A 72089-nucleotide genomic window follows, 5' to 3' on the forward strand; every position below is an offset into this window, starting at 1 on the left:
GCTAGAAAGTATCAGAATATTGCTTTTATGTTGCGTTGATATGATGTGTTTTACAAATGATCCGACCCCTTTATATAGTAGGGGTGTCCTACTTTTGGTACAATTTTATATAAGGTAAAAATCCTATGATTTGCTAACTATTTGGCCCCTCCTTGATACGCGCTGAGATTTTCGCCATGATTTACAACCGATCGCGGATACTTCGTCTTTCTGTTATCCAGCTTGGCAAATTTTCCTCGATCTCGCATGGTCTGGATTGCCTGGTCCCGGGGTCGGACCTCACCTTGGTTCGATATAATTCGCGGTCGAACCCTAACCGATCATATTCCAGTCTCGATTGGTCACATAAGGGGCGAGCCCGTTTTTGACCGTATACCAGATTAGAGATTGTTGCATCTTTTCAGTCCATCACATAGGTTTTAACTGTTGAGTGATTGATGCTTGGATAATATTCAATTTCAAAATTAGTAGTTTGGTTTAGTGACAAAGCATCTAGTTAGCCATCAAAATATTGTCTCTACAATGACTAAATATCACGGTTTAATGCATAATCTGTGTGAGATTTTCCCTATGATACTTAAGGCCAAAATGTAAAAGATGTACAAATAATCTCTTGCTAGCAAATCATTTTAGCAATTTGAGCTTAATAAGGGGATGGAAATCTTCTAATATGATTTTTTGATGAATAAATGATGTTGACAATAGTAAGAAGAAAATTCTTATAATATATGAACATAAAGACCCGTATGCAATTTTCGGTTATTTCAAGTATTGTATAGGAAAATTTTATGAGGCCAAAGGTTTAGAAAAGGAAAACATGAATTAACCTAAACAGTCCCACTTAAACTAAAATAACCGACGAATGTCTAATATATGTATAATCCATATATAACATGTGTAAAATCTTATGCAATTAATATATAATTTATGTATACCAATTAGAAAAGTAACAGTAAATTTAGCTGGCTATTTGTGTAAGGATCCTGAAAAAGAATTGGAGGTAGGGGATTCTTACACAAATAGCCAGCCAAATTTACAGTTTAATTTTTTTAGTTGATATATATAGATCACACATAGATTATATATGATTATATACATATTATAATCGTACATAATCGGTTAGAAAAAGTAAACTGTAAAATTGATCGGGTATTTGTGTAAGAATTTCATGAAGTTATGTTTGTGAATTTGGATCAGTTTGTTTGGGCGGATATTTACGCTCATTGATGCATGGATTAGCTTTAGACATTAGGTTGGATCGGGATACTTTGACCAATAGTCACTTTTAGGACTACTATTTAAACAATAGTCATCATTTACAAAGCATTTAAACTTTAGTCAAACATGATTGTTTCCTCTTACATTTGGATTTGAGTGGATGCACAGAAGGATTGTTTAGTTTGGATAATTTCAACAAAATAAAATTAAGTTTTCCAACGAAATCTTGTTAATTAATCATAACTAACGTTATTGTTATAAAAGAAAATTAATTTTATGACAAAATGATTATTTGATCATACAAAATTATGAACTATTGGTTTATTTAAATTGAAAAAACGGTTTGGACAGAAAAACAATATATAGTTGAATTATTTTCCTTTTTTTTTTGGGGTTGTAAATCTTCTTTAATTTGAATTACTACTTCGTCTTCTTTTTCCTATCCATTTGAAGCTCAACAATAACAATTCAAAATTAATCTAAATCACGAATTTGAAGTTCAACAATAACAGTTCAAATTTTAGAGCTTGAGTTTGAAGTTCGAACTGCCACAGGAAAACTTCGAGACCAGATAAAGAAAAGTAAGCCAACCTCATCTTGAAATATATTGCAAATGCTGGTTATGCTTTTAAACGACAACCCTAAAACGTGGCTACCAGTGCACTTACCCCCTTGACATTAACGTTGAGAATTAAGATAATCAGTACTAAAACTGGGCCTATTTAACATGGTTGACGTTTTTGGGCTTATGGAACAAGCTAAAGTTCGAATAAGAAACAATAAGAAAGAGATCGAATACAAATTAAATTAAAGAGAATCTCCAATATATATACTAAAAAAATACTCCGAGAAAATAATCTCAAAGTTTACTAAAAAGGACGTTTGCACAAGTTTTTTCCAACACTTCGTAAGTTGAAAAAAAGTAGTTGAAAATTGAAATTTATTTGTGGACATGCATTTTACATAAACAATATTGCAATTCTATGAGAGGAAAGAATTATTTACTCGAAAAAAGGTTCAAACTACTTTTTCAAATTTGAAACTCATCTTCAAAAATTCAATGAAATATATAACGAAACTATATTTTGAAGATGAGTTTCGAATAAATAACTATATATATATATATATATATATATATATATATATATATATATATATATATATATATATATAATGGACATTGAATTCTTTTAGCTATTTATTCTTTGTTCTAAAAAATCATTCTGATCTCTTTGCTCCAAGAGAATAAAGTCTTGTAATTTATTGAGTTTCTAAATTCCTCCGATCCAAACATTAACAAGGCAAATTGCATTATCTAGCACGTGCATGTTACTTAAATTTGTAATTATAACTTAAAATCTAATGAAAAATGTAGCAAAGTAAATTGAGGGGTAATTGCTTTAAATTTTACCTGCAAATAATCAAAGTTTTTTTCTCTTCTCTTTCAATTATGGTCTGCCTGGTCTTGGGCTGGTTTTATACTTCAATCAATCTTTCGTACATCATAAAAACAAAAAGTTACTATAGTACCTTCACCTTTGGAATAGCTTAATAAAGGATTCACATATACCTTTGGAATATCAGAAAAGACTATACAGCTACGTATTGTGGACGAGTCAATAACTAGAACTATATATAAGCAATTCTTTTTTATGTTTTATCTGCAAGACACTATCAATATCATGCCTTGCTAATTTTTCTTAGCTTCCAATATTGCTAGCGTAGTTACCCTAGATGCATAAAATAATACTACTACTATAAAACAAAAACCTCCTTTTGTTACAAGTTTTATATATATACTCTGAATTAGATTGAGAAGAAATTGGTGCATGTTCGTTCAGCTTCCATTTCATATACAATTGGTGGTTCTATAATTTGATTGAAAGTTACTCCATTCAATTTCTCTTTATGTGTTCATTAGTCTATGGAGATTCAGTTTGATTGTGTCTTGCTCCTTTTTGCATTGGCAAATGTGTAAAGACAGGTTCATTTCTTTATTTTGATCAGGACTTAACTTATATACGTATAATGTAATGTAATAGGTTATCTGCTTTATATTGCATGTTACTAGTTCCATTTTTTCCTTTTGCTTTTGTTTTTGCTACCAAAGCATGTATTTTTGTGGATTAAAAGAAGGGATCTTAACACATATAGCTGGCCGGATTCACTATTTACGTTTTTAACCTATATACATAGATTATACATGATTGTACACGTATTATATATGAATTATACATTTGTCGGCTATTTTTAATTTAAGCGATTGAGTAAACGACTATCTAGGTTAATTCTTATTAAAAGAAAAAGCTAAACAAAGGGAGACCAAGGGGCCGGTTAGTATAATGGAATTTGTGATTTTAGGATCTTATAGAAAACTTGTAATTAATCACATGAAATTCAAGTGTGATCTTTTAAGAGTTTTATAACTTTAATCATACTTAATTACGTCTGGACAACATAATGTAATATTGTTCTTAACCCCGGAAAAAGAGTTTCTTGATCTTTAGAATTTACTTTAATTGTTAATTTCCAAACAACACCACACTTTAACTCTTTAAGTATCACACCGTATTGGTATTTTGTAAATAATATTATTTTGAAAATTGAAATATCATTATCTCGTAAACAAAAGATATCATATCACGTCTGTTATTAAAAATAGTTTATTTTTGTTTTTAGTAAGTAGTGAGCAGACATTTATTTTTCTGTTCTTATTAAATTGTGAGATGTGGGTGTTTTCTTGGAATAATATATTCTGAAAGTGCTGAAACACAATTGACTTTAAATCTTTATTCTTCTTAATATTTAGTTGAAACATGATGAATAATTCCTTAGAAAACTAGATTTCTCATTGAGAGATAACCAATATTGCTCCTTAAGACTGGCTAAAACTATAAGTGGACTTGACTTTTTTTGCAATAATAATTGATAGTGCAATTATATACTATGTCTTTTCTTTTGGTGATTTGTCTACTCAGATAACATCAATACAAGAGGAAATTCTTGTCCAATTCCTTTGCCCATTAGTCTTGTCATTCCAATTTCCAACGTTAGATTCAGTTTGCTGCAATTTTAGTCCTTATTATGGATCTCTCAAGATACTCTTTTGACTTTAGTTCTGCACCCTCATTTTCACATAGTATTTAACCGCGTTAAGCACTTTCCTTTGTTTAATTTATTTATCTTATCATGAAAATTATAATTAACTTGATTATCATTATAATGCTAGCAGCCCATTCCACCCACAGCACCAACATAAGAAAATATAGAGAAATTGGGAACTGCAAAATGGAGAACTAGAAATAGTAGAAATTTTGGGGCATATATAGCTTTTAAAATATATATTGTCAGAATGAGGAAGCGGAGAAGAATGGAAATCCCAACAAGATTCAAAATAACTAATGTTTATGGTATTACTGGGAAATCCCACCGGTGTTTTAAAAGGCGCGTGCGTAAGGCGAGGCGTTTTACATATACTTCAGCGGGCCGTAAGCCCCGAAACACGGGGCGTAAGCCCAATATGTATTTAATTTTTAATATTTTATAAAATAATATAATGATAGTAAATATTTATAAACAGGTAAAATTGCATAAAAATTAAAGAAAACTATATATGTGTGTGCTCCATCCCCACAAAAAACTAATCAAAATAATCTATTATACGTTACTTACAAGCACAAGTAATTTGAGTCTAAAAGAATAAAGTTTTATATACGGAGGAACAAAAAGGATGATTAACCTACAATTTGAACTTTGAATTTGCTGCTATGAAGAAGAATGTAGTTCTCTTTGTATTTGTAAAATAAATTAAATATTCGTTGCTTTTGGGAGATATTAGCACACTATCAGACAAGATAAAAAATTAAAAAAACCATGAATTAGGGCTTAAATCAATAAAATGGTCTTTACTTTTAAATTTAATACTTTTGAGTTCCTTTTTAAACCTTTTGAGTAATTACCAAACTGATTTTTGAGAATTTGGGTATTATATTAATGACTAATTCAACAAATTTTGTTTTAATTTGAAAAAGTCTCTAGGGCTTACTCCTTACTAAGAAAACGCGCCTCGAACGCCCCGTCCGGGAACGCCCGGACATACGCCCCGAATGCCCGGGAATACACCCCAAATTGCGGGGCGTACGCCTCTTGAGACTTTCGCCTCACACCATCGCCCCGGGGCGTTTTTGGTACGCCTCGCCCCGGGGCTCGCCACAGAAACGCCTTTTAAAACAGAGTTTACCACTATGAACTACATCAAATAAGTTAGTATTTCTTTTGAGTCATTTCATGTGTTGGTGTCTGATTGGGTATTGAATTTAAGAAAAAAACAAAATACATCTGAAACTTATGGTCTTAAATACGCATGATTTTTCTGTGATTATAAAAATATATATCATTAAAAGTAAAATAAAATAGTTTAAAGTTAAATTATTTTCAATATAAAAAGTATCATTATTTTTGGAACAAACTAAAATAAAATACATATAAAATGAAAAAAAGTGAATACTTTTGATAGAACCTTAAGCTCCACCAAACTTTATAGAGAACCTAATTCTCTATCAGTTCCTACAGAATACACACAATAAGAGATAAGTAAATGACACAGCAGAGTTTTACGTGAAAAACTCCCAGCTCACGGGATTAAAAACCATGACCTATACTCGTAGGATTTTAACTTCACTAACCGAGCAACTTTTAGATTACAACCTATTGTAACCTAGGAATTAAACTCGTAATCTCTCACTCACTTGTAATAACTCTATTACAAACCTCTTTGTAATAACTTTATTACAAAGTTCACAACTCTGACTAACTCTAGCCAAGACTCAAATACAAGGTTTACGGTTTTACAAATGGTTTTCTACACAATGCTTCTAGCTAAGCTAAGTAGGAATTACAAGTAAATTACTCTAACAAAGGTGCTAACACAACTAAGGACATATAATAAGACAATGCTGGAAACTGGTCCTTCGTTATGTTGTTCTTTGTTCTTGAAACATGGAAGTCACTTGCAAGATGACAACACACTTGAAAGGAAACTTGATTAATTCTCGGATGTGCAAGTATGTATTTTCTTCATTGCTTCATGTTAATAATATCCAAAAGTGATGTCACTTGGATGAGCAAACAAATATCCGGTACAAGGCATTCCCCATAAAGTGGCATTTGTAGTGTTCACATTGTTGTGTGTGTGCAGAGAAACAATTGCAGCGACTTTACAGCTGTGAGCAATTGACTAGTACAGTTAGCAAGGGAATTGATGTCTATCTGTTCACTTTGACTCTGATTGTTGGAACTTGTGCCCGATTTGAGACTTGTTGTTCTTGAACATTTTGAGGATGTGTAACAAGTTCTCCGTCTGGTTCTTTATTAAGTTTGTTAGATCATCAAATCATAACATGTCACTAACTTTCTTTCTGATTTTTATACTATAAGGGGATAGACAGTTAATTAAGATACATAGCAAATATATAACTCTGTCAGATTTCAATAATCCCTTCATTCTTAATGAATTTCCACATATCTTCATTCCTCATCCAGGAATACTTTAAAAGTTAAACTCCTACTTGTTAAATTTTATTCTCCTGATTTCCCTTTAAATATGTGTCCCAAATAAATAAAATATTGTACACAGTTGTTTTCTGACAGGAAGAAAAGAGCTTTACTAAAGGAATTCCATTTATATACAATTGATGATACAATTTGCAAGGCTAACGAATCCCTTAGAAAACTACAAAGGGCATTGGCCCTTTTGCTATCTAGCTAATTTTCCTTAAAATGAATTGAAAAAAAAGAAGAAGAAGAAACAAGTAGGCTGCTATTTTTCTACCTAAATTTGATTGTTAGATGTAACACCTTCACGTTGGAGAGGTTCAATCCTTATAATAATTTCTTGGACTGGTACTGCTGATGAGGTATTGCTAACTATCTGAGGGTTAGCAATTGACCTTGTAGTAGAAGAAGAACTACCACCATTAACAATTTTTTGACAAGTTTCAATAAGGCAATGCCTACAAGTAGGGCAAGAAGAGTGTGAATTTAGCCATTTATCGATACATCGGACGTGGAAACCATGGCTGCACTTAGGCAAAACCCTAACTTTCTCTCCAGCAACAAATTCAGATAAGCAAATGACACACTCGGAGTCAAGCCCTGGATGTTTCAACTCAGTAGTGTAAGTTATAACGGGGAACATTTTCAGGGCTTTTTTTCTGATCCCGTTATTTGGTAGCTTTGTTGCTGAATTGTTTGTATAGTTTGAGGATGAGTCTGACGCTGATACTACGCTAGTGCATCTTAATGCACACCTTATAATTGAATTCAAGCCAAGTGAACAAATTAAAGCACATAAAAGTACTGATAGTACCATAACAACATGTGCATCAAATGTATTGCTTTCCCCTTGTGGTAGATGAGTTGGTGCCATGGTGTTAATATCTTGGTGGTATTGTTGGGTGACTGGTAGAAGTAGTACTCTTCTTGAGTAATGGAAGTTTTCCATGAATTCTTGAATGAATAAAGTGGAAGTAGTTGCCATGGAAATTTGTTGTTGAGAGTGTTTTCTGTGTGTGTTTTTCTTTGAATTGTTCCTTTGTTTGGTTGTTGGCAGTTGCTTAGGACAAATTTATAGGGCAGAAGATGTAAAGCGTTGGTCGACTTTTTGGGTATTAATAATGAAAAAATTATTGAGCCATATATGTTTTGAATTAACTAGCTTTACTCCTAAGCACTACAAACACAGGCCAATGGTTTTTATAAAAGTTTGGTGGAGCCCGTCAACTTTTTAGGAGTGTTATTTTTCCATTTTTTGCAATTAGAGTTGACAAAGTTATATAATAAGAAAGATAAAAGCAAATTTGGGTTTTTCAATCTCGATTTTTCTCGGATTTTTTCGGGTTTTTTTCCCCGGTAAAGTCTTCATAACATAAATTATGTAACTTGTACTCCAAATATTTCTTAAGTCCTAGTAAAATACAACTATATAATGTATTTTCCAAGAAACTAACACAATAATATGAGCTAAGTCATACCATTATACTAAAATATTCAATAACAAAGATAAAATAATAAAATTACATAAAACATATATTGATAATTAATAAGCCAAAATAAAAATTAACATAATCTAAAAATACTATATAGGTCATGCTAAAATAAGTATAGCTAATAAGTACTAATATTAATTACATAATAACTAAGCACTAAAGAAAAAGATAAACTAAGTATGCATTTTTATTATAAACCAATGTAAAACTAAAATAATTATCCAATACTATCGGCATTCCTAGTATTGAATTGAATTTCTTTTGTTAGCATTAGTATTGATTTGAACTTTGTTTGAGTTACTACATTTATGAGCTTTAAAATTTATTTACCATTCAAGAATGTTAAGTCTAAACTTGAAATAATACGTTAAAAGAAAAAACTGTAAAAAAGTTTAAGAAATATTTATAAATTATATTACAATAAATATTTATATGTATAAAATATTTTAAAAAATTATATAAATGTACTATCGGGTTGGTTTGGTTTCGATTTGACTTTTTTTTAGTTAAAACTAAATCAAACCAAACCACATAAGATTTTTTTTTCCGATTTGACTCGAATTATCGATTTTTTTTTACACCCCTAGTTTTTATAAAAGGAGCGGTGGAGCCCGTTAACTTTTTAGGAGTGTTACGTTTTTTTTTTTTGTAAGGTGACAAAGTTATAACAAGGATAAAAGCAAATTTGAACGTCTAAGTTGGAACTAGATCGTACTTTTTCTTGTTCCATTATGTGATAAAATTTCTATTTCAAGAGCTAAATTGATAGTAGTATTATTTGTATTGCTGTTATTATTACTTACAACTTCCCGCTAATTTTGAAACCTTTTGCAATTTTTTTTTCTATCATTTTACAATATAGTGCTTATGTAGTCTGTAAACATCGAAATCTTTCTTCAAAAATATATCAAACCTATGGGTAATTCTCTCTGACTTTTGTTCATAAATTATCTTGATGCTCTAGTGAATATTTACTGTTGCATAACTTTTTTTTTTGTTAACAAGGAACCCGCCGCCGCTATTCTTTGGATATGCACCGGGTAAACTCCGCTCTTATATAATAGTTCGCAAACTACGTCGAAGATTAAATCGCGCTAGACAAGTCATATACGATGACGATCGAGAAAATATGAAAATAAATTTCGAACCCTAAAACTTCCATTTACAAAGTCTCTTGCTCAACTAACTCGACTGCCCGGAAGGCTAAAGTTTTTGATTAATATTGTATGCTAATAATTTTTGCCTTCCCAATTTGGATACTCCACTAAGAATGTGTAAGCCTAATGGGCTATCTACTCAAGATGGGGCCAGGCCACCTTCAACGTAGAGTACGCCGCCACCTGGATATTATAGTGAACCGTATCTCCAAAACAAAAACAAATGCTCGTTTGGACCCATACATATACAGCCTAAGAAGGGAGCAGGAAGCTTCTTGAATTTCCCCATGACATTTAAAATGCAAAATATTTCATCTCACTTTAGTATTTTATTGATGGTTCGACACGAAGAGTTAGAATTTTAATTTTATGGGTCTTAATTTTAAAAGGACGTTTTCATATATTAATAATTGAGTTTTAAATTTAATATGTATACATATTTAATAAATTTTTTAAACACAATATATTGTTTGAGCAAAAACTATTAGATTAGACTATAAATATTGCGGACAGAGGCGGAACCAAGATTTCAAACTTATGTGCTCGTGATTCTAATCGTTTTAAGTTACTGGATTTTAAATTAATAATTTATACATATTTAAAAGATTTTTTAAGACAAATACAGAGTTCGAACCAAAACTACTGGGTTCAGACGAATCCGCTCCCGAGGGCCGACACTCTAACTTAGCTCCTGGGCATGAAAGGGGGTAGGGGAGGGGAACTTCTACCTCCGTCTTTGTGGGGGTGTGGAGGATTTAATACTAATCCACCGAAATTTATTTAATTAAGGAAATATAAAAAAGAGGTAGCGATTTGTGTATAACTTTGTATGACAATTTTTTTTTTGGTATTTGGGGAAGGGGGTTTCTGAAGGTCCGACTAATGTGTGTGCTGAAGTGTCCTTTCTAATTCCACTTAATTTCACCTTTTTTTTAATTTGAAAGCCGACTTTATAGCGGGGATTACTTACTGTTATCTATTACTATTAACAACCAACCATTATCAGTAAGTACTCTAAAATATTTGAGAGGATATGAAGTCTTACTTTTGGTCTTTGGAGGATAAAGAGCCTTCCAAACAAACAAACAAACAAAGAAGGGAATTCCATCAATTTTTTATGCTTGTTTTTGTTTATATTTATGAGATAGCTATTAGCTCTAATTTCTTTTTAATTAGGAACATTTCTGTTGTACTATATTTTCTTATAACTATAATTTTTTTGCAGCAGACTGTACGAATATACTGAGAGATCGCAATTAATAGCTAGTCAAAATGTCTAGACCAATCAATAAATGTAAGCTATTCTAATTTTTAGACTAAAGAGATATACTGTACTTGTTAACTATTAGGAGATTGTACTTTGCCCCTACTTAGAAAAGAAATCAACAAATGGAGAGGACATTAATTCTGACAAATTAAAGTTTGGTGATTCTCTCCATCAAAAACTAGTAACCAATGAAACAGGAAAAGCAAGGAGATAGAGCTTGTCATCATTTATTTCATGCCGATTGAACTAATTATTAATAGGAAAAGTGGTACCTAATTGTTGTGAAAAAGTATCATTTCGAGTAAAATCGTAAACTTGTAAACAATTTAATATGGCTACCTTTTGCTAGGTGTCCTTAGCATTTTCACTTTTCAGAACTTTAATTTAGCTGATTTCCAAATCAATTCTAGATTCCTAGTACATGACCATATCTCAGTTAGTCAATTAACTAGTGCCTGTTGTTTGAGAATCTGTCAAAGATTAGCAAAAATTATGATCAATTATTCGTTTGTTTCATAATTAAATTAAATTGATGGATGAATTAACCCCACATCAGTAACTTTTCGGATTATAAAGTTGTCCAATCTGATGGGAATAAGTCCATTAATTTTTAATCTAATTCAGATTATAATTAGCTGCTTTTTTCGCGCAAAACAGATATTTAAAAGTTCGATTTAACTGAACCCCAAAAGTTAATTCAAGATATGAGAATTATTCAATATCAATACCATATAAAGAGCCGATGTGGGAATTCAACCCTCCCCCGCATGCTCAAACATTTGGAGCTTGGATAATATAAGATGGAGTTCAAACATCAGTTAAATGATGAACTTGGATGCACCTGACTCTGATACAATATAAGAAAAATTGAGTTTGGGTCTAACTCAACCTCAACAGCTAGCTCAACAATACCTAAAGAGCCTATATGGGAACTCAACAAACAGGTCTCTAGAGTCATAGCAAATCCAAAAAGATTATAAATCCCCTTATTGTTTTTTCGCCAAGACGAGTCTAAGAATGTGTTTAGAGAACCCATTCAACGAAAGATTTAATCGGCCTTTGGCATCCAAACAGAGACAATATATGAAACAAAGGATAAAATAAGAGAGGCTAGTTTTAGTACTGATAGCTATTTAATATGCCTAATTTACGCTGATCTTCAGAAACAAAGCTAAAACCTAAAGGAGCTAATAATTTCCTCGTACTTAATTAGAGTAAAGTAGAACTTCGAAAGTCAGGAAGCTAAGCAAAGAAGTAGTGGCAATCAACCATTTACACTTATTCAACTAGTTGATATTTGTTAATAAGAAAAGTAACAACCATATATTTGTAGAGATCAAGCTCAACCATAACTTCCATACCTCTCTAACTTACCTTTTCCTAGTGTACTTCCAGTTTCTGCTTGTCTTCTAGTTCTACAACTTGTTTTTTTTCTAAGTAATCCCTTCGATTCCTCGTACAACCAAATCTTAGAGTTTTAGCTACTTTCCATTGGTTGAGACTCTAGCTAGTTACGTAGACTATTCTAACATAGGATCACGTATTTGCTTCTTTATTGTTTGTATTGATTTTACTCAAGTGGCTAGCTAGTAATAAATTTGCATGTTTGGCTTTAGAGAATAGAGCATGAATTCAGTGCGTGCCTGATAATGTGGGCTTTATTTAGAGGGATAGAGCACATGAAAAGCATAGTAGGCGGATAAGATTACCGAGAAAATATTGTATCTTGCTGCGACGCAGAGTTTGAGAAAATGTCGCACCTATAGGTGTAATATTGGCCGCCCTCTTCTTGAAGGAACTTTTTCTTACATCACTTTCCCCAATAGTGATTAGCTTGAAAAAAAGACTAATTAATCGGAAGAAAGAAGAAAAAAATTAACCTTAAAATGATGGCTAATGTTTACTCGAAAAACGAATAAAGTTGAATTTGTACGTAGTTCTAAGGGTATGTGGTATAACTTGACACAAATCATAAGAATGAATAGAAATATCGAATGTTAACTGTAGAGAATGAAAAATAAGCAAAGTTGGGAAGAAGATGATTTACAGATTAGGCAAGATAAATCAATTTATCAAGCTAAAAAAAAGGATAACTCTTCAATATATAGGTGCATGATATCTCAGTTACAATGTGTGCAAAACTTCATGCTTACAGAAATAATAATCATCCCCTTTATAGCTGAGAGATCCTACTTTAGATATAATTAAAAATACATAGTGAGAGACCCATGATAAATCAGTTTTTCCATAATTCCTGCCAGGATTCTCTCTTCTAGTGGGATTGCAACGGCTCCTGTCTATGAGCTCGATATTGACTCGAGTTTGGTATCAACTCGAGCTCTCGATCTTGACTCGAGCTCTCGATCTTAACTCGAGCTCGATTCTGACCCGGATCCTTGTATTGATTCGGGGTCAGTGTTGGTCGATCTCTGCCTCATAAGCTCGATAACTTCACTTTGCATCATAGTTCGATTTGGATTCGAGTTATCGAGCTCGACAGTAATCGAAGCTTGGTGACCTGACTTCGGCCCTCAACCTGATTATGAAGATGCTTCTCCGATCCAATGCATTACTATTTTGACAAGTTCGTACGAAGGACTAACCGGTTTATACCGTATACAGCTAATTTATCAAGGTTCGAGCCTATTGGAGATGAGTCGAGACTTTTACTTGTTGGGACATGAGTAAGGAAAGGAACTGTAGTTGCCAACATTAATTAGATGATTGGAATAAATATTAAAAGGGTAGTACCAACTGTCGTCACCAAGTTAAACTACTTGCAAATTGCAATTCTAATAACATATCACCAACTTTGATCACTTTTTTTTTTCTCTTTAAAAGTCGATTGTCGAGTACGGAATGGAATTCAAGATTGGCTGTTAATCCAATATGAAAAGTTCAGATAGGATATGCTTGGAAATCTCAGATAAAATATGTACATATAAAATACCAGAAAGCAAAGACGTAAATCATATAGTCTAAGAGGACAAGTTTATTTAGTGTCACAAAATCAAATATTCCTTCTTTTTTGGCTTGAAGTAGTAATTCTAGTTTTCTACTTCTAAGAATCCTACTACATAAACCAAAAATCTGCTGATGCTTCCTAATGCCTTTTATTTGGTTTCTCACACTGTATTTACTGTCCACGTTAGGATCCCGACTAATCCTGATTGAGACCGCGTCAGGGTATTAAAGGGGGAAGTACTTTTTTGTTCATAAGGTTCGAACATGAGACTTCTGATTAATGGTAGAGGGATCCTATTCATCCCACCACAAACTCTTGGCGGTTCTTCTTAAGTTCCAAATCTTCTCCCATTTTGAGTAAAAGCGTTATCAGCGGGCCTTGCTAGTGGTAATTAGTCTGATTACAACACAGCAAATAATTATGGGAATCAATTATAAGCTTTAATTATTCTCCTTGTGGCTTGTAATTAAAGCTAGATAATCTTGTTAAATACTCAAGCAAATCCTTATCAAGCAGGAGTATTATTTAAAAAGATAGATTGGTGATTAACAAAAGGCTCGAAAGGTGTAAAGCTGACAAGGATTTTTTACAATGATCCATCCGTATAGATTAACTGCTATATTTATATCAGAAGGGCTGTCTTTCCTTTTTGTTTAACTACTTTAGTTTTATGTTTGTGCTCATTATTAATTATGATAGTGTAGGAAATTTTGGGTCCACCTATAAGAGTGTTTTAAGGACCAATATGGTTATTAGTTAATTATAGTATTGCCTATATAAGTACACTTACAGTATACAGTAAAATATACTCTATGCAGTAATTTTTCACACACGCTCTCTCTCTCTCTCTTTCTCAATTCAACTTTGGGTTTTAGGCTCCGTCACAACGTGACAACCACTATCGACCAGTAGTTTCAGTCGCGATTCATCCGTTCCTTCCGCTTCCGCTACGCGAACAAGTAAGTTCTCGTTTTACAATTTACGCACTATCTAATGTGTTTAGTTTATCTCGTTCCAACAGGTAGAAACTAAGGTCGGGATATTAAACTGCTTACTTGTTGATTTTCTTCTATGTTGCTCATAAAAGACTATCTAATTGTGGGCTAGCTTGTTACGACTTCTATGGATTATAATGAAAAAGGAAAGAAAATTAAGCTCGCCTAATGTGAGCACCTAATTTTTTACCGTGCTTGAATATTTTTCGCTCCCATCTTCCCATGCGTGTTCCCACTCTTTGTCTCCCACGCGTGTCCCCACTCTACTTTTTCTTGTCCCCCACGCTTGCCCCCCCATGCTTGTCCCCCACACTTTGTCCCCCACTCACAACCCCTAACTCTCTTCTTCCTCATTAAAAACGGACCAAAGGAGCCCCAAAAAATAGGAGCTCAATCCTTTTCTTTCTCTAAGAACAAGCATGAAAAATGCCAGCAATTAAACCAACAAAAGATCCCAAATACACCTCCGAACCAGCTGCGAAAATCACGTCCAAATATGCAGCAAAAACAATCATCAAAAGGACCCTATTCATCGGAAAAACTAGCTCTGGAACCAGCCTTTAACAGTGACGAAAATCAGCTGAAAACAGCCCCCTCCCCCAAACTCTTGAAAAAAATAGCTCCAAAATAGCCATGAAACCGGCGAACCAGTAGCTCCATGCTATGCCAGTTTCGACTTCGAACTTCCATTAAAACATCTTCAAAATAGCCATCGAAACCCAACTTCTAACCTCCAAAGCACCACCAGAAAATAGCTAGAGTTTCTGAGTCGAGTTTAGGTCCGAGCCGAGTCCGCCGAGTTCGATTTGTTTGTTCATGGTTTAGTTCACTTTCGGATTCCGGAGCTCTAAAACCGTTAAAGTTTCAGATTCAAAGTTTGCGGTTCATTTCTTGCTTTAATCTAATTAATGTTGAATTAGTGGTTTTGTGCAATTTTAGTGCTTTTGTGCAATTTTCAGCGATGCGCTACTGCTTAGATCAATATTGGTATTGTTCAGATTTGTGAACTAGTATTTTTTTACTGTTGAATTCATTAATTAAATAGGATAGAACAAATTTTTTCTTTGGAATTAAAAGCAGATTGGTTTTGAATTAATAAAGGGTGGGTGTACTTTATTTGGTGACCAATTTAATAATATTAATTTCTTAAGTTGCAAAATGTTGGTTTTCTTTGTTGAATCAGATGCATTAGCGATTTAGTCTTTTGTATAGAATCTATTTTGTTTGGATCTTTTCTCTTTTTATCTAGTCATATGTCTTTGGAGTTATTAGTTTAATTATTGGGTTCGCCTCGTTTGCTCATTATGTGCGACTAATTCATGAGTTAAGTCGATATCTATTTTAAATAATTTGGTCGTAAGTGTTGAGTTGAAACAAATCTTTGGTTTAATAAACTGTATACTTCATCCACAAAGTTATTTCCATAATTCATGTTCTCGCAATAATCTCAAACTAGTTTAGGAAAATAACTCATAAATTTCGTTAGTATGCTTTAGGCGCGCAGTAATAAATCAATTATCGTGATTATGTACACGTTCGCGTGACATGATTATAATTTTTTCCAAATCAAAACCGAAGTACGTGTTCGCGCAATGTTGGTTAAAACAATCTTAATATAATAAAATGCTATTAATTGTGTACACGTACACATGACATGATTTTGGCACAATAAAAACGGATTCACACACGTGATTTATTTTTTCAAAGATAATTCCATATTTTAATATAAAAGCGGACAGATAAAACATGAAAATTAATAAATCATAGTTTATCTAAAATTAATTCAAGCCAAGTTATAGTCAATAAAGCGACCGTGCTAGAACCACGGGACTCGGGGAATGCCTTACACCTTCTCCCCGGTCAACAGAATTTCTTACCCGGAATTTATTTTTGTAGACCAATAATAATAGAGTCAAACCTTCCATTGAATAGGGATTCAAATAAAAGGTGACTTGGAACACCCAAAAAAATCAATTTCAAGTGGCGACTCTGTAAATAAAATAATCTCTACTCAAATTTGTCACTTTAATTGGAAAAACTCTTTAACCCACAACAATCCATAAAACACATATATTTTTTTTGGGGTAGAAAAGGGGTGTGACAGCTCTGGCGACTCTGCTGGGGAACTTCAAGAATTCGAGCTTGTACATTGACTTTATGTGGCTTTATTAATTTTTGTATATATTGTAATATATTTGGGACTAATGTGCTACTTGTCCACTTTTTACTGTCTTGATATTGTTGAACTGTACATATAAATTGTATCTTCTCTCGCATCTCATTGAGTCTTCTGATAATTAGTTATGTTGTGTTTGCCTACCAACATCACAAAATTTCTGTCTTGAGATAAAGCCAGTTAGCCTACCAGCTTCTGGTGAAGGATTTAGTCACACATGTTTAGGCGGGAGAACCATTAACTAGTCAGTGCTGTTCTACTACTGGTAATGCTTGACGCTCCTCGGCTCGGGTTGTACGCCCGGGTAAGCCAGGTCTAGATACTATCTCCTTTAGGATTTACAAACTTAGAAGAACAAGCCACAAGCAATGAATATCCCTAGTAGGCTACACTTTATTTGCATCATGTGCATTTGACTTAGCAGCGCTCGACTCATGTGCCGAGTTTTGTTTTAGGACAGGTACCTTGTTGAGACCATTATGTCATGTTATGTGCTACTTGTTGCATTATTTGGGAGGCTTGCATGTCGACCGACTTTAGCATATATCGGTTGAACGAAGAGAGAAAAAATTATGTGGTTTAGTGCATATGATTTTTAAAGATTAATTTTCATATTAAAAAAAAAAAAAAAAACATAGTCAATTTTCACCGAACTACGCGGGTCTGATTCTCACCGGATGTGAGATACGTAGGCAAACCTCATCGTTTTCGGCCCCCAATTTTTAAAAATTCAAAAAGATATTTTTCTTTAATTACTTCTTTAGAAGCTTCTTTTTTTTTTTGAGACCAAAAATCCAAAAATATTTTCTTCCTTTTTTTTAAAAGTCTTTCTCCCAAAATCCAAAAAAAAAATATTTTCTTTCTTTTGAAATTTAAAAAAAAAAGAAAAAGAATCAAAATTCAAAAATATATATATTTTTCTACTTTTGAAGTTTTTCTTTCACCAATTCCCAAAAAAAATCGAAAACAAAAATTTAAAAAATATTTTCTTTGCTAGGAAATTATGTCGGATTAATTGTACATGAAAAAGAGTTAGTATATCTATTTTATTTCTGATCCACCGAACTACGCGGGTCTGATTCTCATCAGATGTGAGATACGTAGGCAAACCTAATCAGTTCCGACCCCAATTTTAAAAAAATTTAAAAAGAAAAATCCAAATATATTTTGCCTTTCCTTAATTCCCTCTTTAGAATGATTTCCTTAGAAAATTCAAAAAAAAAAAAACTAAATCCAAAAATATTTATTTTTCTTCTTTTCCGAAGCCTTTCATTTGATTAAAAAAAAGAAAAAAAAAACATATTCAATCAAAATCCAAAAAAATATTTCCTTTCTCTTTTAAGAAATCTTCTTTTCAAAAATTTCCAAAGTAAAAAAAACAAAAGAGCTTGCTTATGTACTTTATTCCCGATTTGACCGAACTACGCGGGTCTGATTCTCTCCGGATGTGAGATATGTAGGCAAACTTCATCGGTTCCGGCCCCCAATTTTTAAAAATCCAAAAAAAATATTTTTCTTTAATTCCTTTTTTAGAAGTCTTTTTTTGGGACGTCAAATCTAAATTACCAATTTTTTTTTTAAAAAAAAGGCCTTTCTCCAAAAATTCAAAAAAATCAAAATCAAAATCCAAAAAAAATATTTTTTGTCTTTTTAAAAAAAGTATTTCTTTCGAAGATTCCAAAAAAAAAAAAAGCAAAAAACAAAATCTGTCTTTAGAAGTTTTCTTTCAACAAAACAAAAAAAAAAATTCAAAAAAAAAAATCCGAAATATTTTTCCTTGTTAGCAGCTTTTATGGGATTATTTGTATATAAGTAAAAAAAAGTTAGTTTATTTTACTTTATTCCCGATTTTTCCTGAACTACGTAATGATCTGATTCATGCGGCGTCATGATACGTAGGCAATCCCCCATCGGATTTGATCATAGCCATAAACAAATTGGGTAGAAAAAAAATAAAAAAAAAATTGAGTAAAAAAGAAAGAAAGAGTGACAAAAAATAACAAAGAAAAACAAAGAGCGAAAAACAACAAAAAGAGAAAAACAAAATCAAGATATGAAAAGGAAAAAAAAAGAAAAAAAAAAAGAAAAAAAAAAGAGAGAGAGAGCCTCCCGAGATGGATTACCCCTGTTAGTGAATCATACTCGATCTTGTTCCAAAAGCTAGTCAAGCTAGGTCTACTGTGGCCAGTAGCCCCGAACCGGCCAAACCCTGAGTCCCATTCGCACCAGGCTAATGCTAGATTTGAATACCACTCTGGAGCAGTCAGACATGATACAGAAGACTGTTAGACTCTTAAGAGAGCAGTGGAAGACCTCATCAATGTCAAGGGAATAGTGCTTAGGGATGAAGAGTCCCCTAATATGATGAATAATTCTCTGCCTACTCACACCAATGGGCTAGTAATCGGAATGATCTGTGAAGATGAGGAATTTGATCTGGCACTGAAGGCCATTACAGCCATTGCCGAGACAGAAGAGAAACCTAAAAACGGGCGCCGAACCTGAAAAGTTCTCTGTCATATGGGAGTCTCGGTAGTCGGTCTTGCTATCTTTTCTGCGTCCTAATTATTTCAGGATCTAATCCGAATATTTTTACTTCACTGCTTTGCTTTCTGATGTAAACCCTTCTATCTTAAAAACTTTTAAAAAAAAAATAATCAAATGAAATTAATATTTCATTGTCGGGGAATGTTTCTTTTCTTAATCTTGTCACTTTTCTTATTCTCTTTTTAGTTTTGTTAATGCAGATTTTAATGATATGACATGCTTGCGGACTTCATGCCCAGATCCTAAAACGTTGTCAGACCCCGAAATAATAGATCAAGAAATAAAATATTTTGAAGACAAGACTTGTAAGAAAATAAATAGAAAATTGGAACGAAGTTGAGATTCCCTCTTTTCGGATCATTGTTGAAGCCGGTATTGAGGATAAAGATTGGGTCAAGAACCGATTGAAATAATTGACACTGATGGATGAAAAATAATTGGCCGCAATTTGCCACGGGCAGTTGTGCCAATAAAGAATAGTCCGTGTCTACAACAAGAAAGTGCGGCCCAATAAATTTAAAATAGAAAAACTCATTCTGAGACGTATCCTCCCAACTCATGAAGAAGCTAAAGGAAAATTGGCTCCAAATTGGAAAGGTACATACATTGTAATGAGAGTACTGCAAAAGAGAGCGTTGTACCTGGGAAGCAACGAAAAAAGTGTCCCTGAAACAACCGTCAACACGGATGCAGTCAAAAGGTACTATGTTTGACTCTCTATATAGCATTAATATTCTCTGATTGGGATGATGAAGGCTTTCATTCTCGCTATCCAAACACCATCAACCCTTTGCTAACCCTTTTGAGCCGGTTACCTTTCTTTGATTACCCTCTTTGGAACCTGAAGATGTTATTTTAAAAAAAAAAAAAAAGAAGAAGAAAAAGAAAAAAAAAGAAGAAGAAAAAGAAAAGAAAAAAAATGAAATAAAAAAAAAAGTTCATGTTAATCGAACTATGTTCGACTTGATTCCGAAAGGATACGTAGGCAGCCTCTCTCTGGGGTTCAGTCACACCAAAATAAAAATCTACATTCCCCCAAAAGTTGAAACTGGGGCAGGTGTTATAATGGTTCGGCGATGGTTTCGCGTGAGAGGTTCCAAACTCATAATTCAGTCCAAATCCTTTTACCCAAATCCTTTTCAAGTCCTTCCGATCAATCAACGAGAATGTTCAAGAATTGGAGGATACAATCATTTGGATCTGATGCCACCAAAATGAGAGAGTCTTATTGGTGAAAACCCTCACGGGCATCATAGGGCGATGACGAGCAAAGAAAATGAAAATGAGAGAGTCTTGTTAGTGAAAACCCGCAAAGGGCACTATAAGGCGATGGTGAGAAGAGAATTGAGAGAGTTTAGCTGGTGAAAACCCGCAAAGGGCACTACTGATCGAAAAGAGGATCTTCACAGCCATTGGTATTGATAATCCTGGGCAAGGTTTCTAGGTTTCGAGGCAAAAGTTGTGATGAATTTCTAAGAGTCGGACGGTTTACACAGATCAGACATCAAGTCCAAAAGGCATGTCATGTTCATTGAAGTCCGCATATACTCCAGATAAGTCATTCTTTCCTTCCCCGAAAGGGATACCTCTTGTCTAAATTCATTGTCCATTCTATTGTTTGTTTTTCTTCGAATCCATTTTGGTCTAACTCTGTTCCAAAACTAAGGCAAAGAAGGGATAGCAAGACTGATTTACAGGGCTTTCATTTGATACAAGCTAATATGCAAAAAAAGGCACCCAGACTCGGCAACGACATCAAGTCGACCCCGACTGGCCATGGCGGCTGATGCTTAGAAATCAAAAACTCTTGTAAAGAGGAAATCAAATTGAAAGTGCCTACAAGGAAAAATGAAGTTGAATAGGTTAAGTCCCAAGTGGCTAACCATTTTGGCAAAGTTTGAAAAGCTAAAGGTTCCCCAATTCTCAGAAATTGAAAGTTTTCGGAGGAAAGAAGTCGAAAGTGAAATTCCACAAAGGCAAAACAAAGTTGAAAAGGTTAAGTCCCACGCGACCAACCGTCATGTAAAAGTTTGAAAAATCAAAGGCTCACTGGGGCCAGACATGCTAGTGGTATTCAGGAAACATCTAGTGGCACGTTGAAAGCATCATCAAAAGAAGATGGGCACAAAGCCAAGCTTCCAAAGACATCAGGGCCACAAACCGACCACTATTTTCAAAACTCACAATTTTTCTTTGTTTGCAGCATGAACAAAACAGTGAAGAATAGTGATTTCTAAAGGACGAATGTCACCAAAGGTAAGTTTTCTCAAAATCTCCACTTTCCTTTATTTTTAGCATGCATAACTATTGTTCATACCTCTCATTTTCGTAGCTTAACCCAGGTAGAACCTTTTCGCCTAGGGGGATTCAGCTCATAGTTCCGGGTAGAAGCACTCTTCGCCCAGGCTATTTTTTGTAGCTTAACCCAGGTAGAACATTTTTGCCTAGGGGGATCCAGCTCATATTTCCGGGTAGAAGTACTATTCGCCCAGGATTGGTTTTTGTAGCTTAACCTAGGTAGAACCTTTTCGCCTATGGGGATTCAGCTCATAGTTTCCGGGTAGAAATACTATTCGCCCAGGATTGTTTTTTGTAGCTTAACCCAGGTAGAACCTTTTCACCTAGGGGGATCCAGCTCATAGTTCCGTGTAGAAGTACTCTTCGCTCAGGTTGTTTTACATAGCTTAACCCAGGTAGAACCTTTTCGCCTAGGGGGATCCAGCTCATAGTTCCTGGTAGAAGTACTCTTTGCCCAGACTTGCTTTTCGTTGCTTAACCCAGGTAGAACTTTTTCGCCTAGGGGAATCCAGCACATAGTTCCGGGTAGAAGTATTCTTCGCTCAGTTTGTTTTTTGTAGCTTAACCCAGGTAGAACCTTTTCACCTAGGGGGATCCAGCTCATAGTTTCGGGTAGAAGTACTCTTCGCTTAGGTTGTTTTACATAGCTTAACCCAGGTAGAATCTTTTTGCCTAGGGGGATCCAGCTCATAGTTCCGGGTAGAAGTACTTTTCTCCCAGGTTATTTTTCGTTGCTTAACCCAGGTAGAACTTTTTCGCCTAGGGGGATCCAGCACATAGTTCCGGGTAAAAGTACTATTCGCTCAGAATATTTTACGTAGCTTAACTCAGGTAGAATCGTTTCGCCTAGGGGGATCCAACTCATATTTCCGGGTAGAAGTACTCTTTGTCCAATTTTGTTTTTCATAGTTTAACCCAGGTAGAACTTTTTCACCAAGGGGATTCAACATTCTTTTTTCCAGTAAAACAAGGCACCAACCCCTGGTTACATTTCCTTTTCAGTAATACATGGCACCAACCCCTGGTTACATTTCCTTTTCAGTATAGGGTACACCAATCCCCGATATCCTTACCAGTATAGGCTACACCAATCCCTACCTGTGTTATCCAACATAGGATACTTCATTCCTTAGTTGATTTGAGCTTAAATGCATGGTACACCACTCCCTGATAAAATTGCCAATATAGGGTATCCCATTACCTTGCCACATTTTTCCAACATAAGGTACACCAATACTTAGTTGAGACATTCTTTTGGGATCATGACCTTTTCAGGATACACCATTTCCGTTTTTTTTATTTATTTGCTTTCAATAAAGAAGTAGTTTAGAAGTTTTTTACAATAACTCACGAAATTTTTCTAGTGAAAACTGGGGCAGAAAAATTTCGTTCGTTTGTTTGTTGTGATGTCTGAGCAGGTTTTACCTCGAGGTACAAGGTTCGAGATGAACAAAAGAAAAAGTCTCAATCCAAAATAAAGAAAAGAAAAGGAAAAGAAAGGGAATCCACATGCAGAAGCAGATGGAAAGGATACGGACTATTCAAGACATGACTGAAGTTACGAGCTTCATATTTTCCGTTTTGCTCAGAAGAAGCCGTAGAAGAATGAACTAGCACTTACAGCTAGCAAGCATCAAGGTTCAGATCAGAGCTTGCATGAACAACCAGTCAAGATTCAAGATCAAGTTTCAAAAGACTTATAGATAGGAATCTTGTAACTCATAGTTGATAGGCTTGTTTAGTTTCTTTCAATTTTGATGTAATAGCAAGACCACAGATCGGAGCCTCGACGGAACCTCACTCGACACTCCAACTCATCATTCTATCACTATCCTTGAACTAGACGCGACCTGATTCCCTTATAACCCGGGATATGTGGGCAGTCCAAAACCAGGACTCGGTTGCACCTTTTTCTTTTATTCTTCCTCTTTTGAGTAACGATATGGTCAAAACTTAGTCACACGGCTCACTTTATCTTTGTCCGAAAACTTTTAATGTTTCCAAGCAAAGAGGAGTATGCTGTGAGTACCTAATTTTTTACCGTGCTTGAATATTTTTCGCTCCCATCTTCCCACGCATGTCCCTACTCTTTGTCCCCCACGCGTGTCCCCACTCTACTTTTTCTTGTCCCCCACGCTTGGCCCCATGCTTGTCCCCCACACTTTGTCCTCCACTCACAACCCCTAACTCTCTTCTTCCTCATCAAAAACGGACCAAAGGAGCCCCAAAAAATAGGAGCTCAATCCTTTTCTTTCTCTAAGAACAAGCATGAAAAATGCCAGCAATTAAACCAACAAAAGATCCCAAATACACCTCCGAACCAGCTGCGAAAATCACGTCCAAATATGCAGCAAAAACAGTCATCAAAAGGACCCTGTTCATCGGAAAAACTAGCTCTGGAACCAGCCTTTAACAGTGACGAAAATCAGCTGAAAACAGCCCCCTCCCCCAAACTCTTGAAAAAAATAGCTCCAAAACAGCCATGAAACCGGCGAACCAGTAGCTCCATGTTATGCCAGTTTCGACTTCGAACTTCCATTAAAACATCTTCAAAATAGCCATCGAAACCCAACTTCTAACCTCCAAAGCACCACCAGAAAATAGCTAGAGTTTCTGAGTCGAGTTTAGGTCCGAGCCGAGTCCGCCGAGTTCGATTTGTTTGTTCATGGTTTAGTTCACTTTCGGATTCCGGAGCTCTAAAATCGTTAAAGTTTCAGATTCAAAGTTTGAGGTTCATTTCTTGCTTTAATCTAATTAATGTTGAATTAGTGGTTTTGTGCAATTTTAGTGCTTTTGTGCAATCTAATTAAGAAAATCAATATTGGTATTGTTCAGATTTGTGAACTAGTATGTTTTTACTGTTGAATTCATTAATTAAATAGGATAGAACAAGTTTTTTCTTTGGAATTAAAAGCAGATTGGTTTTGAATTAATAAAGGGTGAGTGTACTTTATTTGATGACCAATTTAATAATATTAATTTCTTAAGTTGCAAAATGTTGGTTTTCTTTGTTGAATCAGATGCATTAGCGATTTAGTCTTTTGTATAGAATCTATTTTGTTTGGATCTTTTCTCTTTTTATCTAGTCATATGTCTTTGGAGTTATTAGTTTAATTATTGGGTTCGCCTCGTTTGCTCATTATGTGCGACTAATTCATGAGTTAAGTCGATATCTATTTTAAATAATTTGGTCGTAAGTGTTGAGTTGAAACAAATCTTTGGTTTAATAAACTGTATACTTCATCCACAAAGTTATTTTCATAATTTATGTCCTCGCAATAATCTCAAACTAGTTTAGGAAAATAACTCATAAATTTTGTTAGTATGCTTTAGGCGCGCAGTAATAAATCAATTATCGTGATTATGTACACGTTCGCGTGACATGATTATGATTTTTTCCAAATCAAAACCGAAGTACGTGTTCGCACAACGTTGGTTAAAATAATCTTAATATAATAAAATGCTATTAATTGTGTACACGTACGCGTGACATAATTTTGGCACAATAAAAAACGGATTCACACACGTGATTCATTTTTTTCAAAGATAATTCCATATTTTAATATAAAAGCGGACAGATAAAATATGAAAACTAATAAATCATAATTTATCTAAAATTAATTCAAGCCAAGTTGTAGTCAATAAAGTGACCGTGCTAGAACCACGGGACTCGGAGAATGCCTTACACCTTCTTCCCGGTCAACAAAATTCCTTACCCGGAATTTATTTTCGCAGACCAATAATAATAGAGTCAAACCTTCCATTGAATAGGGATTCAAATAAAAGGTGACTTGGAACACCCAAAAAAATCAATTTCAAGTGGCGACTCTGTAAATAAAATAATCTCTACTCAAATTTGTCACTTTAATTGGAAAAACTCTTTAACCCACAACAATCCATAAAACACATATATCTTTTGGGGGGTAGAAAATGGGTGTGACACCTAAAGAACAAATGGAAGAATTGTCCTAGAACAGCTTGCTCGATGCTAGAACTAGACTGAGTTCTAAGAACAGAGATAAGAGAAGAGAGGAAGAGATTCGTTTATTCCAATATATTTCTAACGATTTACAAAATGAGAGGAATGTCAACTATATAGAGGAAGGGTGAGAAAGTTAACTTTCGGACTCTAACTTCCCAGTCAGTTCACGCACATGTGCTAATCACGTGAGGCTTAACTAACCTAACAAACTTTTACAATATCGGCATGTATAATTTACCAAATAAACTTTTACATCAAATGAAATTGACTCTTTTAATCTGGTACACGAGGTAGAAATGAACAGAAATTGGAAGGATCACTTATTAGGATCGTATCAATATAGCTGGACTACACTTGTAAAGTATGTTGATATTAGGGGTCAATCCTATAAAGAAAGAAATCAAGGTAACAGAATTTTCCGTGGATATATAAATATTGTAATCAAATATCACTCGTTAATTTATTAAGAGTGTGAATATCTAATTTTTGTACTGTTTTAACACCTCCTAAAGTCATTAGTGTTTTATTGCTTTAATTATATTTCTCAATTTTTGTGTCTTGGATTGCATATTTCCTATCATAAAAATACCAAAAAATAGTTCTTTCTTTATTTGTGCATTTTAGGAATTAACTAACTATTCAATTGGTGAATTAATATAGTTAATTGATCATTTGAATAAGTTACTTAATTAATTTATTTGTTTGTATAAATTTAGTTTAATAAGTAGGATTAAGAAAGAAATTGGGCCAAATTTAAAAGAGAAAGTGGCCAAAAGTACAAGAAAAAGGGCTGCCCTTGAAAGGGTCCGAAACGACGTAGTTTTGCCTCGAAACTACGTCGTTTCATTAAGTGACCCAAGATCAAATCTCACCCATTGATCACCCCTTGATCTAATGGTCCATATTTGATCTCTAAAGAGGTATTTAAAGCCTCGAAAATCTGCTCATTTTCCCCATAACTCTTTCTCTCTTCTCTCCGCTGCCGCCGCCGGAAATCACCCACCGGCGGCGGACAACCTCCAAACACCCCCAAATTCACACCATGTAATCTCTATAACCTCCTCTTTCCATATCTCCAAACCAAATCCTTCAAAAAACCCTCAAACACCTTGAATTTTAGATCTAGAAAACTTTAGCCGCTACTTTTTTGCCCAAAATCTTGAAGTCCCGGTCACTACCACCCCACAATACCTACATCAATGGATAAATCTCATCAAGACCTACCTATTGATGTCAATTCCATCCCAAAAATCCGGCAACTAAAAATCCGTCCAAATTCCGGCGACCACCCCGAACACCCTCGTTTGGTATACCCCTATTCTCATTTCCTTTGTCTATTTTTTCTAATTGTATTGTATTTAGTTTATGTCTAGCATAATTTTTGATTTTTTTATTTATTTATTTTTATTATTATTATTTATATTTTTATTATTAGTTGTGTTTAATCTATGTTAGCTTAGTCGTTCATAGTTATTAATCACTGATAATTAGTTATTCATTAGTTTTGAAATAGTTATTTGCTTAGTCATGATAGTTTATGATAGAAGTATCAAGTGCTTAGTGAATTTATTTTTATTGGATTTGAGTGTTTGAATTTTTGTGTTGATAAAAGCTGAAATTAAAGAAGGAATAGTACAAGTTTGGTTGTTTTTACTGCGCAAAACTTTGGAGTGCAAAACTCAAAAGTCATTGTGTGGTGACAAGTACAATACTTTTTGACAGCTTTTGAACAGTGTTTAGCACACAAAGTCAGTCTTTTGGACAGACTTTTGGTGAACCAAAATCTGTCCAAAAAATCTGATTTATTTGCCTATTTAAAGGGCTCTTTACTCACTGAAAAGGAAAGGGACACTCTATTACACACTCTATCTTATACCGAGACACATCTTGGAGAGTTGCTTAAAGACATATATCTTTGAGAAAAATCAGCTGCTTAATACATATAACAAGCTGAAATTTCAGAGTTTTGTGAGGATTATTTGAGTGCAAAAACCTCTAGAAAAATAAAAAGATCTCTTAGGCAATTTGTGAAATTGATAGCTACCAGTTTCAAGCATCTTTGTTGAGTTTTCTAGGTTGTCTTAACACTTGAGTTGCTGCTGTTTCTACTATATTTGCTGCTGAGTTTTTTGTTGCTGCACTGCTGTATTTTATTATTCCACAAACCAGGTAACTTTCAAATTCTTATATTGCAGATTCTTGATGATAATAAGAAGGATTTGATCCGGGTTTGGTTGATGGAACATATTAGATCTGATTTTGTTTCAAGATGAATGTTATATTAGTGTTATCATCATGTAAATCTGTTAAAAATTAGTTAAATTATCGTTTTCTTCTTTATATATGTGATTGAAATTGCATTATGTTAAGATTACTTAGTTTAAGAAAAAGATAAAGACCCCACTTTTAATCATGTTTGTTTAGTTTGGGCTCTTTTTCGCGAGTTACTTTCATGGTTCATGTATAATTATCTAAGAAAGACTTCTAGTTTCAAATGTTTTGATGCTTTGAATTATAGTCAACATAAAGTTATACTTAATATAGTTCTTCTCTTTAACATTGAAGTACTACCGTTTTTTATAATTTTTATATTTATTCGTGGTTTTTATGTTATTAATGAGTGTAGTTTGACTAGTGCCATGATTGGTGTAGATGAGTAGAAATATTATGTTAGTCCTTAAGAAATAGTTGGTTAAGAAGATAAAAGATAATAATTAGCATGTAAGTTTCTTTTATGAAAAAAATAATTTTTAGTTTGGACATCAATGTAAGAAATAATTTGGGCTTAGAAGAATACTTGTTATTTTGTGTTGTCTTGGTCATCGAGGCTCTTAAGCAACATGGGCCAAATAAGCTAAAATTTGTAGGCTCAATGACAATATAAAGCAAGATGGGCATTTTCTTTAAAATCAATAAATTATCTTTTGTTAAATAAAATAAGTGGCCCAATACCATGAAAATTTAACATAAGCTTACCCGAGTTTAATGTCTTGCATTAGTGAAAATTGTTTTTAATAATAATATTTTTTTCCAGTCGAACAAGTAATAAATAAAAAAGAAGCGCTTTTTAATTAATTTAAGCGATAGGCAATTTTAGGCACGTTTGAGATATAGACCATGTGTTCATACACGGTCCTTGGTCGATATTTTTTTTAATAAAGTAGTCATGTGTGCATTCCCGCTCCTTGAATTTTCAATATTAATTGTATTTAAACCATGTGTACCGACACGTTCTTTGTTTTAATACATATAATCAAATAAGGACTTTGTGTGCTTGCACGCTCCTAGGCCAAAATTATTAATTATTAAGCAGCACTAGACAATAGTAACTTAAGGCAAATAATACACACTTTATCCAAAAATAATTCAAGCCAAATTTTAGTCAATAAAAGCGACCGTGCTAGAACCACGGGATTCGGGGAATGCCTTACACCTTCTCCCCGGTTAACAGAATTTCTTACCCGAACTTTGTTTTCGCATACCAATAATAATAGAGTCAGATCTTCCTTTGATTAGGGATTCAAATAAAAAGTGAGATGGAACACCAACAAAATCAATTCCAAGTGGCGACTCTGTAAATAAAATAATCTCTACTCAATTTTGTCACTTTAATTGGAAAACTCTTTAATCCACGTAATATTATTTTGCGGGTAGAAAAAGGGGTGTGACAAAGAGTATTAACAATATAAAAAAGGGATAGAATGGGAAAAGAAACAAAGGGGGCGTGTAAAGGCATAGGAGATGAAAAATTATACTCCGCTTTCAGATTTTTTTATAGTAGAAAGTTTAATTCTCATCAGAATCTTCCTTTCCTTTACTTTGGACCTCTCACCCAAAATAAAATTGGGATTTTTTGCACAAAGATCAGCCATATTCAATATTTATTTATTTGCGGGTATATACAGATATAGACTATATACAGTTATTCACATATTGTATATGAATATAGAGGCAAATTTATAACCTAATATATGAGGCACGTGAACCCATGGTCTTTCCGTCAAATTAGGTAGGCGTTTGGACATAAAAATTGTAAGTTTTGAAAAAAGTAGTATTTGGAATTAAGGTGAAAAATGGTATTTGAAATTTGAAATTATGTTTGGATATGCATTTCACTTGAAAAAATGTTGCAGTTTTGTGAGTGGGAAAAAGTTTTTCTAAAATTTTTGAAAAAATGATCTTATTTTGAAAAACTCATTTTCGAAAAATTTCCAAAAAACCTTGCAAAATTTCATGGACAAACACATTTTTGAAAATATTTTTTGATTTTTTATGGACAAACAGGACCTAGGTATTATATGTACTTATTTCTAAAACTGATATAATATTATCTGCTAGCAGTCTAGCACACATGCTCCAAAGAGGTTAATGGTGAATTTGGTTGAATGATGAGTTATTAACCTATAAGAGCATGTATTAATTTTCACTTAATATTATTTTTCTCCCTTCTTTAGTAATGCACTCATGTTATAAAAATTCTAGATCTGTCTCTATATGAATAATACATATATTATATATTCACCTGATATTTTTAATTAATCGGTTTGGAAGATGATTATTTAGGTTAATTCATCAATAAAAATTAAGGATTGCAATAAAAAACATCGAGTGCCCAGCCCCTATATCTTGGTTACTGAACTAGCTAGGTTGACCAAATGAAGAAGTTTATTGTTTAACAAGTTTATTGGAGATTGTTAGTTTATTTTATTTGTTTGACTAAGGGGTCACAAATGGTCACCCCTTACAATTAGGAGTAACAAAAGGACGGGTCGGATTAGATATGATTCGGGTCGAAAACGGGTAATGAAAAAATGGATAAATTATCCGACGCGACCCATATTTAATACGGATAAAAAATGGGTTAACCGACGGATAATATGGGTAACCATATTATCCATGGCTTCATGAATATGATCACTTTTGGGAGAATTCCTAATCTCCCAAACTTGAGGAACCCCTAATTTGAGGCTTTACAAATGTAAAAGTTAAACCCATTAGTTATCCATTGGTTACCGATTTTCTAAATGGATAATATAGTTCTTATCCATATTTGACCGATTTTTAAAAAAATATCATTATTCAACCCATTTTTTAGTAGATAAAATGAGTGGTTAACTGTTTTCTTTTAACTATTTTGCCACTTCTACTCACAACACACACTATTTAATTAACGTAGAAATTGAGTTTGAATCCACCCAAAAAAGTTCCAAAGTCTGAAACAGCCTTATCCCTTTTTTTCTTTTTTATTATGTCTTAAAAATGGATACTTTAATTTATATTGCAGGTTCATGGCTCCAGAGCAACATGGCCACTTCCGAAAAACCAAGTTAGTGTGTGGATTTCTGAAGAGATAACGAACCAAATGAAAAGAAGAATTAAAAAAGAAAGAAATTAAGAAAGGGCATTATCGAAAGATAGTACTCCACTTATTTAAGTATGAATATTTCTAACTATTAGTTTACAACTTTACGTGGTCCTTGAACTGGTTATCGGAAATCCCACATGGTAGGGAAACAGTACTATAAATATTTGTTATTACTATCCGTGTATATTATATGGTTATAGCAAGTTTATTTTTTTATTTTTAGGCTATTGAATTAGTTTTACTATAAAAGATACATGTTATTATTACAAGTCTTCTTGACATGATGGCATTGATTGTCCACATCGGTAGGTATTAGGATCCTTTGTCCTCCTTATATATTCTTGGAATGAGTTGGATCCAAAGTTCATTTCTCTATCAAATAATATAACTCTTCCTGAGGATTTTTTTTTTGGTCTGGACATGGTGTGACAAATTATTAAATGTGTTACCGTTACGATTTAACCAAAGATTCGATAATTTGTATTATTATAGAGAGTGAAAAGTTAATCATGTTATATGGAAGGCAGATTATGTCTTTTGAGCATTTTAGGTCCAGAACTGCTAGTTATCATTTGGTGACATAATATTGAGTACATTCCATAAGGGAGAGGTTTTGGGACACTGGAAAAAGATATGATTAACATCTTCAATTGTATTGCAGTGAGGACAATTATTCCTAGTGAGGATGTTACTGTGAACTCATAAAACAATCCAAAGTGCAAAAGCTGATTGTTAATAACTTTATGCATTGGTCTTACCCTTTCACTCTTGCATCTATTACAAGTATTCATTTATGTACAACTTATAATGAATCATTACAAAATTACATTGGCCATATATACTCTAGCTAACATAATCCCCCCAACACAGAAAAAGAAAAAAGAGATCACAAGTAAACAAGTAAAAACTAAGCTTTAAATGAATGTGTCATAATAGCTAGCTACTCCTATTCTTATATACCTAGTATTAATTGCTAGATACCACATCTTCACGTTGGAGTGGTTCAATCCTAATTATGATTTCTTGAACTGTTGCTGCTGATGATGAGATATTGTTAGCTACCTGAGAATTTGGAATTGCAGTTGTAGTAACAGAACTGTCTCCATTCACACTTTTTTGACAAGTTTCAATAAGGCAGTGCCTACAAGTAGGGCAAGAAGAGTGGGAATTCAGCCATTTATCAATACAGTTGACGTGGAAGCAATGGTTGCACTTAGGCAGAACCTTAATTTTCTCTCCAACTCCAAATTCTGATAAGCAAATTACACACTCAGAGTCATCAATTCCTGGATGTTCCAATCCAGTAGTGTAAGTTATAACTGGAAATGTTTTGAGGGTTTTCTTCTTGATTCCTTTATTGGCTAGCTTTTCTGTAGAAGTGCTTCTATGGTTTGAGGATGAGTCTGTTAACATTAGGCTAGAGTACTTAAATGCACACTTTATAATGGAGTTCAAGAAAAGTGAACAAATCAAGCCACATAAAATTACAGACAAGACTAGCACAACATTTGTATCAATGGGGATATCGTTCACTAGTAGTAAATCTGTTGGGTCGTGGCTGTTTCCGGCTGCCGGCGACGGAGCCAATTGTGGAGTGGCTGCTACAAGTATTCTTCTTGAGTAGTGGAAGTTCAAGAATTGATCTTGAGTGAAAAGTGTGGAAGTAGTTGCCATAGAGCTTTAGATTGAGAGTATAGTGTGTGTTTGTACGTTACTTTTTTGTCTAACTCTTTTTGGTTTTTGTTGGTGTTGAATGAATTGAAGTCTCCCTTGGAGGCAGTTGCTTATATAGGGAAAATTTTAGAGGGGGGGGTGGGAAAGGTATAAAGTTTGCGGATGAACTTTTTGAGTATTATAAAGTGAAAGAATATTGGTTATTAACTAAGTATAAATACGATTTCTCTCTTATAGCGATTCAAGCCATTTTAATTGACAAACCTTTCTTTTAAGCATTACAATTTAAAAGGTCAGTTTAATCATTAATGTTACACTATTAATATCGTTTAACTTGTGATAGTAGGTTAATTAGTAATTTTTACCAAATTATCAATTATTGATTAATTAATATAAAGATTCAGTTATTATTACCCTGTAAGTCGCTTCTGATTGTTATATATTTTTTAAACTCATGTTGCACAATACTTAAAACCCTTGAGTAATAAGAAAACCAGTTTTCTGTTCATGCACTATATATGAGAATCAAACCATTAATTCAAAGATATATTTGAAATAGCAGGTGCACGTTATCTTACAGCTGCCAGTATATTAGCTTAACGTGAATTGTCCTTCCTAAATAATCTATTCGACACATGTTAAACTAATTTCTATCTTTCTTTCTTTGTTTTTTTTTTCCCTGGCCAAAGCGATGAAACTGTTTGATGTTAAAGATTGTAAAGTTTCTCCTTCAAATAGAGAAGAAATCAATAAGGAGATAAAGGAAATCAGACCAGTGACTCTCAGTATCAAAACTATATTGAGCAAATCTATTTTGCATTACACGTACTAAAACTTGACAAGCATTGTTTTTGTCTCGTGTTCGATATTCGTATTGGAACTTGACTAAATTCGAATTCTAAAAAAAGTTTCACACTCGATGATAATGGTAAAGACTCGCTAATAAAAGCAATTCTATACTTAGAAATCTTAACCCAAAATTTATAATTAAGGATAAAAGAATACTAATCAATCCAATTTATCTTTATTGGTGCCTTTCATCATTTCATGTTGATTGAGATTGAACTCATTATTAACTGGGAAAAGTGGTACCCACCAAATTGTGTAGTTAAAAAGGTCTCTAAGTCTTTGTAAAATCGTTATTTGTAAACCATATATTCATTACTTTTTGCTACGTGTACTTCCAACCTTTTTCTCTTTTATGAAATATCTGCTCTTTCTCAAACCATTTCTTGATTCCTAGTATCTTCACTGTCTCCCCAGCTATTAACTAGTCCATGTTGTTTGATATTCCACCAAAGATCAATCTGATATAGGATCAAATTTTTTGTTTGTTTCTTAATTTAAAAATTGGTAGATGGGTCCCAGATATCACTAAGTATTTATAACCATGATGCATAAATATTAATATATATTATCTTTTAGTACCCAAAATAAATATTTTACTGATAACTCTTTCAAAGCCTACCTCAAGAGTAAAAAGTGGCTGTCAACATTTACGGTAATTGTTAATAAGAAAGTATTAGCAATGATTTGTTGTAGAAAACTTAAAATCATATCTTCCATGTCATTAGTTAATTCTTTAGCTTTTCCGTGGAATACATTTGCTCTTTCTTGTAAGTAATCCTGCAAGATTCTGTGTACAAAACAAATCCTTTTGGTGCTTCTTAGTATTTAATTAACTAATCCCCATTTGGTTGAGATTCTAAAGATATTACGTCTTTTGGATCAAATACTTTTTTCAAAATCGTAATACAATTGATTGGTGAGCTCAAGATAGTCTGGTGGCTAAAACAAATACCAAATATTTGCTTGTCTTAAATTGTCCAACAGCATAAGAACCCAATTTCTCTTACATCTTTACACTTTGCATAAGAAAGTGTTCAGCTACGCAATTTACCTAAGATGAGACTTGTCAAGGATGGACAACTGGAATTGCAACTAACTAAAGAGCAAAAGAGAAACATATAAAAATGAAACAAGGTCCAATTCGATTTTGACATATACTTTTCAAGCCTATCTTTGAGATGATGTTTAGACGCAAAGTAACAACTTAAAGGACTAATCAACTTCCTTGTTTTATCCTACGAGCTGTGCTTTTTGCTGGAGACAAGAAGCAAGCAAAAAACGGTTGTCAACATTTCAAGAAAATAACATTTTTTTTCCTTTTGTAGAAAACGTATATATTCCCAACCTAACTCACCTTTTGCAAGTGTAGCCACTTGATTTCTCCTTGTGTACTGCTACTGCTGCTGCTACTACTAGTCATTTTCTAAGTAATCCTTTAGATTGCTAGCACACAGCCGAAGATGAGTTGATTGGTAATTTAAGATGTAATACTCAAGTGGCTAGTTATAAGAGAAGGAACATGAATCAAATGAACCATCTTGTGCATAATTTAGTGCAACAGTTCTTCAGTTATAAGGAATGGATCATGAATCAAATGAGCCATTTTCTTTGGGTCTGAATTTTGAACTACCACAACTTCAACTTTATACCTAAAAGTCTGAAGTTAGGGTCTGTCCGAGGCTACTTCCGCCTGCAGGTCTAAAGTTAGGGCTGTCTGCATTAGAGCTGATTAGAGCGGATTGAAGATATTACAAATGTTGAAGTGCCGATAATTTTTTGCAGAAACTACTTGCAATTCTAAAATATAAGGCGTGTCACCTCTTCTTCAGTGCACCTATTTGCCTTTCCTCTTTAAACGTTGAGTATGGAATGTAACTTGTAAGTGTACATTTAAATCTAAAGATTCAAATATGATATGTAAATAACCAGTGAAATGAAAGAAATCAAAATTGAGTTAAAAATTACAGTGTTTCAAGAAGAAACTTCATTATTGAAGTTGCAACTTAGTAGTTGCAATTTCATCTTGTACCACTTAGGTGCAAGGTTTCAATCCCACAAAAAGTCCTTTAAAACTTCTACCTTTCGCTCCCCTACTATATGTCCACAAACCACCATCACCAATAACTTGTTTTCGAAAAAGTAACTTTATTATTGATTTCTTTCCATCAGTCCAAATCTTGGTGGACAAGTATAGCAGGGTACCTCGATGAATACCACGGTTATAAAAAAAAAGTTAATTTATTACGAAATATATCATAGGTCTTTTATGCTTTTACCTTTTCCTTTCCCACTCTATGCACGAACCACCATCACCCAGAACAAAATAAGAAAAGTCACTTCATTACAAATATATATACTTCATCTACATAAATCATTCAGAGACTTAATATGTATCATCAAACAGGATGAGAATATCTAGTGATAAGTACTACTAATCATTTTCTGAGAACCCTAGTACAAAAATAAAAAACTTGATGATGCTTCCTACTCTATAGCTAATCTCATTGAGGCTTGCTGAATGGAGAAATTGCTCCAAGATACTCTTCTTCGCTAAAAGGTAAGATGGACCAACGGGCACGTTCGGTGTACGTAGTATGATACAACAGACGAAATCAATTTGGGAATCAAGTTTAAGCTTAAGTAATATTTGTATGGCTTGTATTAAAGCAAGATAATCTTCTTAGATGCTACCAAATCTTTGTCAAGTAGTACTACAACAATTGTATGATAGAAGACTCGAAAGGTATAGTACTGATAACGATTGTTCTCAATCTCTCCATTTAGAACTTTACTTCTGTATGAAGAGTTGTCTTCCCTTTTTGTTTAACTTTAGTTATTTTTAATATTTGTGATAATTAAATTAGTTAATTCCTTATCTTTGTTCATAAAGTACGTACTTATAACCACTTGTAATACCCTATGTCCCTATCTAGCTGTGGGCTGGACTACACTTGTAAATTGTGAAGTATTGACAAGGAGGACCCAAGATCTCAAAAATAAAGAAAGAAATCAAGTAGACCTTAATAACAATTATTTAGGTAAGAGAAGAAGAATATAGAAAAAGAAAAAGAAACAAAAAAAAGTACAGCAGTAGGTTAATTACTGACATTTATCCTACTCATATGGATAGAAGTATATAAACATGTAAGACTAAGTGTGAATCCCCCTTTTCAACTGATAGGTTCAAGTTTCACTTTGTTTGGTGTTGAACCATATACTCAAAACTTAAATAATAAAAACAACTAAATGGACCAACTCGAACAGTTCTGAGCAGCAGCTGAAAGCCCTTAAGCAGAAGTTTACTCAACTCATGATTCGGGATTACTAGCATAGACCTTTGGTAGGATACAGTAAATGACAGCTCCAATAATTGTTACGGATGGATCCATGGATATGGCTAGATACTGCTGGATATTCAGAATTTGATCAAGCAAACTGCCTAGTTTTAACCGCTTTCCAGTTCTTTAGCAATAAGTTCTTTTTCTGTTGGTTCACCCTCTTGTCTTCTTCCCATGTGGTGTTCTCAATTCTGTATTTTTACATCCTAACTTACTAAGGTTTTTAAGACAAATATGCCTTCATATTCACAGTTGATAAAACCAAATAATTCCGACGACCTACATGACAAGTTTATGTCTTTCATTAGATTTAGTTTACAAACTAAAATATTTACACTATTATATCACAAAAAAGTCAGTGGTAGTCTAGTAGATAAGTGTACTACACTTCTTGAAGAAACAAATAACGTCAGTCACTTCTAGTTGACTCTTAAGTCTCAACTGCATAAGGTCTCCACAATCACTGATAAAACATCAACTATGTCAAATATAACACTAAAAAAGTTTCTAAAATTAAGCAAATGTATAATTGAATAAGACATTTCAGGCGGGCATGGTATACACATTTTTTGAAGCCAGGGAGTATGCGTCATACTTCAAAAAGAGGAAATGATAAAGTTGTTACTAACTTGTATGTTCATCAAACAAATTATCATTCTCCTGAAATAAGTAATGTCAGAGGCTGGACATTGGAGTGTTGAGCTAATAGCAATTCTTTTAGCTGCTTCAGTTCTTTCACATCATTTTCTATGGTAGACAAGCGATCTTTCAAAGATTGGTTTTCCTCTCGAGTTGAACATAGCTCAGACCGTAATTCAGCCTTTGAGGAAGTGCCCCTTTTCAAGTCTTTCGCCTTTACTCCACCCCCAAATCCAAATACATGGCTGCGAATTTGAGGTCCAAAGCATTTTTCTACAATCTCTATACTAGGAAGAAACGGTTCGGACTGCACCAATTCTTGGATTTGAGCCTACAAAATATATTGAGAGATTTCTGTCAGAACCCATAATAACTAAAAGTAACATGTCCAATTAACAACACGCACATGTTTTTCGATTGTTTCAGAATCAACAAGCGTGTTATTCTTCTTGCGAGTCTCAAAGAAAATAGTTGCCAAATCTGGTGGTTTGCCATCTTTTCCGCCCTTTACATCAAAGTAAACATGTCAAATAACGCCTCACCAATATTTTTTTTAAAAAGAAAAAGAACTGAGATCTTATGGTGATACCTTTTGATAAATAATCTCTCTAATTGGCTTGCTACCAATATGATGAGGCATCTTCAACTTAGCTCTATTTGATGCGTTCCTATTGCTTCTCGCCTAGCATAACAACATTTAGTTTATATGTCATAAATAAATTCTTGATTAAAAGATAATAGGAGCAGTATGTCAATGAAATTGCATAACTAGGTCTTATGTCAAACCTGAAAACTTTCCGTAGAAAAATGTTTTGTTACCAACCACTCCCATTGTTTCTTGTCTATCCCCTTTGGCATATTCTTAAGAGCCTCTTGGACTGGCTTACCCTTCACATACTTTGCATGCAATTGTCCTCTCCATTTGTTCCATAATTCTTTCATCCATCCCAAGATATGATTGCGATGAATATCCATGTCATCACTCTCAAATTTATCCTACAATAAATCAAACACAGGTTGAACTCCAAATGCGATGAAATTAGAGTTGGTGTTTGTCCTTTTCTTTCTTTAATCCTAGATCTTTAATACACTCTTCTGGGAAAACTTTTCTGCTTTTAAAATTACTTAAGAAGAAGTTACAGAAGTTCCTTGTTAACCAATGAGGTAAAAGTATTTTTGTCTGGAAAAGTACAGAGTATGTGGAAGGCCCTTTGGAGCAAAAGGAATTAGTAATTCAATGACATGACAAAAAGAAGACATTAGTAATTCTGAAATAACTTACGAAATATCTACAAAATTAAAGGACCAAAGATGCACTAATTTTAAATACTTCAATTTAGGAAATGATAATAGGAATAAACCCACACGTCTGAGTGAAGCTTCCTCAGATAAGAGACCATAGTGCTACTCAAAGAAGCCACTTGATCCATCACTCCATCCTTCTAATTACTTTCTCTCCTCTTGCTATTTTTTTCTTTCTGGCTACTTCAATCATGCTCTCCTTCTCTTGCAAAAATTAGAAATTCCAGTAACTTTTCCCGTGCATTTATTTTTCCTTATCGTTTCCCCTTTTCAGTTTTAAAAGAGCTTTGTGCCACTTAATAAAAAAGAATCTTTTTGTTTTCTATGCACAACTACAAAGCCCAGACTACAGCAAATCAAAAGCAGATATATGCTTTCTTAACACTAAATAGAATAAATAAAAATCACTAGCAAAACCTCTATTTGCAACCAAAAAAAAAAAGAGAAACCTTTTCAGGGTTAAGGATCTAATTAGGAGCTACAGGCTTTAGTAGAGCAAGTTAAGGCCACATTATAAATCCCAAGTAATAAATGAAAACGTATTTTCCAGATGAACTTTAGCAAATAGCCCATTGGCAAATTGGATACATTACCTTAACAGCTGCCCACATGTGATTTAACTGTTCTTCCTTAATGTCATGCCACGATGATACTCCCAACGGACACAAATTACGGTCACGAACTAATTTTCCCAAGTTCCTTGAAAACAGATTGCTATTTTTTCCAACCGTTCGATTGTTGTAAAATGTTACTTTCAGCTTCTGTCCAAATTCAAGTGAAGCAACTTCTTTGCACTTGTTCCTTCCTCGAACTTTTTTTACCTTTTCAGTATTACAAGAACCTACATCTGCATACTTTAGAAATGTCTGAACATATCGTACAAATAAATAAATTTATGGTCATATAATAGCCAAACTTCATACTTGAAATCATTTAGTAAAACTTTAGCATTAAAATTCAATTCTGCAAATTAATAACACAGTAAATTTGAAAATCATACTTGTTTCAACTGTTTGATGTATTACATACCTTGATCAGTAGATGGAGGCAATGGAATATCAATTTGCATATGCTCTTTCTCGAGTAGACGGCGGCAATGGGCTATCAATTCACAGTCCGACTGTGGCTCGCCTAAAATTTCACCATGGTGATACCAAAAAGTATAATTTTGAATTATTCCATATACTTTCAAATGTGACTCGACTGTCTCACGTGTTCCTGAAGTTGTGTTACAACATTTGACACATGGACATCGTACTTCATACAGTTCCCCTGTTCTTCTAAAAGCATAATCCAAAAACTTTTGCACCCCGATTGAGTAGGCTTTATCAAGTCGATTATCAACAAGTTGCATCCATTCCTTACTAGGTGCCATAACCTTGAAGGATACATTAAAATGTGAGTAGAAAAAAGATGTAGGATAACAAAAGTACTACGTTGCACATAACTTTTTATGAAATCTCAAAAACACGTAAAATTATTCAAAAGATATATAAAATTCATATTCTTGAGTTTAAGACCTAAGATGCATGTAACTTTTTATGCAATCTCAAAAAGACGTATAATTATTCAAAAGGTATATATAGTTCAGAATCTTGAGTTTTAGTACAAAGGTTCCCAGTGTCAATAAGGTCAGTTTTCTTTCTTGTACAGAGTGATTCACTTACTATGAACATCCTTTCGAAAAGATAGAAAGGAAAGGGGAAAAACATCGAAATCTCTTTCTTCTCACCATTTTTTGTGGGCTTTATGCGTACTCGGAGGATTCAAGACTGATGAAGAAATATTTGTAGAAATTAAAAACACCGACGCTTCCTTCAAGTTTTTTGGAGTCCATTCAAGTTATGATGGTATTTTTATTGATAGAGAAGCAACAGGGACTTAACAAATGAAAAAACTAAACGACTCTTCATTCATAAACATCCGTTCGCGTGAAATAATGTAAAAAATTGAAATTGATTTGTTAGGTAAATTGTAAACTATTATTTTCCTTCCATAAATTTAAAACTGAGTAGCTTATGAGCATCTCATTATGAGGATTGCACAACGTGTCTCCTGGTCTATATTTCAGGCTTGATAAAGTCACTATTAGAAGATATCCCGGTTAAAGAGATTTCTTCCACATATTTCAATATAGTTAGACACGTTAAGTGAAGCAGATCTGCCATATAGATTACTCCATTTTCCTTACATGAATAAATAATCCAATAAAAAACTATCCATTTTCTCTTCTTTTTTTTTATAACGATGGTGTGTAGACCAGCTTGTGCGTACCTCTACTATTCACCCGGTACTTGTTAACTTCCACCTGGTACAGGCAGAGGAGGAGCCAGAATTCGAAGCTTAAGGGTTCGGGATTGTAATTATTTTAAGTTACTGGATTCTAAATTAATAATTTACACATATTCAATAGATTTTTTAAGACAAATATAGGATTTGAATCAAATTTACTGGTTCGGCCGAACCCGTAACTTAGACATTGGCTCCGTCCCTGAGCACAGTTACTTTTTTTGCTTTCTGCTGTAACATTTTACTTTACAAGAACAAATTTCAACCCTTAGATAAGGGAACAGAACATGAAAAAATCATAAGAAATAAGGTTTTAGGGTTCACCTACAAGACACATACTGTATAAAATACATATATCACTGTAGCAAGCAATTTCACTTTGGAATTTACTGGACCAGTCTATTGCTTGAAGATTAGAGTAACACGCTTAACTTTAGTCAATAACTCAGACTATTTGGCTGGCACTTCGGACTCAGATTTACGATTTTGAGCATTCCGCAGTGCAAATGGTAAAGCTAAAAAATTCTTAACCCAGTAAAATTTATCAGATGCGTTGTAGGAACCTGCCTACTGAAAGAGTGGAGGAGTAGCAAATTATAAGATGTTCTATAGAAAACACACCTTCGATTCCCAGAAACATATTTTAATTCAGCATTTAGAGAAATATGGAAGAGTGGATTATTAGATTGAAAGATTAGGGTTTAGGGATTTTACCTGCCTGGGCCCTCCAGAGAGATGAGCGGGAATTTGAGGGAAAAAACCGAGAGTTTTCTCTTTTTCCAAAAAAAGAGTAAAGTAATTTCTCTCTGGCGCTCAATTCATTATGTTAGGGACCAGATATTGAATTTAGGGACCAGAATTTTAATCAATTGCAAAATATTGATAATAATTAATCCTGTTTCTTGTAACTGAGCCACCCCATGTCCGGATCGGTCCGGTCCAGTAAAGAGGACTGAAACAACCCATAATGGACTGGTTGGGGTTGAGCTGGGCCGACCAAGGCATTAGGCCTGGTAAGGAGAAATTCAAAAATAGCCAAATTTATAAGTGGTAATTGAAAGATAGCCACAGTTTCAAAAGTAATCGAAATTTAGCCATTTTTCATGTAAAGATAAATCTGAACAAAAACATTGTTCAAAATTCGGAAAATATTCCAGCATAATATACTGGAGTTCCAGTATAATATACCGGTCCAACATAATATGCTAGAAATTCATACATAGGTGCTCCAATCTCCAGTATATTATGCTGGAACTTTCCGCATGTTGGAGTTCCAGCATAATATGCTGGAAGTTCATACATAAGTGCACTAATCTCCAGTATATTATGCTACACCAATCTCCGTGTTGCAATAAAATAGTGGTTATTTTTCAATAATTTTGCAAACGCTGGCTATTTTTTAATTAACGGTTCGAAAACTGGCTAGCCCGTGCTATTTTTACGGCCTGGTAGACCAGCTAGGTGCTAGCCAAGATCTCGGTCCACCAGGGCACCGGCCAGGACAGGTCAGTAGCTAAATTTCTTATATATTATTTTTAGCCTAATATAATATTAGTAAATTAGTCTAATCTAATTCAAAGTTTTAAATCATGAGTCGATAATAAATTAGCAATAGAAAATAAAGCTAGTTGTAAATGGTTGAAGCTTTAAAAGGGCCATAATTTGCGATCGTTTGTCCAAATTATATATATAGTTTTTTTTGATTTCATGTATTTTTTCGAGATCTACTCCTTTTGCTTACTGTTTAACATTTCATGACAGTAAACTAATCAAGCATAAAAGTTTTGAACTAGGTCGACCAAATAAGATCTCCAGAAAACTTGTTTACCTGGGATCTTGGAATAGCGTTGAGGTCCAAAATTGCCACCATTGCATATACTGTTGTTATGAAGACATTATCCGACTTTGAAATTGAACCCATATAGTTTCAAATTTCTGGAGCAATACCTTATCAGCGTTCTCACATTTGTGTCTTATAAGGAGGATATGAAAATGGATAGTTTAATTTACGTAAAAGGAGGATGAAAATGTCATAACCCAAACCCATGGCATTGTCCGTTTTGGCCCAACAGACCTCACAGATTAATTGTCTCTTAGGCTACGCCGTTATCGAATCCAAAAGCGCAGTATATTATGTAAACTTGTGTTGTGCCAGAGAAAAATTTTCACTTTTCTTTTCCATTCCATTCCGATGTGTCATTCGTCGAATGTGACATGTGTATCCCCTTTTCAGAAACCTGCTAGCCTAGTAGCCTGCAAGTTTTACTTGACCCATCATCGTCCGTCCGTCCGCCCTCAGTCATGGGCGTCACAGAAAATATCTAAGAAACCATGTTGGTTAGGGGGTTCCGGAGGAGACACGAACCCAAAAGCAAAAAAAGCATTATCGAATTAATTCAGAAAAGAACAGAGAAAGACACAGATTGAATAATACAACTCTCTCAGGTATATACTTGGGTCCTTAAACTCCTTATCAGAAATCCACATGGTATGTGTAGCCAAAATAAAGGGGCATTGGGTGCAGAGGTTGACTGTAAAGCACTTTATGAAAACAGGTGGGACCTCTATATCTATATAAAGTCAGTGTATTGCTATAGATTCAGCTATCTCTATCTATGTATATAGTGGTTACGTTGAGACAATTATTATAAGAATATTTAGCAATTCTTTTGTGCTGTATCTGCAACACACCAGCATCTCATTGCCATATTATTAGTTGTTTCTCAGCCCCTAAGATGCGAAAATAATATATACAATATAATAAAACAAATACTCTATCGTTTTATTTTATGTGAACTTGTTTGATTAAGTACAAATTGTAAGAAAGAATAATAAACTTTTGAAACTTGTCGTTTTAAATATATCATACTATTTGCGTGACTAAAAAATCATGTTATTAAGAATAAAATAATGAGTTTAAAATTAATTTATTTTTAAATATAAAATAATATCAATATTCTTAGGTCGGACAAGTTTTATATATATATGACTGATAAAACGTTGGTGCATGCCCTTTCAGCTTCCATTTCAGTCTTGCCGCTTTTGCATGTCCCTAGTGTAAAGATTATATAGCTCATTTCTTTGTTTTGATCGAAGAGGTCAATCTTTAGTCTATGTGATCTTATGCAGTGAATATTAAATGTCGAAATTGTTCAACGGAGATTACTTATTCTAACGGCATTTTTATCTTTAGTTACTCTTATCAAGTTATCCATATATTACTGATTAGTATATTTTATTCCATATTTTATCTCGCATAAAATATTTACAAATTTCTGCATAATTTAAGCAAGTATTAATGCAGAATTTAAACGATGTACTATTTAGTTATGAAATGTTTATTTTCTCTTGCACAACTAACCAAACATTATACAACTTATAATTAGATGAAATTTTATGTTGGGATTATTTTTGGTAATAGGTAAACCAAACGACCGTTTAGGGATTAACCCTTTTTTGTTGCAGTTGTTTTTATTACCAAGGTATCTATGCTAATGGATTATAAGGGTTAGGTTTGCCGACAACTTACACGAGATTAAAATGTGTCTGGATTGCAATATAGGATTAAAATCATCAATTTAGTGCATAAGCATTTCTCGATAGATGTTCAGTTTATTATGTTACAAATAAGATATATACGTATAATCTAAAATATGTGTTTGATTTTAAATTTAATACGATTAAGTTTCAACTTCTAGGTTCTTAAAATGCAATTTACAATCTAGTCAGAAGGCCGCCTCACTGTTGCACCCCTTTTCTCTTTCTCTTTTTGGAAACCCCATTATGGCCCCTATAGTGGATTTTTGATCAAATGAACTTTAAACTAAACTAGAAAAAGTGGATTGAACACTTCTATAGGATTGTCTATATATAAAACTGAGTCTTGATATATTAATTATGTTCCAAACGAAAAATTGATGGGACAATGCATGTGGAATAAGTTAGACTTTATAGTATGGGCAAGCTTGTCGGCCTTGACCTTGTCTCTTCCTTTTGCTTTAGCCTTTCAATACTATTTCTATAGTGGATCAAGAGGCCAGAAATTGAAGTTTGTGTTCGAAATTATAGTTTTTTAAAGTACTTAATATTATTTACAAATTTATACATTCTGATGGATTTCTTTAAATAAATATAAGGTTTGAATCAAAATTGCAAGATTTGACCGAACTCGTAACTAGCATTGCTGGCTCCGCCTCCGTGGAGAATTTTGCTGAATCAGTAACCAGAGGTTCTAAAATCAAATCTTTAACTTGCTAACATTCAAGAATTATAAAGGAAGCAAATGTTTATCCATACGAACTAAAGGCAGAGGGATTTAACTATATCTCGGAATAATCTGTAATTATAACGTTCCTTTTTGAATTTTGAGTATTCTGAAATGGGTTTGAAGAGAAAACTCAAGATCAGGGGTAGATATGTCTTGTTGGATATTTTATCCAGGTATAGTAATTAAATACACATGTATTTTATTTCATGTTGTATTTATCATAATTAAAATAATACAGAGATTGATGTATAACTTATATATGAACAAACAAATCAAAGCACTGAATAAACCAATACTTTGATTATCTTCTAATACGTCAAATAAGATGTTGTATACGGTCAAAATCGAGTCTACCCTTCTTATGACTAATCGAGATTGGAACATGATGGTCCATGGTTCATCATTGTAAATATCGAGCCATGATGTGAAGATAGGTTGTCGACCTCGAGCCCCATAGACCAATAAAGATTAAGACCGATCAATATCGAGATCGGTCAAGATCGAGATCGAGCCCGGAGATCGATCAATATCGAGATCGGTCAAGATCGAGATCGAGCCCGGAGATCGATCAATATCGAGATCGGTCAAAATCGAGATCGAGCCAAGAGACCGATCAATATCGAGATCGGCCAAGATCGAGTTCGAGACCCAGAGACCGATCAAGATTAAGACCGGTCAAGATCTAGATCGAGCCAAAGAACAAAAAAGTCGTTATAGCCACATTTGGGGGGAAAATCTCGGCGAAAATCATGGCTTGAATCAAGGAAATGACAATTAATTAATCTATCATGGGATCCCCACTATGCATTTTTAATTATATCCAAAGTAGGATTCCTCCACTATATTAAGAGTGGTTATCATTTGCAGAAGAAAAACATTATTCAGATTCACAAAAATTGACACATCAAGCAAATACTATCCTTTTTTGGCTTTGATATTGATTCATATTGTTCTCTTATCAATCACTCCCCATTCAATTTAGATACATGTATTCATTCTTTTTACGGCTAATTTAAATATACGTTTGCTTATTTTTTCAATTTGTACCAAGCTATACCACGTATCCTTAGAACTACGTATAAATTCAACTCTATCCATTTTTCGGGTAAACAGTTTGGTGCTCACTGTGGGGCTAAGGATAATAGTGATTATTTGATACGAATCTATGTAAAATATACTATTTTACACTTGCTCTTGGAAGTGTCTTTGATTTCAGGTTTAAAATGACTAACTCTCAATTAATGGCCCTACCTATCGACAACGAAGCTGGCTTTCAAGATGAGAATAACAACCTGACGCTCGGGGATGAAAGGCCACTCGTCGACCCCATTGGAACTCGGGTCGTATATCCAATTGACATTAATTCACATGTGGCCATTGAGGCGAACCAACGTTCCGACCCCGAAAACAGCATTCACAGTGGAACTCGATCTGCAGTTCGAAATACCCAAAATGTTGGAGAAGACGAGATCAGCCTGCGTATAGTTTTTGAAATGTTGCAAGCTCAACAAGTAGCGATAGCTCAGTTGCAGAGCTAGGCCCGAGCCCGATCCACCCCCAGAAGTCACCCACAAAATGGGGCTAGCTGAAGTAAGGTCAAATAAATAAGAATCGGGGACTAATCCCGAAATTATTAAGATGCTCGAGAAACTAACAAAACGAATAGAGTCAAGAGAAAAGAGGATTGAAGCAAACGACAAAAAAATAGAAACTTATAACTTCAGGGTTGATCAGATCCCGGGGGCACCACCAATATTGAAGGGTCTGGATTCCAAAAAATTCGTACAAAAGCGTTCCCCCCCGAGCGTAGCTCCCAAACCGATCCCCAACAAGTTCCGCACGCCTGAAATTCCTAAATATAATGGAACGACCGACCCCAACGAACTTGTCACCTCTTACACATGTGCCATTAAAGGGAACTATCTAGAGGACGATGAGATCGAATCCGTATTATTAAAGAAGTTCGGGGAAACCCTGCCAAATGGAGCAATGATATGGTATCATAATTTACCACCTAACTCTATCGATTCTTTTGCCATGCTTGCAGATTCTTTTGTAAAAGCACACGCTGGAGCCATAAAGTTTGAGACCGGGAAGTCGGACCTTTTCAAGCTAAGGAAAAAAGGTAACGAGATGCTAAGAGAGTTCGTATCTCATTTCCAAATGGAATGAATGGATCTACCTCCAGTCACGGACGATTAGGCCGTTCAAGCCTTCACCCAAGGGCTAAACGAACGAAACTCTATGGCTTCACAACAGTTGATTGAGTACCCGGTTGTTACCTAGGACGATGTACATAATCGATATCAATCTAAGATTAGAGTCGAAGATGACCAGTTGGGGACCCCTTCTGGGTCCGTTATTAAAAGGGACATCGACCGAGAATCGAGGTCGAACAGGTACCGGTACCGGCCATATAATGGAGAACGTAGGGGCAGCGGACCAAGGCATAACTCCGTACGAGGGAAAATGAGAATTGATCGAGGCCAAGGACCTCGAGGGATAATGAGCAAGAATGGTTTTGATAGGCATACCGGACCTAAGGAAGCACCTCGATTGTCAGAGTATAACTTCAACATCGATGCATATGCCATCGTATCGGCTATCGGGCGCATTAAAGATACTAGATGGCCTCGACCTCTGCAGACCGATCCAGCCTAGAGAAATCCCAATCAAATGTGCAAATATCATGGCACCCATGGCCACAGAACAGAAGATTTCATACAGCTGAGAGAAGAGGTAGCCCAGTTATTCAATGAAGGACACCTTCGAGAGTTTCTAAGTGATCGGGCCAAGAATCACTTCAAAAACAGAGAACTCAATAGACAAAACGAACAAGAAGATCCGCAACACATTATTAACATGATCATCAAAGGGATCGACGTCCCCCAAGGGCCAGTATTTAAACGCACTAAGGTGTCGATTGTAAGAGAGAAGCGATCTCACGCTCAGGATTACATACCTAAATGAACCTTGTCCTTTAATGACGAAGACACAGAAGGAATCATACAGCCCCATAACGATGCACTGGTAATATCTATACTTATGAATAAAACTCAAGTTAAGCGTGTGTTAATTGATCCAGGTAGTTCGGCCAACATCATTCGATCGAGGGTCATGGAGCAACTCGATCTACAAGACCAGGTCGTGCCTGTAACCCTGGTACTGAACGGATTCAACATGGCATGTGAAACTACTAAGGGCGAGATAATTTTGCCAGTAAACATGGTCGGGACCAACCAAGAAATGAAGTTCCACATAACCGAGGGCGACATGAGATATAACGCCCTGTTCGGGAGGCTGTGGATCCACAACATGAGAGCAGTACCCTCGACCCTTCACCAGGTTCTAAAATTCCCAACACCAGAGGGAATAAAAATGGTCTACGGGGAGCAACCGGCCGCAAAAGAAATGTTCGCCGTCGATGAAGTGATTCCGATACCATCATTATCATCGACAGAAGGATCAGGTTCGAAGGAAAAATGGGACACCAAATAGCAATCACAAACGTCGGCCTCAAACCAACTAAGGAAGCAGAAGACTGACGAAGATGATGATTATGGGATCCCTCGGTCCTTCATGGTCCCCGATGATTCCGACTCTACCAAATCAACGGTCGAAGAACTGAAGCAAATTACGCTAATCGAATATTACGAAAGGTGTACCTGGGCACGGGGTTAAATCCCGAGCTCAGGAAAAAGCTTATTCAATTTCTTATAGCTAACATGAACTGTTTCGCTTGGTCCCATCTCGACATGACAGGGATCCCACCGGAAATAACCACTCATAGACTAAGCTTGGATCCAAAATTCAATCTGGTAAAGTAAAAAAGAAGGCCCCAGTCCGAGGTCAAACATGCATTCATCAAGGATGAGGTAACCAAACTTCTTAAAATAGGATCTATTCGAGAAGTAAAATACCCCGAATGGCTAGCAAACGTAGTGGTAGTCCCTAAGAAGGGAAACAAACTTAGAATGTGTATAGATTATAAAGACCTGAATAAAGCATGCCCTAAGGATTCTTTTCCTTTGCCTAATATCGATCGTATGATCGATTCCATGGCCGGCCATGAGACTCTCAGTTTTCTCGATGCCTACTCCGGGTACAACCAAATACAAATGAACCCGGAGGACTAGGAAAAAACCTCGTTTATCACTTAAAATGGTACCTACTGTTATAACGTAATGCCATTCGGTCTAAAAACTGTTGCTGCAACTTATCAACGCCTAGTAAACCGAATCTTTGAAAAATAAATAGGAAAATCAATGGAAGTTTATATTGACGACATGTTAGTTAAATCCCTACGAGCAGAGGACCATTTAAAGTATTTGCAGGAAACTTTCGATATACTGAGGGAGTACAATATGAAGCTTAACTCTCAAAAATGTACATTCGGAGTTGGCTCGGGCAAGTTTCTTGGTTTCATGGTGTCCAATCGGGGAATCAAGATCAACTCCGATAAAATCAAAGCTATCGAGGTTATCACGATAGTGGATAATGTAAAGGTCGTGCAGAGGTTAACGAGACGGATAGCCGCCCTAGGACGATTCATTTCGAGATCCTCGGATAGGAGCCACTGATCTTTCTCACCACTTAAGAAGAAGAGCAACTTTGCATGGACTTTGGAATGCCAGCACGCTTTGGAGGAACTCAAGCGGTATTTATCGAGCCCGCCGCTGCTTCATACCCCGAAAGTGGATGAACAACTTTACCTGTACTTAGCTGTCTCAGAGATAACGGTAAGTGGAGTCCTGGTTCGAGAAGAACGAGGAACGTAATTCCCTATTTATTATGTCAGTCGGACCTTAGGCGAGGCCAAAACTAGATATCCACACTTAGAAAAATTAGCGCCTACTTTAATAAGCGCCTCTAGGAAACTAAAATCATATTTTCAATGTCATCCAATATGTGTTGTAACAACTTACCCTCTTCGAAATATTTTGCACAAACCCGAGCTTTTGGGTCGATTGGCCAAATGGGCCATAGAAATCAGTGGGTACGATATTGAGTATCGACCCCGAACCGCCATTAAATCTCAAATCTTGGTGGACTTCGTGGCTGACTTTACATCGGCCTTCGTACCCGAGATTAAAAAAGAACTACTTATAAAATCGGGTACCTCTTCGGGAGTCTGGACCCTCTTTACAGACGGTGCCTCGAACGCGAAGGGGTCCGGACTAGGCATCATACTGAAATCACCCACATGTAATGTAGTTAGACAATCTATCAAAACTACAAAATTGACTAACAATGAGGCCGAGTATGAGGCCATAATTGCAGGTCTTGAACTAGCTAGAACCTTGGGAGCGGAGGTCGTAAAGGCTAAGTGTGATTCCCTCCTCGTGGTAAACCAAGTTAACGGGATTTTTGAAGGCCAAGAAGATTGAATGCAGAGGTACTTGGATAAACTACAAGTGACTCTACATCCAATTAAGGAATGGACCTTGCAACATGTACCCCGAGAATAGAACATCGAGGCCGACGCTTTTGCAAACTTAGGCTCATCGGTCAAAGATGACGAACTCAACTCGGGGATTATCGTACAACTCATGAGATCGGTAATCGAAGAAGGTCACGCCGAGATAAACTCCACAAGTTTAACTTGGGATTGGAGAAACAAATTCATAGAGTACTTCAAGAATGAGAAGCTTCCATCAGACCCAAAGGAATCGAAAGCCCTGCGTACAAAGGCAGCATGGTTCACCTTGTCCGAAGACAGGATGTTGTTTAGAAGGACGTTCGATGGACCATTGGCAATATGTTTGGGACCGGGAGATACCGATTACATCCTATGGGAAATTCACGAGGGCACTTGTGGAAATCATTCCGGTGCCTATTTGCTGGTCCAAAAAAATAATCAGAGCAGGTATTATTGGACCGATATGAGCAAGGATGCAAGGGAGTTCGTTCGAAAATACGACAAATGCCAAAGGCATGCGCCCATGATTCACCAACCCGGGGAACTACTCCACTCGGTCCTATCCCCATGGCCCTTCATGAAATGGGGAATGAACATCGTCAGCCCTCTCCCATCGGCCCTAGGTAAGGCTCAGTTTATTTTGTTTATGACTGATTATTTCTCTAAATGGGTTGAAGCACATGCTTTCGAGAAAATCAGAGAAAAGGAAGTCATAGACTTCATTTGGGACCAAATCATATGTCGATTCGGGATGCTATCCGAGATTGTATGTGATAATGGAAAATAATTCATCGGCAGCAAAATTACTAAATTTCTCGAGGATCACAAGATTAAAAGGATCCTATCAACACCTTATCATCCCAGCGGGAACGGGCAAGCCTAATCGACCAACAAAATCATCATCCAAAATCTTAAGAAGAGATTGACCGACGCCAAAGGAAAATGGAGAGAAATACTACCCGAGGTCCTATGGGCATATCGAACAACATTGAAATCCAGTACCAGAGCAACACCGTTCTCTTTGGTTTATAGAGCCGAAGCTCTGATCCCGGTCGAAGTCGGAGAGCCTAGCATCAGGTTTTGATATGCGACAGAGGAGTCGAATAACGAGATCATGAGTACGAGCCTAGAATTGTTGGACGAAAGATGAGAAGCCGTTCTCGTCCGATTAGCCGCCCAAAAACAACGGACTGAAAGGTACGACAATCGAAGAACCAGTCTTCGATATTTTAACATCGGGGACTTAGTTTTAAGAAAAGTCACCCTCAACACCCGAAAGACGAATGAAGTGAAATTGGGTCCAAACTGGGAAGGACTGTATCAAATTCTCGAAATCATCGGAAAAGGATCCTACAAGCTCGACATAATAAACGACAAACAACTACCGAACAATTGGAATGTATCACACCTAAAACGATACTATTGCTAAGGTACGACCCTCTTATGTCCATTTGTATTTCAATACTAACCCTTTCAGGTGTTTAACCAGAAAACAACGGAAGATTCTTCAACATGAAGCCTTTAGATCTGAAAGCATGCGTTGCACTCTTTTTCCCTTAGTCCGGTTTTTGTCCCAAATGGGTTTTCCGGTGAGGTTTTTAATGAGGCAACCATTGATCATACTAACTTAGAACAATTCAACAGTATCCGAGACCTCTTTACAATCAACCTCTAATACTGGGAGGCATTACCCTCGAATATCAAGTTCGATGCAAGGAAGTTACTTCATGGCAACAGGGTCTCGATAAGAAAAATTTGTAAGGGCCAAATGGTCAAACAAACCATGCCCGCATAGTTTGCTCGAGCCCTGGTACAAAACACGTACACATGTGTAATGAATTATGAAGAGAAATTTCTTCTTTACTGATATCTCATACCTCATAAAGGTTCTTCTACTTCATATTCTCGATCTATTATGCAAACAGGCTTAAGGGCCGACCATGACCGGAGTTCGAATGATTACCCCCACAAATCGGGGATTGCCGTCCGAAAAATCAACGAGATCGAATTATATAAACTCCGAGATCATAAGACTTTTTAGGCAACCCTTGATTTTATAGGCCACGGCCACCCCACTCGGGGACTGACACTTCGGGAAAGCTCGAAGTAAAATGGGAAAATAAGCCCAAGAGGCAAATCCCGAACTAAAAAGGCTACGGCCGAACCAACACGGGTCGGAGACGTCCGAACTCTGTAATAAAACAGGCCTTCGAATTCTTTCATAAACCAATTAAAAAATGCTTCCCCCGGCAAAATCATAAAAGGCTTCGACAATATCAAGCCTCAAAAACTCTAAAGAGTACAAAATTGTTTGAACTCTCGAACAATTCCTTATTTTATGCCAAGGCATTACAAATACAAATGATAAAAAAAAATTCAAGCCAAAAAGGGGACAAAGCCTTGAACAATCTTTTTACAAAAGCCTAAGGGCTATTTTTTACCTTGAGTTCGAGAAGACCATCCTCGCTCAAAAAACCTAAGGTTTACCCTACTTCGAGTTCGAGCAAGCACTCACTCGATCATAAAGTCTAAGGGCTATACTAATTCAGTTCCAATCGAATTGTCTAAACCTCGGACTCCTTTGTAAAATACAGAACAACAAAGGAAAAACCCAAGAACCAAAAGGGCAAGAAAAGCTTTATATTTATATTCGAAAGTTTTTACAAAAGGCCGAATCGGCCCCAGAAAAAAGAAAGAAACATAATGTCCTAAGTGGCCTAATCTACATCGGAGGTTGCACCCTCGGAATTTTCTCCGTCTTCAGATTCTCCCGAGCTCCCGGAGTCCTCCTCAGGGAAGGCCAGCCTTCGGGCCTTGGTTTTCTCCGCCTTGGCATTTTTAATTTTGGCCGCAACATCAAAACCTTGAGCACTGACCTCCTCGAGAGCTTCCCTCCGAGCATGCCATTTAGCATATTCGATCATGCTCCTGGCTTTGGCCTGATTGGCTTCAACGTCAATCCTGAATTGGGCCACCTTAGCATCAGCTTTTTTTATTAAACTCGGCTACCTCAGATCTAGCCACTTCGAGTTTGTCGGCCAAGCTTGCCTTATCAGAAGTGGCCAAGTCCAACTGATGCTAAAGCTCCTTTATCTTTTTGATCTGCACCGAGGCGTTTTCTCTTGCAGCCCAAAATTGGGTCTCAGCCGACTCCAATTGAGCTTGAACAACCTCCTTTTTCGAGGCAAGGATGTCCATATTCTTTTTGAATTCTTTCGCCTCTGCCAATAGCCCATCTACCTACAAATTGAGCCATCCGATCTGCTCGAGCCTTTGTCGAACCTGCAGAATCGGATCGTTAGTGGTTACCTCCAGTTTGTATTCGCTATCGTGAAGAATTCGGAATACCTGCTTAGACATTTCCACGTGCTCATCCCGAGCCGTTTCCAAATCTGCCCAAAGCTTCTTACTGAGAAGTTTATAGGAGTCACTCTTCTCAGTGAGGTTCTGAACTTCAGCTCGATGCTCCTCCCGAATTCGGAGGAAAGCCTCGTGATGCAACACCGAGGCCTACAAAAATGGGAAACGATGTTAGAATTACCTACAACTCTAAATATAAAAGAAACATCAGAGGTACCATTGAAATTACCCGATTCAGAGCATGTTGGGCCTCGTTGAAAAGGCAAGCGGGTCTTACCGCATTCATCACGATTTGGTCCTCTTCGGTCACCAAGGTCCGAAGGTAACTAGCAATCCCCACAGGGGGAGAGAAAACTCTGACATCCTCCGGGACACATAGCACTATCTTTCGCTTACGATCGGGATTGGCGCTCGGAGCCGGGAATCGATCCACCAATTTTTGGCTCGATGAAGACCCAATGGCACCCGGACATGGTGCTTTCTTCGGCATCGGCAACCCACCGAACCCGACAATATCCTCTGAGGTGGAAGACTCGAGCCCTTCCTGAAAGCCGTGAATATCGATGACTCCTGAATACCCTCGTAAGCTCGACCCTCCAGCATGTTGGCCTCACAGATCATGACAGTCGAAATCTGAGGGGATCCAGTAATGTCGAATATCCTGAGATCGTCCCTCGAGATATCTTCTACTGCTCGAGAAGTCTGTCCTCGGTCTCCCTTTCGACCACCTTATCTCGGGACAGAACAAAATCAGCTTTTCCCTGTCCGGGAATCACGGCCAGAACTCCTTTATTGACCTCTGCCGATTCGGAGGATTGCTGTATCATAACATTGGCCCGCACACATGCTAACTCCTCTTCTTCTTCTTCGGGCTCGTACCTTAATCAGCGAATCGAATCTAAAGGCATGCTATCGGAGCCCCCCTTGGGCTTGCGAGTTCTCTTCACTGGTTTTTGCTTCTCCGAGACCGGGGAACTCAGTGCATCTTTTCTCTTCTTCTCTTTAACCTGCTTCATGGCAGGGACCTCCTCATCACCAGATGGGGGCCTCATGACAACGTCCTTCCCAAGTCCTAAAAAAGAAAAAAAGAGGGTAAGTAAGTGAAGAAGATCGAACGACAAACAAACTAAGAAAGAGACTTACCATGACTACGGGCCTCCCATCAACCTTTTGATAGTTTCACCCAAGCGCGCTCGGAGTGCGGTCTCTGCAGCACAAGGCCTTCAACCTATTGTTTAAGGTCCGGAATTGGTTCCGACATTCGAGCTATAACTTTAACGGAAAAGAAAAAGTGGATCAAGAAAATGAAAGGAAGTCACAAATAAAAATATTCGAAGGGAAATAAGTACTCACAGTTCATATTCTATTTCTCAGGAAACGGCATGTCATCGGCAGGGATGAGGTCCGAGGTTTTGACTCGAACAAATCGGCCCATCCAACCTCGATCACGAGTCTCGTCTATACTCAAGAACGACGCTTTGGTGGCTCGGCGAGCAAGATTTATTAACCCTCCTCGATAGAGTCGGGGACTATAAAGGCGCATTAGGTGATCGAGGGTGAAAGAACACCCCTCGATTTTGCTTGAGAAAAATCGGAGGAGAATCACTATTCTCCAAAATGAAGGGTGGATCTGGCCTAGTGTCACGACATACCTTTTGCAAAAGGCGACGATGACAGGATCTAATGGGCCCAACGTGAAAGGATAAGTATAAATACTTAAGAACTCTTCCATGTGGGTAGTAATTAATTCCTCAGGCGATAGGACTACCGTGTGCTTGTTGCCCCAGTTGCATTCCTTTTTTACTTTATTGAGAATTTTTTCGGTGATTGAACACTGGTACCTCGAGATCGGCTCACATCAGCCCCGGTACCGAAGAAGGTTTTTCAACCTTAAAATTGATGACAATTGAGCACCCTATCGGAACGAACTCCCCAGGACGGGTCTCCGCCGCATCCTCGCTGCCGGTAGGTCGTGATGAAGAAGCGGCCTCTTTTTGCGGCACCATTTTGAACGTTTTCGCCATTGATGAATGAAGGAAAAGAGAATTGAGGTTGTATGCGATGAAAAGTATATAAAGCAGAGGGATTTTCTGAAGAAGATACAAAAGTAGAGAAGAGGCTTTTGAGTGAAAAGTTTGGATGAGGATGAGAGTTTGAATATTTATAGGCCTGGTGATGACGGTTCAGAACCGGTAGTGGCCGACCAACGACTGACAAACATTTAATGCCTTGGTAACTGGACTGACAGGATATTTGGAACGTACGTCATAATCGGGCTCGTCGGTGACATCGTCATCCACAAGTCGAAATTCGAAAATTCATATCGTTTCTCGTCATCTTCTTTTCGAGAAACAAGGGGACTATCTGTATACGGTCAAAATCGAGTGTGCCCTTTCTTTTGACTTATCGAGATTGGAACATGATGGTCTATGGTTCATCATTGTAAGTATCAAGCCATGATGTGAAGATAGGTTGTCGAGCTCGAGCCCCATAGACCAATCAATATTAAGACCGGTCAATATCGAGATTAGTCAAGATCGAGATCGACCCAGAGACCGATCAATATCGAGATCGGTCAAGATCGAGATCGAGTTAAGATACCGATCAATATCGAGACCGATCAATATCGAGATCGGCAAAGATCGAGTTCGAGACCCAGAGACCGATCAAGATTAAGACCGGTTAAGATCGAGATCGAGCCAAGGAACAAAAAAGCCGTTATAGCCGCATTTGGAGGGAGAATCTCGGCAGAAATCATGGCTTGAATCAAGAAAAAACTAATTAATTAATCTATCATGGGATCTCCACTATGTATTTTTAATTATACTCAAAGTAGAATTTCTCCACTATATTAAGAGTGGTTATCATTTGTAAAAGAAAAACATTATTCAGCTTCACAAAAATTGACACATCAAGCAAATACTATCCTTTTTTGGCTTTGTTATTGATTCATATTGCTCTCTTATCAATCACTCCCCATTCAATTTAGGGTTTGTATTCATTCCTTTTACGGCTAATTTAAATATACATTTGCTTATTTTTCCAATTTGTACCAAATTATACCACGTATTCTTAGAATTACGCATAAAATCAATTCTATCCGTTTTTTTGGGTAAACATATGTGACTAAGTATTTAATAAAAAATTTCTTGTCGATCTTCTAAGTTATCATGAAAAGTACAATACTCAACTTGATCGTCATCATAATGTAAGAACCCCAACCCTCGCCCCACAAAAGAAAACGAACAGAGAAACGCACAAAAATTATTTATATTTGGTAACTGAAAAAGTGTATAGAATTTATATATATATATATATATATATATATATATATATATATATATATATATATATATATATATATAATAGAATAAAGGTTAGTTTTTTAAATCTCTTGATTGCCTATAATAATGTCTAAGAATAATGAAAAGAACAATCTTTTGACAAGAAGGAACATAAGTTTAATAAAGAAACGAATAATGAAATTTAATTTATATACACTTGCAAGACTAATGATTAATCATTTGAAAACTACATCGGCATTGGCCTCAATCCAGCTAGCTAAAACTTTTCCAAATAAGTACAGAAACAATTGAATTTAATTTGTGGTACATACCAATCAACTAAAGACTAGACACTACTATTTTCTACCAAATTTTGATTGTTATTAGATGTAACACCTTCACGTTGGAGAGGTTCAATCCTTATTACGATATCTTGAGCTACTTGAGTGTTTGGAATTGCAGTTGTAGTAACAGAAGTGCCTCCGTGTACAAATTTTTGGCAAGTTTCAATAAGGCAGTGCCTACAAGTAGGGCAAGAAGAGTGGGAATTCAGCCATTTATCAATACACTTGACGTGGAACCCATGGTTGCACTTAGGCAGAACCTTAACTTTTTCTCCAACTCCAAATTCTGATAAGCAAATTACACACTCAGAGTCAATCCCTGGATGTTTCAATTCAGTAGTATAGGTTAAAACTGGGAATGTGTTGAGGGCTTTTTTCTTAATTCCTGTATTAGCTAGCTTTGCGGCTGAAGGGTTTCTATGGTTTGAGGATGAGAGTGACGCTGATACCAGGTTAGAGCACGTAAATGCACACTTTATGATGGAGTTGAAGACAAGTGAACAAATTAAGGCAAATACAAGTACGGCCAAGACCATAATAACATTTGCATCAAATGTGTTGATGTTGTTACCAAGTGGTACTAGATCAGATGGGTCATGGCTTATTTTGGCTGCCGGAGGCGGCGCCACGGTAGCCTCCAGGAGTAGCCTTCTTGAATAGTGGAAGTTTTCCATGAATTCTTTAATGAATAGAGTGGAAGTAGTTGCCATGGATTTTTGGTTGAGATTGTGTGTGTTTTCTTTGTTTGTTGGAGTTGAATGGATTGAAGTTCCCAGTTGCTTATATAGGACAACTTTATAGGATGAACAGGTGTAAAGTGTGGATCAACTTTTTGAGTCTTGATAATGGAAGGAATTGTTCAGAGTTGCAAGCCATGTTCTGATTGACTAGCTTTACTCTAATTATATAAGCACTATAGTTATCAAGAGTTTTTGTAAAGAAGTGGAGCCCCTCTAACATTTTAAAAAACATGAACTTTTCCTTATAGAAAAGAGACATTGTTTTGATAAGGATAAAAGTAAGGGTGCCATTCCAATGGGTATGTATATTAGAATAATGATATTGGAATGTGATTCCAAACTGGTCATTGATCTGTTGAATAACAAATTCAACCCACCTTTGGCAAATTGATAGCACAATCAGGGAAGCATAGCTTATCATTCTTCAACATAATGTTGTCATTTAAACATTGTTATAGGGAAGCAAAATAGAGCAATGAGGTGCATGAGAAAATGGTTTTCTAATCTCTGAACTTACTAACATGCTTTTGATACCAGCGGCGGAGACACATATATTCGAAGGGTGTTAACCGACACTCCTTTGTCGAAAAATTATATTGTTTATATATATATATATATATATATATATATATATATATATATATATATATTGTGAGCACATAATTTTTAACCATGCTTGAATTTTTCCTCACTTAACTCACCAATACCTCACTTTTCACTCCATCATTTCCGCTCTCATCTTCCCACGCGTGTCCCCACTCCACTTTCATTTGTCCCCCACTCTTTATACTCCACTTTCCCTTGTCCCCCACTCCTTATCCCCCATGCTTGTCCCCCACTCACAAACTCCATGCCACTCTCCCTACCCATTAAAACAACCCCTAACTCCTTTCTTCTTCGGCAAAAACGGACAGAACATCCCCTTAGAGGAATCCTAAACTCTAGAAAAAAAAAAAGACTACCGCTGTCCCTTATCTTGGTTTTCTCTCACACAAAATCATCTCTATTTCCCCCATTAGAGCCGCTCGAATAACCCATCTTCACAGCCATATAGCAGCTCCAAAAATCGCCCCTCAATAGCTACGTGACCACCTACAAATACCAAGGAACCAACTACTTCAAATCAGTCATTAAAGCACCACAAAACACCATAATTGACTCCATTGACGCCATAACCAACCAAAAACAACCAGCTCTTTACCACCATCTTTTTCGTCGAACTAGCTCCAAAACTACTGCAAATCAGCTATGAAATCAGTTGAAAAACAGTCTTTGAACAGCCACCAAAAATGTCGTCAAAAGCCATTGCCATCGAGGTCGCGTTCGAGCTCCGTCGTGGATTTCGGTCGGATTTACTGTACGGTCCTTTAAAGGAGGTTCTTCTTATTTAATCTAAGGAGTTGCTATTAAAAGGTCATTTCAATATTGTTACATGCTTGGTTTTATTTTGATGTTTAAGTATTTCAAGTTGGATTCGTCGTTGTGTTCTTTATTACTCTGAATTTATTTACTGATATTTTAGTAGGTTAGTGTTAAGATTGCTTACTAGTAAGTGCTTTTGGTTGATTTTATATGCAGTGTTTGGTCTAATTATTTGTTTAATATGATAATCGTGGATCAATAATTGAAGGGCCAATAGATTGCATGTGATCTTGGCTTGATGGGGTTAGTATTTTATTTTTTTGTAAGAAATTTGGGTTTGCGTGGGAGTAGTATTTGTCCAAGTTGCCTTCTGTCAGACTAAGGAAGAGAAAACTTTTAAGCTTAATCCATCTCTTTAATAAAGTAACTAATTTAAGTTTAGCCAAATAGTGAAGCAATAGTCTGACTTATTCTCATAACAATCGAAGTTGACCCATTTCTTTTCCATAAACTCTATGCCAAAATAACCTCAATTCTAATAGGAAAATATTTAAACTCATGAACATCGTAGCTTTCTTTAGGCACGATTAATAAATCATCGTGACTATGGGTACGATTCCCGTGACATAGTCATGATATGCAAATCTCAACTCAAGTGCGCGTTCACGTGACTTGACCAATCAACTTCGAATAATAATAATAAATGTATTATTGATTGTGTACACGTACGCGTGACATGATTCTTGACGCCAAACAAAAATGAGTACACGTACGCGTGACTTATTTCAAGATAATTTTCATATATCTAATCAAGCAATAAAAGCGGACATAGGTAAAACATGAGAACCAATAAAACACAGGTTATCCAAAAATAATATAAGCCAAATGTAGTCAATAAAGCGACCGTGCTAGAACCACGGGACTCGGGGAATGCCTTACACCTTCTCCCCGGTCAATAGAATTTCGTACCCGGACTTTGTTTTCGCAAACCAATAATAATAGAGTCAAACCTTCCTTTGACTAGGGATTCAAAAAAAAGTTGACTTGGAACACCCAAAAAATCAATTTCAAATGGAGATTCTGTAAATAAAATAATTCCTACTCAAATTTGTCACTTTAATTGAAAAAACTATTTAACCTAAAACAATCCATAAAACACATATTATCTATTTGGGGGGTAGAAAATGGGTGTGACAGCTCTAGCGACTCTGCTGGAGATTGTTAAAGAATTCGAGCTTGTACATTGACTTTATTTGGCTTTAATAATTTTTGTATATAACTGTGATCTATTTGGGCCTAATGTGCTACTTGTGTGCTCTTTACCGCTTTGATATTATTGAACTGTATTATAAATTATCTTTTTGCGAACCCCCTCAAAGTCTTCTGAATACAATCTCGGGAATCGCGGATACGCACCCCATTCTTTTTGAGATTACGCCGGTGGGCCTGGGCTCCCGGTGAAAGATTATTAGTCATCCATATTTAAGAACGGGAAGGGTCCAGTAGTTAAGCCGGAGAAGTATTGCTCCTGGTACGCTATCCCTTCCCAATTCGAGTTGTCCGCTCGTTTTATGCCTAGTCTAGATACACCTCATCCCCTAGGAGTTTTAAAACCTAGAAGAACAAGCCACATGCCTGGTTATCCCTAGTAGGATCATTTTTGTAACGACCCAACCGACCGTTTCGACTTTTAGAACCCCATTTCCTTAAATAAAACTTTTCGTATGTGCTTTAATGATTTATGACTTTGTGGGGATGGTTGGTTCGGGATTTGGAAGTGTTTGGGTTGAAATCGGAACACTTGGTTCCTTAAGTTGGCTTTAAAAGGGCAAGTTTGACTTTGGTCAACATTTTGAGCAAACGGACTTGGATCGGTATTTTGACAGTTTTGGTAGGACTATATGGTAATTTTGGACTTAGGAGCATGTTCGAAATTTTTTTTGGAAGGCCGTAGTTAAATTAGGCTTGAAATGGCTAAAAACAAGAATTTAAGTTTGGAAGTTTGACCGATGAGTTGACTTTTGATACCGGAGTCGGAATCCAGTTTCAAAAATTTTTATAGCTCCGTTATGTTATTTATGACTTGTGTGTAAAATTTGAGGTCAATCGGAGTTGATTTGATAGGTTCCGACATCGAATGTAGAAGTTGAAAACTCTTAATTTCATTAAGCTTGAATTGGGGTATGATTCATGATTTTAGCGTTGTTTGATGTGATTTAGAGGTTTGATTAAGTTCGTATGAAGTTTTAGGACTTGTTGGTGTATTTGGTTGAGATCCCGAGGGCCTCGGGTGAGTTTCGGATGGTTAACGGATCAAAAAGTGGACTTAAAAGCTGCTACAATTTTCCCTTCTGCTGTATATTCTGGGTTGTGATCGAGCCCCAGATCGAACCCAGATATCGAGCCCACGATCGAGGCCTGAGTTGAAGCTAGGGACGGGGCTCAGTATCGAAGCCATGATCGAAGGTCCAGCTCGAGGCCACGATCGAAGGTCCAGCTCGAGGACATGATCGAAGGTAAGGCTCGAGGGCTAGGATCGAGACCCATGCTCGATGTTGATCGAAGGCCCAACCTCGATGCCCTGATCGAGGCCATGACCGAGGTCCAGGCTCGAGCCTGTGATCGAAGCCGCGATCGAGGCCCAGTTCCGAAGGCTGCTGGGCAGTTTTATAAAAAGAGGGTATTCGTCCCATTTACCATTTTTGACGTACTTGAGCTTGAGCAGAGGCGACTTTTGGCAGATTTTCAAGGAACAAATATTGGGGTAAGTGATTCTAACTTGGATTTGGTCTACATATACAAGTATATCATTGTTTTCACCATAAATTAGTGTTTTGAGATTTAAACTTGAGAAATTTTTAGAAATCTCATAGAAACGAATTTTTGAGATTTCGGTATCGATTCGGAGTCGGATTTGAGTGAAACTGATATCGTTGGACTCGTAATTGAATGGGTTATCCGATTTCATAACTTTTGCCGCATTCCGAGATGTGGGCCCCGCGAACGAATTTTTAATTAATTTCGGGATCTTTTCTTAAAAATGTAGTATTTTCTTATAGAATTGATTCCTATAATATTTAGTGATTGTATCAAATTATTTTGGCTAGATTCGAGCCAGACGGAGTTGGATAATCGTGGAAAAGGCCTTATAGTGGATTAAATTGGAGCAAGACGAGGTAAGTCTCTTGTCTAATCTTGTGAGGGGGAAATTACCTCATAGGTGATTAAGATTACCTCATATGTGATTAAAATTAAATAATTGTTGCTAATTGTGGGGGGGCTACGTACACACGAGGTGACGAGAGTCCGTGCGTAGCTACTATTAATGCTAAAGTCCGGGTAGTTTAGGACTCAAAGCATGCCTTACTTGTGTAAATTGTATTCTTTGATTTATTTATATTAATTGATATCTATATGAATATATTGTGAATTGTTAGATAAAGATATTAAAGGATAAAAATCTCATAGGCTTGATTGTCTGTTTAAATCAATTAATTGTTAAAAGAAATTGTTCTCCTCCCAAATTAATCTTATAATGAATATACTCTCCTTCCGGAGGCACATAAGAAAATGTCCTCCTTTCTTGTGGAGCGGGCCGAACGCCTCGGCAGGATAGATGCATCTATGGATCGCGCCGCACGTCCCTCGGCAGTGTACATGACACTCTGGATCGGGTCGTACGTCCTCGGCAAAAATCGTGCTTAATAATAATAATTACACGATACTTTAATAATTTATTTCAGCTTGTGAAGCTAGTTAATAAATTGAAAAAATCCTTGGAATTTAATGAATTATTATTCTTGCTTGTTAAGGAATTTAATTGTTACTTCTGTAAATGATATTTAATTGATAAATTAGAAATTATTTGAATTGAAGGAATTTAATTAATATATTGAGAATTGTTACATTTGAAGGAATTTGATTATTTCCGCTGATTAAATAAATTATTGTAAATTCTGTAAATTATGATGATTTAAAAATCCTAGTTTTATTTCACTTATTATTATTGACCTATAGTGAGAGTCAAAGTCGGCCATCTCGTCTCTACCACTTCGAGATTAGGCTTGATACTTACTGGGTACACGTTATTTTCGTACTCATACTGTACTTGCTGCACATTTTATTGTGCAGGTACATATATGTATAGCGGCCTTGTGGGCGGAGAGGTGTGGTTAATAATTGTGGAGACATAGGTGAGCTGCATTATATATTACGATCCGCAGCTAACAGAATCTCCGTCAGAGTTATTATACTTTCCTGTCTAATTTGTATTCTGGACAGATGCTGTATTTTATTTTAATTCACTAGTAAATGCTCATGCTCTTGTGACACTGGGTTTGGGAATGGTTATGAATTGTTTAGAAATTTAGTTTTAAAAATATTTATCATTTACTCTATGAGTTTTATCTTTACTATTTCATTGAAGAAATTTTTATTTCAAAAATACTAAAATGGGTAATTAAGCTAATTGACTATGGTTGGCTTGCCTGGCAGTGTTGTCCGGCGCCATCACGTCCTTTTTGGATTTTGGGTCGTGACAACATGGTATCAGAGCACTAGGTTCACGTAGGTCTCACGAGTCATGAGCAAGTCTAGTAGAGTCTTGCGGATCGGTACGGAGACGTATGTGCTTATCTTCGAGAGGCTACAAGGTTGTTTGGAATACTTCCCTTTTTGATTCCTCACCGTGCGATTCGATTCCTTTGAGGCTTATGCCTACATTTCCTTCCTATTCAATCTTATGCGACGTGAAGCGCTTGTTATGAATTGGGGATCGAGGAAATTTTTAATGTTACTACAGATGTAGTACATGATGCTTCTCTATGTGTAATTAATTGGGCTATTGACGTCGCTTTGCAAAAGGCCGCTCTGTCATTTCAAATTAAGTATCAGTACTACCTAAGGTTTTGAGATTTGACATTGATCGTTATGATGATTCGTGCGTTGTTATCGCACAATGTTTATGAAATGGTAAAATGCCCGTCTATGAGTCAGGGCAGTAAACGACTTGAAAGAAGGTTTTCCTCAGTACATAATTCAGAGGCTCCATGTTTTATTTCCAGTAGAGAAAAAGGCAATCGGGCTATGAATGTTCAGGTTTGGGGTTGATAGAGTAACGAAGCATGATATTTTCGAGCGTGGTAGAGTTCTCAATTTCGATGTGGTGTCATCGCCTTGTAAAATGCGTTAAGGTTCGCCCGTGTTATGGTTTGATTCAACTCGCCTTCACGACGGGGTGTTAGGAATTGGTATAAGGGAAGCTGTTATTAGTGATCATGGTGTGCAGTAATTCAGGATCGAAGCAGCGTTTCTAGTATTGATGTCTCGAGAAGGATGATCGTCAGAAAGGTTTAAAGCCGGTAACGAGCTATTGGTTCAAGAGCTACAAAGACGAATTTTGAGTTAAGGCAACAACTGGGCAGCGAAGGATGAGGAAGGACATGTGGAAGGTTCCTTGCGGTGGTTAGGTTCCGAAAAGTCCAAGTGTAAGAAAACAGAAGTCGAGTAGTTGCTTAAAGGAAAAGGGTTTGACCAAAGTGGGAGAGTGGCAAAGTAGCATATGGGTTACGTGGTAGGATGATTACACGTCTTGAGGAAACATTTGAGTGATTTGGGATGTAGAATGGACAGTGACTAGGTCTACGGACTTAAGTTGTAATATTAGCTGCTACATTGAGGAAGACTAGATACAACAGGAGGGAGTTGCTTGATATGCAGAAGGATACACCATGACTTTGGATTGGAATGTATTGTCGCACCTTTAGCTGATGTCCACGAGGAGTGAACGGACTGATGTAGCTGGTGAATGAGCTTGGACTCAGGATGATCTATTGATTTCATAGTAATTACACTAGTGCAGCGACGTTGGAATATGTCAGCATGTAATTTTCACATGTGGGTTATCTCCTGTAAATAGGTTAGCGGTCGCGTGGTGTTGACGGAACTTCTGCAAAAAATTCTACTGGCTACCCGGTAAGAGATTTAATATGTAAATATGGCTAGTGGTTCGGAGTGTCTATTAAAGTTTAATAGAGAGATTTCAAATAAATAAATAAATAAATTGGCGAGTTGAGTATGCAAGATCATGTCAACGATGAATAAAGAATCTCGGTGGATTCCAAAATTTTGTAACTGTAGCTTCAAGCTAAGTGGGAGAGCCCCACCGTCTATGATTGGATTGCGTAGTGTTAACTTGTGCGGTTTTTGGTTATCGGTGTATTGGTGGGTCATTGAAACTAAGGAAAGAAAACATCAGTGGTAATTTGAGCAAAGTATTTGGGGAATGTGTGCCATATTTGGCCTTATCAATTCACATTCAGGTTTTTGGAAGACTTAGAGTTTATGCTTCGTGTAGATGTAATGCATAGGAAAGTGAGACAGTCGGATGTTTTCTTGATAAAGTGTCCATGTGCTAACAGGGTCTTGGAATTGATCATGTTTGGGAATAAGTCAGAGCAAGTGACTCTCAATAACGGTCTTAATGGGTTCAAAAATTTAAAGTGCGGTGTCTAAGGATCTCGAGTTCGTAGTATGGTTGAGTATCGAGCTTTTGCAGCAGATTATGAAACAGGGCTTGGAGTACTCTGCGTTATATTTAGGTTGTGGTGTAGCATTTGAGAAACGGAAGAAAATAACTTAGGATTCATAAAAGAAGTATCAGAATGGGTGTAACAATTGAAGATGAAAAAGTGCGCACAAGGAGGGGTAAGAGATGATTTGTGGATTTTGAAACAGCGTGGTCTCGCGAAATAAGGTCACTTGGGATGAGTGCGGATTTGAGTTCGTGATCTAATGAATGAAGCTATTATTATTTCTAAGGCAAGTTGAGAATAAATTGAGAAAAAGACGAGTTGGCTAACAATGGTTGAATTTGGCATGATGGTGGCAATAACCAGTTCCTTCAGTGCATAGAGTTATGCATGTAATTTATGGCGGTACGTGCGAGGCTTGGCGGCCGCCGTAATTAATTTTATCTAGAGAAATTCAAGTATTATGGCATGTTATGTGTAGAGGGATCCCGGAAAGTTATGGTGGCTTAGACCACTACTTGAGGCCGGTATTTTCTACGGATATGAGAATTCAGTCACGTGTTGCAATGGATCTCTTGAAATGAGTTAAGAAGAAGGTTTCTATATGATGAAGTGTTTACTCTATTAGTGGTTCGGGAGTTATGATGGAATTCTTGTACTTCTGCACATTGGCGTGGTTAAGTGCACTAAGTAGCATGGGATTCGAAAGTTGAGGATTTAAGATTTTGGTTTGGTATTGACAAGGATGTCATGAGCTCGGATGAGCAGGAAAGGGATTTAGATGTTTAAAGTAAGATGGTATTATTTTTGGCATCATCTAAGGTCGATGTCAGGTGTAAGAGACCTTGTGTATTGATTTGTGGATTTTTGATATGCTTTACAGTATTAGTGTAACCGGTAGCATGGATGTGCAGACTTGTTACCTGGTACGAAAGGTCATGGGAGCGTGTCTCACGGAAATATTATGTAAGAGTGACATGTAGTCACTTGATTGAGTGAAGATTGAAACCAAGTATGAAGATTGTGGTAATATCGTTGATTCGAGAATTTATGCTTGGAGGGCGCTCTGTTCATTTGGTTGTGGACTATGGAAGTTGTTCCGATTGTGATGGCTATTCTTGTGTGTTATGGGAAAAAGGGTTATTATGGATACTTGAAAGGTTATTAGCCTAGTACGAGGCGATCAGAATCGGCTTGAGGTCTGTGGATGGATTTGAATATGAATATGGGCTCTATATCATGCCGGGTGTGTTCATTTCAGCATAACCGCTCCCTATGGAGGAGTATTCAGACGATGAATGTCATTTCATCGCCGACTATTTCATGTAATACTATATTGTGCCGTGTGAGTTGCGAAATGACTTGATAAGTTTCTTATGTGTTGAGGTTCTGCATAACGATGGTGTTATATGAGCAGGATGGCTCTCGAGATTCAGATCATATATCGCACCTTAGTTGTGCTTGAGTTTTGTAGCGTATGGCATTGTTGGTCCTTCCAGGGATGATATTATGCACTGAGTGTGCTTGTGTCCGATATTCAGATATTTTGTAGTAATGAGTATTCTAGCTCGGTAAGTATTTTTTTTTATAGATTCTTTTTGTGCGTATCGGGTGGCACGCCGCCACGGGCATCATGTATGGATCGGGTTACACGCCGCAACGGTATCATGTGTGGATCGGGTTGAACGTCGCAACAGTGTGATGTTGAGAATAGCCCCCTATATTCTATTTTGTGTGTTTGTGTCCCATTTTCTGAGGAAGGTTCATGATACCTTTTCAGTTGTCTAATTAGTCACGAGGGTTGAGAAATCCTTTCTAGAGTTCGTTTTTCTTATGTATCGCAATCGAGTCTGTAGCTTATTAGCTCATTGTGGCGTCATATGAGGCTTTTTGACCGCGTCTGAGGTGGTTTATTGCCTGAGCAGCTTATACTTGGTGAGATGAGATTATTGGATTCAGGATTAGTGCGATCGGATTATATGAAGTGTAATAAAGAGCAAATACCATTATTTGGTTATAATGAGGTAATGGTTCTTGTCAGAAGGAGAAAACTCAATAATTGTTGACTCGGCAGTTGGTTATGAATTTTTACACATTCCTTCCATCGTGGAAGCATTTCAAGAGTTGGAACAGGACTTATATGTATCATGAGGTGTGTTGTGAACATCAGATTCGTGAAATTTTGGCTATTGTTATCAGAGGATGTTATTATAGTCATGCGAATGATGCAGTGCATGGTCTAAATTCAACAAAGGTATGCAATCCTGTATTGGTTCATCGGGTAGTGATTGATACGACATTCATCGGTTGGAAACATGCATGGTGGAGAATTATGGATGTTAGAATTCGGCTCTAAGGCTTATTTGCCTAAATAAAGGGGAGAATTTTCAGATTTTTCTCGAGCTAATCTGCTTAATTGGTTGTGGTAGCACGGGTAGGTGCTCAAAGTGTTAAACAATAATTTTGGACAACTCCGAAACAGTCCTTAGCACGTTCGAGGACGAACGTATATTTAAGTGGGAGAGAATGTAATGACCCAACCGACCGTTTCGACTTTTAAAACCCCGTTTTCTTAAATAAAACTTCCCGTATGTGCTTTAATGATTTATGACTTTGTGGGGATGGTTGGTTCGGGATTTGGAAGTGTTTGGGTTGAAATCGGAACACTTGGTTCCTTAAGTTGGCTTTAAAAGGGCAAGTTTGACTTTGGTCAATATTTTGAGCAAACGGACTCGGATCGGTGTTTTGACAGTTTTGGTAGGACTTTATGGTAATTTTGGACTTAGGAGCGTGTTCGGAATTTTTTTTGGAAGTCCGTAGTTAAATTAGGCTTGAAATGGCTAAAAACAAGAATTTAAGTTTGGAAGTTTGACCAGTGAGTTGACTTTTGATACCGGAGTCGGAATCTAGTTCCGAAAATTTTCATAGCTCCGTTATGTCATTTATGACTTGTGTGTAAAATTTGAGGTCAATCGGAGTTGATTTGATAGGTTCCGACATCGAATGTAGAAGTTGAAAACTCTTAATTTTATTAAGCTTGAATTGGGGTATGATTCATGGTTTTAGCGTTGTTTGATGTGATTTAGAGGTTTGACTAAGTTCGTATGATGTTTTAGGACTTGTTGGTATATTTGGTTGAGGTCCCGAGGGACTCGGGTGAGTTTCGGATGGTTAACGGGTCAAAATGTGGACTTAAAAGCTGCTGCAATTTTCCCTTCTGCTGTATATTCTGGGCTGTGATCGAGACCAAGATCGAACCCAGATATCGAGCCCACGATCGAGGCCTGAGTCGAAGCTAGGGACGGGGCTCAGTATCGAAGCCATGATCGAAGGTCCAGCTCGAGGCCACGATCGAAGGTCCAGCTCGAGGACATGATCGAAGGTAAGGCTTGAGGGCTAGGATCGAGACCCATGCTCGATTTCCTGATCGAAGGCCCAACCTCGATGTCCTGATCGAAGGCCCAACCTTGATGCCCTGATCGAGGCCATGACCGAGGTCCAGGCTCGAGCCTGTGATCGAAGCCGCGATCGAGGCCCAGTTCCGAAGGCTGCTAGGCAGTTTTATAAAAAGAGGGCATTCGTCCCATTTACCATTTTTGACGTACTTGAGCTTGAGCAGAGGCGACTTTTGGCAGATTTTCAAGGGAAAAACATTGGGGTAAGTGATTCTAACTTGTATTTTGTCTACATATACAAGTATATCATTGTTTTCACCATAAATTAGTGTTTTGAGATTTAAACTTGGGAAATTTTTAGAAATCTCATAGAAACGAATTTTTGAGATTTCGGTATCGATTCGGAGTCGGATTTGAGTGAAACTGGTATCGTTGGACTCGTAATTGAATGGGTTATCGGATTTCATAACTTTTGCCGCATTCCGAGATATGGGCCCCGCGAACGAATTTTTAATTAATTTCGGGATCTTTTCTTAAAAATATAGTAGTTTCTTATAGAATTGATTCCTATAATATTTAGTGATTGTATCGAATTATTTTGGCTAGATTCGAGCCAGACGGAGTTGGATAATCGTGGAAAAGGCCTTATAGTGGATTAAATTGGAGCAAGACGAGGTAAGTCTCTTGTCTAATCTTGTGAGGGGAAATTACCTCATAGGTGATTAAAATTAAATAATTGTTGCTAATTGTGGGGGGCTACGTACGCACGAGGTGACGAGAGTCCGTGCGTAGCTACAGTAATGCTAAAGTCCGGGTAGTTTAGGACTCAAAGCATGCCTTACTTGTGTAAATTGTATTCTTTGATTTATTTATATTAATTGATATCTATATGAATATATTGTGAATTGTTAGATAAAGATATTAAAGGATGAAAATCTCATAGGCTTGATTGTCTGTTTAAATCAATTAATTGTTAAAAGAAATTGTTCTCCTCCCAAATTAATCTTATAATGAATATACTCTCCTTCCGGAGGCACATAAAAAAATGTCCTCCTTTCTTGTGGAGCGGGCCGAACGCCTCGGCAGGATAGATGCATCTATGGATCGCACCGCACGTCCCTCGGCAGTGTACATGACACTCTGGATCGGGTCGTATGTCCTCGGCAAAAATCGTGCTTAATAATAATAATTACACGATACTTTAATAATTTATTTCAGTTTGTGAAGCTAGTTAATAAATTGAAAAAATCCTTGGAATTTAATGAATTATTATTGTTGCTTGTTAAGGAATTTAATTGTTACTCCTGTAAATGAGATTTAATTGATAAATTGGAAATTATTTGAATTGAAGGAATTTAATTAATATATTGAGAATTGTTACATTTGAAGGAATTTGATTATTTCCGCTGATTAAATAAATTATTGTAAATTCTGTAAATCATAATGATTTAAAAATGCTAGTTTTATTTCAGTTATTATTATTGACCCATAGTGAGTGTCAAAGTCGGCCATCTCGTCTCTACCACTTCGAGATTAGGCTTGATACTTACTGGGTACACGTTATTTTCGTACTCATACTGCACTTGCTGCACATTTTATTGTGCAAGTACATATATGTATAGCGGCCTTGTGGGTGCAGATGTGTGGTTAATAATTGTGGGGACATAGGTGAGCTGCATTCTATATTACGATCCGCAGCTAACAGAATCTCCGTCAGAGTTATTATACTTTCCTGTCTAATTTGTATTCTGGACAGATGCTGTATTTTATTTTAATTCACTAGTAAATGCTCATGCTCTTGTGACACCGGGTTTTGGGAATGGTTGTGAATTGTTTAGAAATTTAGTTTTAAAAATATTTATCATTTACTCTATGAGTTTTATCTTTACTATTTCATTGAAGAAATTTTTATTTCAAAAATACTAAAATGGGTAATTAAGCTAATTGACTATGGTTGGCTTGCCTGACAGTGTTGTCCGGCGCCATCACGACCTTTTTGGATTTCGGGTCGTGACAGTTTTGTTACATCATGCGCATTTGACTTAGCGAAACTCGGCACAGGGCCGGGTTCGTATAAGACAAGTATCCTTTTGGAGACTATCATGTTCAATTTTGTGCTACTTGCTACATCATTTGGAAGGCTTGCTTGCATTGTTGACCGACTTTAGAAAATTAGTTGAGTGAAATTATTAAAAAACAAAAATCATTCTCCTAGTTTGGTACAAATAATATTTTTTACTAAGATTTTATAGTAGTCTAGCGTGTGGTGTAAAGATTAATT

The 72089-nt window shown here is 36.2% G+C and overlaps 4 protein-coding genes across 8 annotated transcripts; all 4 read right to left on the reverse strand.

Annotated features, from left to right (window-relative positions):
- Positions 1–6879: 6879 nt before the first annotated feature.
- On the reverse strand, positions 6880–7827 carry LOC107804595 (RING-H2 finger protein ATL78-like). Its single transcript, XM_016628515.2, has one exon. The coding sequence runs from the start codon at positions 7754–7756 to the stop codon at positions 7049–7051; it is 708 nt and encodes a 235-aa protein (XP_016484001.1). The 5' UTR covers positions 7757–7827; the 3' UTR covers positions 6880–7048.
- A 23915-nt stretch (positions 7828–31742) lies between these two features.
- Positions 31743–32759, reverse strand: LOC107804596 (RING-H2 finger protein ATL78-like). Its single transcript, XM_016628516.1, has one exon. The coding sequence runs from the start codon at positions 32688–32690 to the stop codon at positions 31983–31985; it is 708 nt and encodes a 235-aa protein (XP_016484002.1). The 5' UTR covers positions 32691–32759; the 3' UTR covers positions 31743–31982.
- Positions 32760–37340: 4581 nt separating this feature from the next.
- LOC107804598 (uncharacterized) lies at positions 37341–43136 on the reverse strand. Of its 5 annotated transcripts, none has more exons than XM_016628519.2 (7): positions 42936–43136; positions 39848–40196; positions 39412–39659; positions 38303–38512; positions 38106–38198; positions 37923–38021; positions 37341–37847 (listed from the first exon to the last, which is right to left on the reverse strand). In XM_016628519.2, exons 1-7 carry the CDS (start codon positions 43026–43028, stop codon positions 37530–37532), a joined length of 1410 nt encoding a protein of 469 aa, XP_016484005.1. In that variant the 5' UTR covers positions 43029–43136; the 3' UTR covers positions 37341–37529. The 5 variants fall into 5 exon arrangements, with proteins under 5 accessions (XP_016484005.1, XP_016484004.1, XP_075084431.1 ...); XM_016628518.2 differs by having other exon boundaries at positions 39412–39665; positions 42936–43135; XM_075228330.1 differs by lacking the exon at positions 42936–43136 and adding an exon at positions 41822–41964.
- Positions 43137–57658: 14522 nt separating this feature from the next.
- On the reverse strand, positions 57659–58667 carry LOC107804597 (RING-H2 finger protein ATL78-like). The gene has a single exon (XM_016628517.2). It carries the CDS (start codon positions 58489–58491, stop codon positions 57784–57786), a length of 708 nt encoding a protein of 235 aa, XP_016484003.2. The 5' UTR covers positions 58492–58667; the 3' UTR covers positions 57659–57783.
- Positions 58668–72089: the final 13422 nt, after the last annotated feature.

This window comes from Nicotiana tabacum, chromosome 13 (assembly GCF_000715075.1).
Source record: "Nicotiana tabacum cultivar K326 chromosome 13, ASM71507v2, whole genome shotgun sequence".
NCBI lineage: Eukaryota > Viridiplantae > Streptophyta > Magnoliopsida > Solanales > Solanaceae > Nicotiana > Nicotiana tabacum.

What these genes read in the sequence shown, in the direction of transcription:
- LOC107804595 (XM_016628515.2), bottom strand. Translation starts at nt 7,756, where the DNA reads ATGGCAACTACTTCCACTTTATTCATTCAAGAATTCATGGAAAACTTC.
- LOC107804598 (XM_016628518.2), bottom strand. Translation starts at nt 43,028, where the DNA reads ATGGGTTCAATTTCAAAGTCGGATAATGTCTTCATAACAACAGTATAT. An exon ending in GCCTCCATCTACTGATCAAG is followed by an intron (nt 39,666 to 39,847) that starts GTATGTAATACA and finishes TAAAGTATGCAG; the next exon opens with ATGTAGGTTCTTGTAATACT. An exon ending in GAGAGATTATTTATCAAAAG is followed by an intron (nt 38,022 to 38,105) that starts GTATCACCATAA and finishes TTTGATGTAAAG; the next exon opens with GGCGGAAAAGATGGCAAACC.
- LOC107804596 (XM_016628516.1), bottom strand. Translation starts at nt 32,690, where the DNA reads ATGGCAACTACTTCCACACTTTTCACTCAAGATCAATTCTTGAACTTC.
- LOC107804597 (XM_016628517.2), bottom strand. Translation starts at nt 58,491, where the DNA reads ATGGCAACTACTTCCACTCTATTCATTAAAGAATTCATGGAAAACTTC.